The following is a 72089-nucleotide window of genomic DNA, read 5'->3' as shown; positions in this document are numbered from 1 at the left end:
GTTTTCCATTTGTCACCCTCCTTTATATGGATTAGATGGTAGGCACCTCTGAGATCCAATTTTGTGAATACTACAGCACCTCTCACTGCTTCCAGGATATCCAAGATTAAGGGTAACGGGTACCGGTCTTTGAGGGTACATTGGTTTAAACCACAATAATCAACACAAGGCCTAAGTTCCTTGGTATCTTTCTTGGGAACAAAAAACAACAAAGCTCCTGCTGGTTATTTAGATGGTCATATGGTGCCATTTTCTAGATTGGTATCCAAGTATCCTCGGAGGGCCCTTTTCTCTGGCTCGGATAGTATGAACATCCTTCCAAAAGGAATCACTGCTGAAGGTTCAGTATCAATAGCACCGTCTTCAGGTCTGTGAGGGGGTAGAGACTGAACAATAGCAGTTGAAAACACATCAGTGTAATCCTGATAGGCCCGAGAAACCTGGATAATATTTGAGACTGTGAATGGGCCTTGCTGTTTTGTCGGCGCACCTTCTGGGGATGTTGACGAGGAATCCAGGGATAGACAATGAGACATACAATGTTCCAAACCAAGAAACAAGGATCCTGCTGCCCAGTTGATGTATGGGTTGTGCTTCTGCAACCAGGGCATACCCAGTACCATTCGATAATGTGCAGAATTTATGATGTCAAATTTGATAACCTCTCGATGATGGTTTATGGAGAGCTGGATCTCTTTGGTTTGTAGGGTGATGGGTCCTGAAGAGAGGGGTCTTCCATCGATAGCTTCTACAGGCTGCATGATCCCTCAAGTTTCATATGGAATGTGGTGCATAGTGACCCAATCTTGATCTATAAATATCCCCATGGCCCCACAATCCACCAATGCCAAAATGGGGTAAGTTTCTTTCTTGGATGGCGATAGAAGGGCCTGCAAGATCACAAGATTGCTTTGTCCAGGAGAGTTCGGGGATGGAATAGATGTGGAGCAAACATCTCTCTCCCGAAGCTGTGCTCCATCTAGTATCGGGAGCTGGCGTTTCCCGAACACTGTGGAGGAGCTAAGGGACATTCTCTCACTGTTTATCTGAGGCACAATACATACACAGCCCAGTGTGAATCCGTTGCATTCTTTCTTGCGGCGAAATGGGTCCATGGAAGGTCCCCAGTTGCATAGGTTCTGGGTCTGTAGTGGGGGCAGGAGTGGGCTCAGGTTTAGAGGAAGGTTCTATGGAGGCCTTTCGGCAAGACACTTTAGTCTTCTTCTTTTCCGCCTTCCTTTCCTGGATACGGAAGTCTATTTGTAAAGAGAGATCCATAAGAGCCTGGAAAGAACCGGGGCGAGCTCCCCTAGCTAGCTCATCTTTTATTTCCTCATTCAATCCTCTTCGAAAAAAGGTAAAGCAGGCCTTTGGGGACCAATCTGCATCCTTGAACAGTTGCTTAAAGCATATCACATAGGTCAGCATATCCTGGGAAAATTGTTGGAAATCCAGTAATCGGTCCTGGGCACTGTAGACCTGTTCTGGGCAGTCAAACATGGCCTTTAGAGCCTGTACAAACCCATCATAGTCATCCAGGAGGGCATCTCCAGAATTAACCAAGGGCATAGCCCAAGATAACGCATTCCCGGAAAGATGCGAAATCATAAAGCCCACCTTTACCCTGGGGGTAGAGAAGTACTAGGGCTTAAAGGTAAAGTGAACTAAACATGAATCAATGAATCCGCAAAGGTTTTTTGATGTACCATCATATTTATCCACTACTCCGCCCAGCAATACACTTTCCTTGGTCGCGGAATCACTTGAGAGGACTAATTGTTTTAATGCAGCATTCTCAGCTTTGAGATTCTGAACTTCTGTTGTTAACTCCTGCATGCCGCGCATGAGGTCTTCGACTGCCGCCTACATGTCTGTATCCGTGTCGGTTTGTTGGCATCTCAATCTGTCACAGGTTTCCCCCCTTCTCACCTGTCTGTGTTCTTTCTTCGATAGAGTCTTCCTGCGCACAGTGCGGGTCTTGTATAACCACGTGCGAATGTCCTCGGGTTCCAGCGTGCGTTCAGCGTTCCGAGTCCTGGATCGTTCAGAATGTTCAGGAAGTCCTGGAAACAGCGAATAATGCACTCGGCAGCGAGTACTCGGAGGTCCAGGATGCAAGAGTGGGCAAAGGGAAGGGAAGAACATGGAGGTAACAATTGGGGACCAGGAGCCAGGAAACAAGAGGTAACGAGAGTGAACTACAGCAGCACAAGTCTATCCGCAGTAAGCGGTAGCATTGAGATGTGGAGAGCTGCGGGGGCGTCTCTGCTTTATAGACCGTGATGCATACGACGCAGAATCTGGTACACAGCGTTCCGCGTTCGACGGCCATGTTGGGAGTACTACTGAGTGTAAGCCTCTATGGGTCAGGAACCAGGAAGTCCAGACGGGACAAGTCTGATGGTTCATGACACCCTGTTGTTTGGAATTGGCAACCATGGCGTGCTCCCACTCAGTATACCCCGGTAGCGCACAGCCACTGTGTTGCTGGGCTTGACATGCGTGGGGCCCAAGGAGCCGCGGTCCTTGTTGGGTTGGCATTGCCCACGGCTGCAGTACTAAATTCCTCCATTGACATGATGCCCCAGGAACATCAGCAACTGATGTGGAGTGTGACCGTGCATCCCGATCCACTATAGGCAGAGGTCCCACCACCGTCTGGCCCCTCAGTGCAGGTGTCGCAGACAGGGAATCGTCCACATCAGAATCACTCACCGTTGACGAATGGACATGAAGCACATCCAACTCAACATTGTCGTCAGAGTGATAATCCGGGCTAGACTCATTGCCAGCCCTAGACACGATGGCCTGGAGCACCAGTGGGTTCTCGTGGCTTACCACCCCATGACCCCCACTTGTGGCGGGTTGCTGGTCTGATAGCAACCCTGTGTCTGGAATGACATCACCATCCTCTTCCTCCATTGCGTCATCATCTGAAAAGTGGAAAAAACAAACATGAGTACACATGTCAGAAGCACATAACCCACACACACATAGACATCACATCGACAGCCAACACATGAAGCAGACATGTCACAAAGAAAGGAGAATCTGGCATGCATCCAGTGGCATTGATATGCAAACACATCCCAAAAGCAGAAATGGATGTGTCTAAATAGCAAAGCCTACACAAGTACAAAATGTAGTATATCGCCTCCACCACACACCACCTCTGTCAGGCACATTTCACAGGCAGAAATGACAGATGGCAACAAAGAGATGGCACATACCATAAGCCTGTCTGAACTGCTAAATGCCCACACCTGCAAGTGAATCCAAACACATGACACACGTAATATGCATGTACATATGCATCACTAAATCATCATCACCAATATAGCTTCATGCATCTGCAGATCAGCCCGTACCGGGCATCATGGGCCATGTAGACATAGTGAATGTCCCGAGCAAAGCAAGGGCCTGCAACCAGGCATGAGGGACCACAACGCCCAGTACGGTCGGAGCTGCAGGCCATGAAGACTCCAGAACACCCCTCAGGGCCTGATTGAGCACATTTTGCTATGAATGTGCCCTATTCCATTATTCTGTGTGTAAATTCCTCACAGCCAGGCCCCACCATATTAGCTAAGTGGGCCTGAGCGTACACATACTGCACAAAAGTGCACCTTCAGGATTATGCCAGTTGAACATAATGGGTGCAATGCTGAAATCTCACCAGCATTAACGTCAACCAACCACATATTAGTCAGTCAACCAAAAAGCTGTGGAAGACACATGTGCAAATGAACACTTTCACACACACATAAGTGAGTAGCCGCAATGTTGCACTAAACAAAGTAGAAGCTGCTTGCCTATGTACATGAGAAAAGTGTGCAAAAACACCCCTTTCGCTATACACCTGTATTGTGAACCTGAACAGCATCCAATACAGAAAAGCAAGCAGCTACAACGCTGATTGCTTTGATGTATCTGAAAGTGTACACATACACACGTGAAGGCAGCTCCACAGTCATTACAACCCGATTGGCAGGCTACAATCAATCTGCACCCTAAACCCGTTGGTATAGTCCGCAGATTGACCAATCAAATTTGCTAAACACCCGCTAGGGTGTTCCAATACTGAGTACATGTGTCACAGGACCTGTGCCCGTGGCATTCCTGACAATGAAGGTATGAAAATCTGACCATACATGCCAGGCCGCTTTGACATTGCAGCAGTGAGTAGGCATGTAGAATGGTGTAACACGGCTCAGAAGTGGGTTGATGCAGTGCAAAACATATGTACGTTACCACTATCTACATGAACAAGTACATTATGAGGTCAATCAATAAACATGAAGGCAGTGTAAGGGCAAGTTGAGGCATCACGTGTAATGTGCATGCAATTGGTTGCATGGCTACAGGCAACTCCCCCCCGCCCCCTTAGTGAAAATGCATGGAGGCATTGCATGTCAGGGAAAGGGTGACCGAAAACTGTGTATTGGCAGACAGTGTTGACCTGTGTCAATTGCATCATCTGAGTCAACTGACAACACAGCAGATGAGAATGGGGCAGTAAGCAGGACACATGTTGAACCCTCAGTAGTACACCCATGTGTGCAGAAGCCACTAGACCAGTTGAACAGAGTCAGGGGGCCTGAAACAGTGGGAGGCCTGTGCCCCACACAGACTGACACCCTAAACAGGTGTGTGATGCAGGATTGAGCCAGACTGGGCATGGAATGGATGATCAAATGCCATTAAATGTATGTCATCCTGTACACGTACTACAATGATCATCCGGGCAAGGACACATAGGGGCATGCATTGAATGCACATGGAGCATGAATGGGCACTCATGTCCCTGCAGAGCATCTGCCATCTACACAGTCCGTGTGAGACACCCTGCATCAAGGACAAAGGATCCACCCCACTTTATGTGTCTGGCAGGTTGGCAGGGGGAAGTGTGCATGTACACAGGAGCGTTGAACAGGCCATTGCAGTACTCCAACATGATACCCACCAGTGCCATGGTGAAATTGGGGTGCCGGGGGGTGGAGGGGCAAGGGAGCATGCCTACGTGGAGTACACACATGCAGGCTGAACCCACAGGCACATCAATCATGCAATGACATAGTCCCAGTGCTTAGTGGAAAGACACCCCAGGCTACATGCAGAAGGGCCAGTGAGCTGGAACATGGACCGGAGGGACTGCTGGGTGACTAGCATGTGAGCAGGGTGCAGGTGTGGTTATGAGGACAGTCCCCGTCTGCTCTACATGTCCAGCATGCTGCACAGCAGGCACGCATCAGTGAAGCATTGCATGACTCGCACATGAGAACCATGTACATATAGCATGTAGTGGCAGTCAAGCACAACACATTACACAAGTAAACCACACATGGTATGTACAAACATGCAACAACACTCACTGGACGGAGCATCAAAGTCCAGCATCTCTCCCACTCCTTCGTACAATTCTGCAGGTATGAATGCCGCATCGACTGACTCGTTCGGAGTGAGATCTTCCTCCTCAGGTGGTGGCCCACTGCCAGTCACCAGAGTCATGTTGTAATTAGATTAACAGAGTGTCGGAGGTCATCCCAATGCTTTTTGCACTCCTGAGCTGTACGCACCTCATGGCCAATTGCACAGACATCCTCTGCAACATGCTTCCAGTGGGACAATCTCTGGGCAGCCGTAGTGTGACAATTCGGGCCCACTAGCATATCACGGTCGTGTCCCAACACATAGTCCAGAAGGAAGTACAGTTCGTGCTTGCAGAAAGTCTTCCTCCTTGATGTGCCAGAGCCGTGTCTGGGGTCCCAGCCTCTGCTGCAGATGCAACCTTCCTCATTTTAGACAGTGGTCCGGACCCTGACTGGCAAATGCCGCCCTGATCAGTATTGACAGTGGTGCTGGTGGATTGAACCGAGGGAGTGGCAGGTGGAACAAGGACGGAAGCCCTGATTTGCGTCAGTGGCTGCTGGGTGCCCTTGACTTGACCCTGCGCTGCAACATGTGTTGTGCCAAGGTCATTGACCGGGACTGTCCTGGATGTTAGACTGACAGCCGGGGTGGTGTCGGCTGCATCTGCCCATGCACTTGCCAACACCCGGCTGCTTGGGGCAGTAGATGACAATACTGCCCCAGGGAAATATGCCTCGGTCAGGGCAGCCCTGCATGCACTTACTGTGTGCCTCCTGACCTCCTGGAAATCATCCTGGGACTCTTCAGGTGCAAACGCAACATGTGCTGGCCGACCCTGAGCCTGGGTGGTGGTGTCCACAGCTGCACCTGCAGCTACCACTACCCGTGGGCCCGTGGCAGCCGATGAAACAGACTGCCGTGTCACATGGGTGCCAGTGTCAGGTGCAAGAGCTGCATCTCCTGGAACCAGAGGGGGTGGTGGCATGACTGCACCAACATGTGGCACAACATCATGCCGAAATGGCACACCCCTGCCTCTTCCCCCTCTGCAGCCACCCTGGAGTCCCCCTACTCCCTGGTCAAACCGGCAACATCCCTGACTACGCCCGTCATGTGGAGTACACCCAGCTGAGGCGCCCCTCACCTTTCATGACCTCCCAACCATGGCACAGATGTAGTAGTGCCGGTAGATGTAGTAGTGCCAATGGGAGGTGTACACGACAATTGTCCTGGGCAATTGGGGTGAAGGGGGTGGGATACAAGGTGTTAACAGCACCCCTGTGCACATGCAAGGCTGTATATGACCCCGGTGATAATGTGACGCGTCACGCAATGCTCAGGCACCCCAAAACTGCAGTAAAACTGTGCACGCAAACCCCGGTAGCCCACATATGTGGAATTAACCTCCCGCAGTACGTGATGGCACCCAGGGCCACGAAAAACAGGTATACGTGCGACACGCAGGCTACTATGACCTTGTAAACGGGTACTAGATACCCATGGTGACCCGCAGTGGGAAAAATAGCGTGCGCGACTCACTGTCTGACTAGCGTGATAATGAAAAACACGCGTAGCCAATACCCCCGCCAAAAGAAGAGATATGTCCTTGATCCGCTGTGAAGTTGTGATGGCGCGCGATACAACCAGAAGTAGCAACCCACGTCGGTCTCCACAAAAGGCACGTACAGTGAACTGCTGTCCCCGCTCACCTTTAACCCGTGCTGAGGGAAACACCCACGCGTGTCACATCACTTACGCGCTTAGTCCCTTTCCTTGAATTACATGCATTAACATGCAGACATGCTGTTATTTCATGTGCAGAATCACCATGCACCCATGACGAGGGAAACGCCCGCGCGTATCACGTCACATACATGCTTACGCGCTAAGGGCCTTTCCTCAAATTACACACTGACGTGCTGTTTTTTCATTTGCGAAATCACTCCGTATCAAGCTGGCCATGCGACAACACACAGAAGACCATGCTCCTGCCCAGAAGGCATTTTCCTGCCCCCCAGATCCCCTGGCAGACTCCCACCTACCTTCTCCTGCTGCCTGCCTGCTGGTCACTTGCCCTGCCATTTGGTGCCTGCACGTCAGCCATCTGCAGGGGTTCAGTTGCTGTGACCACCCCTGCTGGAACAGAAGACTCCTGACTGAAGTTCCATCACTCCACAGCCCAGCCCCAGGACCTAGTTGCCCACCCAGACCTGCCTTGGGGGATATCATGTCGGGGGAAACACAATCAGACACCACTGGCAACCCCCAGCCAGAGAGGCAGAGGGCTACCAGCTTCAGTGCCGCATAAGTTGGTATCCTGGTGGAGCAAGTCCTGGGGCATTATGATGCCCTCTACGGAAGAAGACGCGCCAACAAGGATGGACGTGAGGGGATCTGGAAAGACATCGTGGCTGCCATCAAAGTGGAGGGGGTGGCAGTCCGCGACATACAACATGTCTGGAAGGGCTGGGAGGACATCAGGTCCCGGACCCTCAGGAAGGCCCAGCGCCTCTTGGCAGCCGGGTCCACCTTACCACCGACAACATGAGGGTCCTGGAACACATTAACCCAGCACTTCACCGCCAGATCCTCGAGAGGCAGAGCAGTCCAGAGTCTAGCGGTAAGTGTCCATGCGTACTTATTCAACACAGTGCATGTTGAGGTGTGCCAGGAGTGTGCAGCTAGGACATATGTCTGAAAAGGCTGATGTATGGATGTGTATGTGCAGGGACATGACCGTGCTGCATGTGAGTCTTGTCATGTGTGATGCACATCAATTGTGTATGTGTTTGAAAGCATGATGCCCAAATGCATTTGCGGTTGCACACATGTTTAAATTTCTGTGTATGTACTGTGGCATGGTTGAGGTGTGACACATGGATGCTGTTTCCACCTTCATGTACGTGCACGGCATACATGTATGTGTGTGTGTGTTTGACATGTGTGTGACTGTGAAACGTCATGGATGCATGTGACACAGACATGTAGGAACACAATTGGCAGATGTGACATAGTTGCCGATGACTGCACTGTGACAGGTGGTGGATATGCACAGATGCATGTCTGTCTGTTTGGCGCGTGTGCATGTGTTCGGCACTCCCCATGTTGCTTGTGACGTTATGCCAACCTTTGAATGTTCATGCTGTTGTGTGCATATTGATGCTGCTGCCTGCTGCATGATTCCTGTCCAATTCTGCATGTGTGTGGGTTCAAATGATATGAGTGTTGGGGAGTGTGATGGCATCTGTGAAGTTTGACACCGCCACTCATGTGCAACTTTGACATGTGTATCCGACCATTGTACAGTGCCTTGATGCCTGTGTTCTGTCTCTCCCTGTCTGCAGCGCCGACTGATGAAGAGGGCGTAGACAGTGCTGTGGAGCACAGAGGCAGGGATACCACCACCAGCCGGAGACGCAAGGCCTAGCTCTCCTCCCACGTTGTCATCTCTTCCGGGAGTGAGGAGTCTGGTTCCGCGTCCCTGGTCGCAGCTGCCGAGGGAAGGTCCAAGAGGCGAAGATTGGAGGTGTACTCATCGGCAGCGGTAGGGGCAGCTGAGCCTTCACAGGGGCCTATGGAGGAAGGGAAGATGGCACAGAGTAATCCAGGTTGGTGGGGAGTTTGGTTGAGGAGGAGGTCGTGGAAGGCCCACGCACGGGGCCTGGAGGGGGGCATTCCACTGGTGCTAGTGGTGCAGTCCAGGGGCAGGGAGAGGAGGCAGCACAGGCCGCCGCAGAGGTGCCTGTGTATAATGCTGTCCCCAATCCTGTGACTGCATCATCCTGCACCAGCAGGGATGCCTTCGTCCAGACCCGTTTTCAGGGAGGGGATGAGCGAACAACAACTGGCCTTCCTCTCCCTGCGGATGTAGCAATCTGGGACCGGGTTGAGCCTGTCCTAGCTGGGTTGGCGTTGCGTCAACATTGTATTCGGGATGACGTGCAGGGTTCTCGTGAGGACAATGCACGTCATTTTGAATACCACATTGACCATGTCAGCCTACTAGGACAGGTCACCCAGGCTGGGTTCCTCCATGTGCTGGATCTTCTAGCGACCCCCTCCTCAACTGAACCCCCTATGCACCAGTCATCCTCCGTGCCATCTTCCTGCCCAAGTATCACCTGGGCACCCTGTGGAGCTGCCCCTTATCCAGCGGCCAGGCTGGTGGAGGACACATCCCTGCCACAGTCGGGAGTCAGAGGTCCAGCAGGGGTGGCCACCCCAACAACTGACCCCAGCAAGAGGAAGACGTGCAGGCATCGACCAGCAGGGCACATGCACGGCAGCAGCAGGCTCAGGGTGGGAGCCATGATGGCTCGGGGCCTTCAACATCACTGGGGCAGGAATCGGCTGGAGGGCAGGAGGACCCTGGATTGGAAGTGTCTTCCATGTGGCAGCGGTTGGGCCAGCGGATAGATGTGGAGCGGCGGCGGGTGGAGGAGGCACAGCTCACTATGGTCAGGGCGGAGAACTCCATGCGCAGGGCATTGAGGCAGGCTGAGTGCCTCGAGGCAACTCACAGGGATTTGGAACAGGCCATGACTGCATCCCGGCGAGATCTTGAGGCCAGGGAAGAGGCCCGCCTCCAGGACATCGACATGGAGTTCGATGATGCCCTGGCCCACATCAACAAGTGAGCCGTTGGACTTGCCTACCGCCATTGTACATAGTTCATTAGTGTTAGGTTTCCTTTGTTTTTTCGTTTATTTTTGAGTTAATGTACTTTGCTCCACTTCATGTATATAGTTTTTTTATTCATAGGACTTTTTTGTAGGTTTCATTTGTTTTGGGGATCATGGACCCTTTGGACTTGGATTGTAGATAGTTGAATACTTGTACATACTTTCTTTTTCAATTTTCCCATGGATCAATGGTTTTCTTTTATTTGGATTATTTATTTCTTATTGACATTGGCAATGGAGCACTTTTTTTTCAACATGACGTTGCTTTTTTTTTCATTGGATTAACATTGTTTTGGTGATATCCGTCATTGTATATTGATTTTCTCTATGTTACTTCATTATGTTTTTAATACATTTTTTCTAACTTCATGATTGGTGTTGAGTTCTACCATTGCTTTTGTGCACGTCTCAATGAACATTGCCTCAGTCATGTGTTGCCACTGTGTGGCTCTGTTGTGCATTTATGCATGGGCATGGTGGTACTTTTAAGATTGTCATGGCATGGGTAATTTGGGAGTGGGTGCTGTGGATGGTTGCATGCTTGTACTGGGGGCAAGGGGGATTTGGGTTGCCATTAGTGCCATGGGTCTGTTTTGTTAGGACATGTTGTTTGGTGGGCCATGTGTCGGGGCCTGCTGGCAGGTGCCCATCACTGGTGGGTGGGTGGGGTTGTGGGGGGACATAAGTCGGGGCCTGCTGGCAGGTGCCTGTCACTGGGGGTGGGTGGGTGTGTGGGGAGACATAAGTCAGGGCCTGCTGGCAGGTTCCCGTCACTGGTGGGTGGGTGGTAATGTGGGGGGACATAAGTCAGGGCCTGCTGGCAGGTGCCCGCCAATGGGGGTGGGTGGGGGTTTGGGGGGACATAATTCGGGGCCTGCTGGCAGGTGGCCATCACTTGTGGGTGGGTAGGGGTGTGGGGGGACATAAGTCGGGGCGTGCTGGCAGGTGCCCGTCACTGGTGGGAGGGTGTTTGTTAGTGTGTGGGGACATAAGTTGGGGCCTGCTGGCAGGTGCCCGTCACTGTGGGTGGGTGGGGGTGTGGGGGGACATAAGTCGGGGCCTGCTGGCAGGTGCCCATCACTGGTGGGTGGCTGGGGGTGTGGAGGGACATAAGTCAGGGCCTGCTGGCAGGTGCCCATCAATGGATGTGGGTGGGGGACATGTGTAGGTGCTCCTGAGTGCATGGTGCCATGTGGGCTGCCTGTGGGGCATGGTGTGGGGTGATGGGCTGCCTGCGGGGCATGGGGAGGGGGGGCACACCCAGGAGGGCAAACACTGGCAAATCGCATGTGAAAGTCCACGCGCACCCCCGGAATACACGTACCCTGCTTGCATCAGTTAGAATGCATGGAAAAAGTCACCCCTGTGGTGTGGGCTGCCTCTGGGGCATGGGGAGGGTGGATGGGCTGCCTGTGCGTATTCCGGGGGTGCGTGTGGACTTTTCCACGAGTTTTCGCTAGCGTGAGCAGGGTCTGTGCATTCCGGGGGTGCGCATGGACTTTTACACCCGTTTTCGCTAGCGCGAGTGGGGTACGCATATTCCGAGGGGTGCTTGGGGAGTTTTACACACGTTTTTGCTAGCGAGAGAGGGGTAAGTGTATTATGGGGGTGCGTGTGGACTTTTACACGTGTTTTCGCTAGCGCGAGCGGGGTACGTGTATTCCAGGGATGTGCATTGACTTTTACATGTGTTTTTGCTAGAGCAAGCGGGCTACGTGTATTCCAGGGGTGCGTGTTGGCTTTTACACACGTTTTCGCTAGCGTGAGAGGGGTACGCGTATTCCGAGGGGTGCGTGAGGAGTTTTCCACGTGTTTTCGTGGTTGGGGGGCTGTATGCTGCTCCACTGGCCTTTGGGCCATGTAGGGGATTTGTGCAATGTTTTTGGCGCACAGGGCGGGGTTGGGGGCATAACTGGTGCTGCTGCAGAGTCGCTGCGCCACTCTGCTCCACGGCTGGTTATGGATGTTAAAATCCATGAATACGCTGTGCGCTGAAATGGGTTTTGGCGCATGCGGCTGGCACAGACTGCCACACGCGCACTCTGTATGCCAAGCACGTGCGCCACTTGTGCGCCGAATTCTATGAATTACCCCCCAAGTTCATTAAGTCATACTTGTAATAAGATATCTTTGTTGCTTCATGTTCACAGCAATCATCGTTTGATACTGACATGATAACCGCTCCTTATTGTCTGATGTCACCTCAGACCAAGTGAAAAGGGCATTTTGGAAGAAACCGATCCCTTGGTGGACAGCATTTCCAAAAAAAGCATAGAAAGTGCTTGCAAGATGAAAGTACTTTCTCAGCATTTTGGGAAAATGATGATAGGCATCAACACAAAGAACCAAAGATATCTAATTACGAGTGTAAATTAAGGAACTTGCTGTAGTAATTACTTCAAGGGTGTTACCAATCCTGGTGGGTTTCCCCAGTTTGTAATACAGTTTGACATCCTGATTAGGTGCAGTTCAGGCTTTGGTAAACACTTCATACGGTTCATAACATTGAGTTGAACTTAAAGAAATGTTGTACTAGAGGGTGATGCCTGACTCATCTCTTGTCAACGTGTATCGTTTAAAAATTCAAAAACATATAAAATGTAATAAAAGTATGATGTGATGTGATCTGAGTTCCCAGTGTTTACATATTTTGATTTGGTTGTCCTTGTGGTTGTTGTTGTTGCAGTTCAAATGTTATTATTATTATTATTATTATTATTATTATTATTATTATTATTATTATTATTATTATTAGTAGTATTATTATTATTATCATTATTTTTATTATTATGTGAGCTTTGTGAATAATCTAGAGTGAGAATGCAAGTTATTTTATTTGCATGTTTGACCATTCTGAGAGTCCGGCAAGTGTTCATTTGTATCTCGGCCTGAGCGTAACAGCAGACCAGACACTGTTTGGATGGCTGCTTACCTAGAATGTGTGGATGACATTGCATAAGTGCACTGGACTGCACTATATTTTATGTTTCCATCATTTGATTATTTTAATTCTATTGCTTTCATTTTTAATATTGTCCCTTGTATGTTGTCTTATTGAACTACAGGGTTTGCCAGGCATCCTTTATATATTTATTTAGTCTATGTTCCTTCCCTTTGTTTCCTTGTAGGACCAGCTGCAGTGAGTGCATGGGTTTCTGTCCTGTTCTCATCTTTTCTTTTAACTTTGTGTAGTAGACCTTTAGCAAATTATTCGACTGAATGTATTGATTTCTATGTATATGAAGTTCTAAATTTTCAATATTGCACTATATTTGTTGATAGACATGCATATTGCCAGAGAGCCATTGTAAATAAAAACAATGTAAATTAAATATTTCTATTACATAGAGGATTATACTTATCATGATGTTTCTTAGGCAAATAATTTATAATGGCCCAAGAGGTACATGTCCTGCAAAACCACCATTACTTACACTCGACTTACATCAATACACAAAACATAAGCATGCCATATTTGAGTATCTAAGACAATTAGTCAAGATACGAGTTTGGTGTTATCTCTGCGGTAATGCCAGAGAGATACCACTAAATGAGATTACTGCTGTCATTATTTGGCCCAGCTGCATTCCCACCCGGTCGTATTACCACCAGATTACAAGTGGTGGTAGGTGGTGTTAGTCCCCACTAATTGGTGTCCATAGGGATTTTGGCTGTTTTTAGGTGGTACAGCAGAGGAATTACCACCAGCATTCTGCTGGAGGTGTTTCCTCTACCTTACCTCCAACCCTGTAGTTCAGCGATATGATAACGTGGTGGTAATCTTTACCACACCGCCAAACTCATAATGAGGCCCAATATCTGCCCTTCAACAATACAAGAGAAAAACAAGTCAAAGTGAATTCCAAGATCAGGTATTTCTTGGAATTATTTTTCTAGGAAAATCTGAAAGTACATGCTGGTAAGATATTGATGGAGGCATTGTCAGTCAGGAATTTTTACTTCAAATAGCAGATGCCCACATGGGTCTGTAATTCCTCACATTGGATTACATTACATTTGTTGTGAAAATGTGTGATTTTCCATTAGTCCTGAGCCATAAATAATAACATACACATATGTGCCATTGTTATGTTAAATGTCCAATTGCAAACAGATGCTTTCTCTTGATACAAGGGCAAACTATGCACATATTTACTGTATTTCAGCTAATGTACAATCCAAAATCGACTTAAATTGTGCAACAAGACAGATGAACAATGGGAAATATATTGTCAGTAATAATGTTAGAACTATTTGCCCAAATTGAAAATTAAATATAGGTTTGAATTCAGCAGAAAACTGAGAACTATATGCATACATGTAAGATATATTAAAATATTATTCAATAAAAATGTGCATGTTTTAAGTACTCCATCATCCATGAAGTGACAGGAAAACAAATAAATGGGATCTTGAGATTCAGAATATTCTTATGAATCTGAATATTTCATTTTCAATACCACATGTCTATTCAGAGAATTGTATTTAAAAATAATATTCCAGTCCAACTTGTGATTCATCATTCCTGAGACTTGGGTTAATTGATAGCTGACACATGCCCTTATCACAAAAGAGTATCCAGTAGGTCAATGGAAGAAAGGATGGAGACTTTTGTGGGGGTCAGAAAATAAAGTGAGCCTATCACAAGCTCTCTCCAATCCGAAAGTTTACATGCAATGATGTTGCATGGGTGGAGTTTTTCAAGTTATTTAAATTCAAACATATTTGAAGAAGAGACGGTTTTGGGAAAACGAAAAAGCAAGAGAGCCCTACGAAAAGAGTAGCTGATTTGGATTTCAACTGAAAGTAGCTGATGCAGAAATCTTATTAAGAGGGCCTTTTCTAGAGGGGACTCAATGTATAGACCTTATTTATCCCAAAGTAGGACTAGAGTACCAGAGAGGGACTTGGGAGAAGGTGCACAGATTGGAAGAAAGAGCTTACCTGCCGGTTCTGCCTGAGGACAGTCAGTGTCAATAAAAGTCCTCAGCCTTTGAAAGACAAACCAAAAGTGAATACCAGACCCACATTAGTTAGAAAAAACCCCATTAATTAATTAAATCCCAGATTGCAATTTAAAGTATTTTTGGAGAAAAGTTAATGAAATGGGAAATGTATGTGCTATTAATTCAAATGCAATTCCCAGGGAGCATCATAACAGGGGGTTCCTCCTAGAATTTAGTATCGCTGGCCACCATATACGTTTAGAATTGGAAGATGGAGGTACCTCATGTTTTGATTGGTGTCATCCATAGTAAATAAAGTAATTGAAATATATTCCTTAATAAAAACATGGAAAAGTGGTATGGTTTGAGTGAACATGATTCCTTGAGAATAGTGAGAGAGTAAATCCGTGCTGTCCCAGCATTCCAGAAGAAACTACATTCAAGAGAAACCCAGGCCTTCACACTTAATAACAACCAAAGCAAACTATAACAGATTCTCAAACAGTGTTGATTCCCAAGCTATTGACGAATAGTGTGTCACAGATAGTTGGCAGCAATGTATATTTGAATCAGTCCAAGAATTGGTGAGATGTATAGTAAAGCAATATGCTTCTATGATGCCAATACTTGTTATGGGTTTTAGAGAAAACCAAGTAAATTAATTTGTTTCTAATTTTAGTCTGAGAACTGCTTCACCATTTTATATCAAGGAGGAGATGAATTGGAGACAACTATGATTACCATACTTTAGATTAAAATTAAATAAAACAATATCAATGTGCGTGTCTACATTTTGAAGTATTTGCAAGTATTATGTAAAATAGTCATTCATATTTGTATTTGAATGTATGGATGTGTGTAAATGAAAACATTAATGAGATACAAACAGGCAGGCTGTGCTTTCTTTTTGGAAGTCTAGCTTCCTGCATGTATTTGAAATACTGTATTGACATACACAAAATTGTAAATTAGTGTATCACCTTTGTTTTATTGTTTAACTGTATTTACCTATTTAGATTAAAACAGCTTGTTTCTTTTTTCTGATTGTGGGATGGGATTGTTGCATTGAGGGATATTACATATGGGTTATTTCTCTGTAACACATTTATTGCTAGAAACAAATACATATATTTCAAAGATATAATTCATTACAAACTATTCCAAGATGGCCACTGTGAGCTGGTTTGTGTGCTGGCCCTCACAAGACAGCTTCCTTCCATCTATCCAGATTTCAAAATGTAGGTGATGTTCATTTCCACAAAGCAGGTGTGTCAAATGCACTCTAGAAGAGATTTTGTCTGAGCAATTTATGTGCAAACCTCATCTCATTCTCGCTTTCCCCACATCATGGATCCTTCATGTCTTTTTTTCTGCCCCACAAAGATTCCACTTACACACTTTGCTTCTTAATGTCATGACCCATCGGACACGCCCCTTCTGGGCCTCCTGGTCCCTGTCATGTCGGCGCTTGCACTCTGTTGTACTACCAACATGGCTGCAAACACTGAACGCTGCCTACCAGCCTTCACATTCATTGCAGCACGCTTGATAAAATAGCCACACCCGCTGCGCTTCCGCGCGTCTCAACGCTACTGTTAGCTGTGGCTAGACGTGTGCCCCGTAGTTCGCTTTCACGGAACTTTGTTGCTTTTCTGGTTCCTGGACCCTTGCTTCATTCTATCCCTTCTCCTTCTTACACAACCTTCTCCCGGAATCCGTGCACCCTCCTCCGAGTGCTTCTTCCCCTTATTTTTTCCTGGATTACCTGAAGTTTACTATCGATCCCGGACAAGAAGTTGAACGAACACTGGAAGCCGAAGACGGCCGAGCGGGCTTGTACAAGGAAGAAAACTTCTACAACGGAATCCATCAAGCAGCAAAAACAGGTGAGAAAGGGGGAAACCTGTGACAGATTGAGACGCCACCTGACCGTAGTTGATACAGACATGGAGGCGGCCGTTCAGGATTTTATGCGCGGCATGCAGCCACTATCGACCGAAGTACAAAACCTAAAGGCGGAGAATGCCGCGCTAAAGCAATTGGTTTTATCCCGCAATTCTGCCACGAAGGAGAGCACACTATTGGGCGGCATTGTTGACAAATACGATGGGTCAGCAAAGAACCTTCGTGGATTCCTAGATTCCTGTTTGTTCCACTTTACTTTTAAGCCCTATTATTTCTCCACCCACACGGCTAAAGTGGGCTTTATTACTTACCGGGAATACATTAACCTGGGCCACGCCATTAGTTAATGCCAGAGATGCCCTCCTGGATGATTATGATGGATTCATTCGAGCACTTAAGACCACGTTTGACTGCCCAGATCAGTTCTATTGTGCTCAGGAACACCTTCTCGATTTCCAGCAGGGCTCCCACGATATACTCACATATGTTACACGATTTAAGCAATTGGCTAAAGAAGCAGACTTCTCCTCTGAAGCCTGTTTCACTCTCTTTCGAAGAGGGTTGAACAAAGACATCAAGGATGAACTGGCCAGGGTGGCATGTCCAAGTTCATACCAGGCCCTTATGGATCTTGCTCTACAGATTGACTTTCGCATACAGGAAAGGAAGGCAGAGAAAAAGAAAACCAAGTTATCCTTCCAGAAGAATCCTATAGAGACCCCCACGAAATCCAAAGACAGTTCTGCCCCTATTAACCAACCTGAACCCATACAATTAGGGGCCTTCCGTGGACCAATATCCCCCCAAGAAAGATTACGAAGGATCCGTACCGGCTTATGCATGTATTGCACATCGGACAAACATTTAGTGAGAGAGTGTCCTATAGCTCCTCCACGGCGTTCGAGAAACGCCAGCTTCCAATCCTAGATGGAGCGCAGTTTTGGGAGAGAGATGTTGGCTCCACATCTATACCATCCTTGAACTCTCCTGGACAGAACAATCTGGTAATTTTACAGGCCTTTCTATCGCCATCCAAGAAGAACACCTACCCCATTCTGGCGTTAGTGGACTGTGGGGCCATGGGAATATCCATAGACCAAGAATGGGTCCTTAAACACCATTTTCCCTATGAATCCCGGAATGTCATGCAACCTGTAGAAGCAATTGAGGGGAGACCCCTTTCTTCCGGGCCAATAACCCTCCAGACTAAGGAAATCGAGCTAGCAATAAACCATCGAGAAAAGATAAGGTTTGACATCATAAAGTCCGCCCATTACCCATTGGCTTTTGGAATGCCCTGGCTATAAACACACAATCCATACATCAATTGGGCAGCAGGTTCCATGTTCCTGGGTTCTGAATATTGCATGTTCCATTGCCTACCCCTGGACCCCGCTCCGACACCAGCGGAAGGACTTTCAGCAAACCATCTAGGTCCACTCTCGGTCTCAAACATCATCCAGGTTCCTAAAGTCTATCAGGAATACTCTGATGTGTTTTCTACTGGTATTGTTCAAGCCTTATCTCCTCATAGACCAGAAGATTGTGCTATTGAAACCGAACCTTCAGCTGTGATCCCCTTTGGGAGGATGTTCATTTTATCTGAACCCGAGCAAAAGTCCCTCCGTGAATACCTAGATACTAACCTTGAAAATGGCACCATACGACCATCCAAATCTCCAGCAGGAGCATCACTGTTTTTTGTTCTGAAGAAAGACACCAATGAGCTCAGACCTTGCCTTGATTATCGAGGCCTAAATCAGTGCACCCTAAAGGATCGATATCCGTTGCCCTTGATCTCAGACATCCTGGAAGCAGTAAGAGGAGCAGTGGTATTCACCAAATTGGATCTTAGAGGTGCCTATCATCTGATCCGTATTAGAGAAGGTGACGAAAGGAAGACAGGCTTCAGGACACCCTTTGGTCATTATGAATACTTGGTCATGCCTTTCGGACTTGCTAACGCCCCGCTGGTCTTCCAACGTTTCATGGATCGAGTGTTTTCGGATATGCTATTGCTCTTTGTCATCGTGTATCTGGACGATATCTTAATATTCTCGAAGGACCCACTCAAGCATGAGGAACATGTTAAGGCAGTGCTACAATGGCTACGTGAACACAAGCTCCTGGCAAAACCCGAGAAGTGCCTCTTTCATGTCCCTACTGTCCACTATCTAGGATTTGTTCTTAGCCCAGAAGGTATTGGAATGGATCAATACAAGGTAAAGGCTATACTATCCTGGCCAAGTCCGACCACTCTGAAACAGATCCAGTCCTTCCTGGGCTTAGCTAATTTCTATAGGAAATGTATAGCTTCCTTTTCCGAGATAGTCCAATCAATTATTGCCTTGTTGAAGAAAGACACCCCCTTTCATTGGGCAACAGCTCAGGAGGAAGCCTTCCAACGCTTGAAAACAGAGTTCACTCAAGCTCCCATCCTGGCTCAACCTGATATCAATCGGCCCTTCTTAGTGGAAACAGACGCCTCTAACTATGCCATTGGAGCAGTTCTGAAACAAGAATTCGACGACAGACTGGAACATCCTATTGCTTATCTTTCTCGGACCTTAAGTCCCAGTGAAACCCACTACTCTGTTTTAGAAAAAAGAACTGTTAGCCATCTGTCAAGCCTTTACCGAGTGGTGTCATTTACTCTTAGGAACAAAACATCCGGTCCAGGTTCACACGGACCATATAAATCTTCAAGTATTACAGGCATTCGAATGTAGAAATAGCCGTCAAGCCCCTTGGGCCTTCTTCTTTGCCCAATACCAGTTCCAGATTCACCATGTCCCTAGAATGCAGAATATAATCTCGACGTCCTAATTACGAACCTCCTGAAGACCGGACATTCCCTAAGATGTTTCCCCAGATGATATTTGTAGCTCACGCAATCAGCCTCCTGGAAGAAATTTGCTTACAAACCCAGTCCTCTGAACTCTGGAAGAACATTTCAAGGAAGAATCGATGGGATCTGAAAACCAAGGATGGATATTTGTTCAAAGATAATGCTTTAGTCATTCCTACACAGAAACTACAACAAAGGATAATAAACCTTTGCCACGATGCACATCACTCTGGACATCGTGGCATTACCAATACCCTCTGTCTCATACAAAGTCAATACTGGTGGCCTAGAATGAAGACTGACGTAAAGCTGTACGTCCAAGCCTGTTCTGTCTGTAGTCAGAACAGACATGATAACAAGAGACTGGCCGGTCTCCTACTGCAGCCTACACTACCAACAAGGCCCTGGGAATTTATCGCTGCAGACTTCATTGTGGAATTGCCACCTTCCAGGGGATACGCGACTTTCATGGTCACCATTGACTTGTTCACTCATTTGGCTCATTTTACACCCCTGTATAAACTACCATCCTGATCAGAACTTGCTGGAATTTTCCTGGAACACATATTCCGGCATCATGGTCTCCCTTCCAAGATAATATCAGACAGAGGACCCCAATACATTTCTCAGTTTTGGAAACACCTTTGTCGAATACTAGGAATTCAACGTGCTCTCTCCTCAGGCTATCATTCCCAAACCAACGCAACTACAGCACGTGTGACTCAAACCTTAGAACAATATCTTCAATGTTTTTCTACCAAGGTCCAGGATGATTGGTCCCTTTTAATACCTGTGGCTGAATTCGCCTATAATAACTCGGATCTCTCAGCTGTTAAAACCAGCCCTTTTTTCTGTAGCCAGGGATTCCACCCTTTGGTTCTACCTTCTGTCCTCCCCATCCTACACCGGTTCCTACAGTCGATTCCTGGATTGAAACGCTTATCAATGTACAAAGAGAGGCCAAAGAACAGCTAGAAAGAGCCTGGAATCAGACCAAGCATTATGCGGACTCAAAGAGAAGACCACGGCCCTCCTACGCAATAGGCGATAAAGTATGGTTATCCTCGACACTACTGCCTAGACATCTACGGCCAAATAAACTGGCTCCCCGATATTATGGGCCTTTTCCTATAAAAGAAATCATCAACCCAGTGGCCTTCCGCCTCAAGTTGCCAGATTCCTGGAAGAAGATCCATCCAGTTTTTCATACATCTCTAATAAAGCCATACATCCAGACCTCTCGGACTAACCTCAGACCTAGCCCTGTCCTTGTCAATGACCAACTGGAATTTGAAGTCTCCCGAATATGTGACTCCAGATATAAATGTGGTCAGCTCCAGTACCTGGTGGAATGGAAAGGATATCCACCCAGTGAACGCACTTGGGAACCCGTCTCCAATTCGAATACCCCCAGCTTACTCTGAAAGCTCCATCTCATACACCTGAGCAAACCTGGAAGGTCTGGTTTTCATAGGAGGCATGCTGTCATGACCCATCGGACACGCCCCTTCTGGGCATCCTGGTCCCTGTCACGTCGGGGGTTGCACTCTGTTGTACTATCAACATGGCCGCAAACACTGAACGCTGCCTACCAGCCTTCATGTTCATTGCAGCACGCTCGATAAAATAGCCAAACCCCCGCACTTCTGCGCGTCTCAATGCTACTGTTAGCTGTGGCTAGACGTGTGCCCCGTAGTTCGCTTTCACGGAACTTTGTTGCTTTCCTGGTTCCCGGACCCGTGCTTCATTCTATCCCTTCTCCTTCTTACCCAACCTTCTCCCGGAATCCGTGCACCCCCCTCCGAGTGCTTCTTCCCTTTATTTTTTCCTGGATTACCTGGCGTTTACTATCGATCCCGGACAAGAAGTTGAACGAACACTGGAAGCCGAAGACGGCCGAGCGTCCTTGTACAAGACCCGAACTATAAGGAAGAAAACTTCTACAACGGAATCCATCAAGCAGCGAAAACAGGTGAGAAAGGGGGAAACCTGTGACACTTAATTTGATGCCCACAAAGAGGAATCATTTATTTATTTATTTATTATGAATGTGCTTCTGCGGGACTCCTGCCGTACCTTAGCACCAAACCTGTGGATTGAATCCTTGATATACTACATCATCCTGTTAAAAGTTGATTGTGTATCCCTGAGTTATCCTCCCTGATGATTGGATAACTCAGTGGTGCACAGTCATCTTCCCTTATGGTAAGTACTATTCTTCAGAGTGTTAATATCCATACTGAAACTGTTATTTCTCTTCAGGAAAAATGTGATACATTTTCTCATCCTGCCCCTCAATCCCTTTTTTCTATTATGGTAGCCTCATGGGCTTTTTAACACCCTAAACACTAGTAGAACTCTATGATTTTTTGATCCAAACAATACCCTTAATCTTTTCATTATTTCAGAATCCTGGCTGAATCATTTCCCCTTCTTTCCATTATCAGCTGCTTTTTCTTCTAATCATCTCTCTTATATAATAACCACCCAAATTCATTCACTATTTTCAAAAAATTTCAGATTCTCTTTCTATTTCTTCTAATTCTCTTTTATAGCTATTACATGTTATGATATAACTGTTGTTCTTTTTAACTTGGTGATATTTGTAAGGTTCTCCATCTCGTGGAATATCAACATGCTTTATGAAAACATGCAAGCAAATAGCCTAAAGTTATAGTTTTGAGAGATTTCAATTGCTGGGTGTACTGCCCTGTAAACCTCACATCCTCCTCTTTCTTAGCTCAATTTGATGTTTTATTGTGGAAGTTAAGTGTGTTATGACCCTACGCATGGAATAGGAAATATCCTTGAAATAATTTTTTGCTGCCCAGATTTAGTAATTATAGATTAGTCTCTTCCCATGATCTGGACAGACCATTTTACAGTTTGTTTTAAAATGTATTTTTCCGTCTAATAACCCTTGTCCTTACTTCATGGGTATATTAAAATGCTGAAGTATCCTTTGAAGAAATTCTTGGTTAGAGCTTTGTATGATGATCTAACTAACACTGGGCCTCATTACCAAACAGGCGTTAAACCATGGTGCTATTAGCGCCATGGTTGACGCCGGATTCCGCCATGGTAAATGGCGGAATTACCACCCCATTCCAAGGTTGGCGGGGCGGTAATTCCCCATTCGCCATTGGCCCTTCCCCATTCCCATTTTTGCCCCATAGGGCTCAATGGGAATGGGGAAGGCGGTAATTACGGTAGCGCAAATTGCGGTAGCGTAATTACCTCCAAGGTCTCTTTGCGGGTCCCTTCCTTAAAGGCTGGTAAAACCAGCCGTTATGGTAGGGACCCGCAAAGGGACCTCGTAATTGGGCGGTAAGGGATTACCAGCACCAGTGCCTTTGCCAATACTGGTAATCCCTTACCGCCCGGGTCGTAATGAGGCCCACTGTATCTACTCTGTCTTCTAAGTCTGTGTTGCCAGCAATTACATCTTGTGATACTTGGAATTGTTCTGCTCTAGATAAGAACATACCTATGAAATCTGGATCTCTTATGCAGTGCTCCATTCAAACTAATTTGTTCCCATTGGTTCTTCATAAAGCTAAAAACTGTGTTAAGTCTGTGGAAAGATGCTGGTGTATCCCTTACTCAGGAGTACTCATAGACTAGTAAAACAGCCTTCCCGATAAAATATTTAAACTTGTACAAACAAAACATGTTTTCAGTTCTAAAGGAGCTATGTGAACTCTTATATCTATAGAGCCCTCTCTTCTCAAGAAATGGTTTTGAAGTTATCTTCTTCCTGCTTTTGATAACATATTAAAAGCAACAATTACTGTTCAATGGTTTAAAATCATAGAATCTCACTTCCTTCTTCATTTCCTTCAAAAGGGATTTTGACCAGACTGAGGCCCAGAGTACAGCCTTACTGATGATCTGGGCATGTCATCCGATTCCGACAGTATCTCCACCTTCATTGCCCTGTGGCATTTTATTTGGTCAGAAATCGTGCTTGGAACAGCCATTTCACTGCTGCAGTAATTCTCGGTTGAGATCTTCTTTGACAGACCCTTCTCTCAGGCGATCTACCTCTCACTGGTCACTTTGGCTTTGAGTTTTCTCTCTGCTCGCTTGTTTAATCTGTGCATATTGCACTATGGGGTGATTCAGAGATTTGTCCAAAGGCTGGGAACAAAAGGCTGACTTTGCAAATTCCAGACCCAGAAGGCCATGCCTGCAATGTCAGTCTTTAGATCTAGGTCCTCACTTCTACTGTGTGGCTGCCTACACCGCCTGCCCCTGCTCCCACACCTACCTGCTGGTTAGTCCTTCCGCCTCCATGTGTGCTCTGCAGGCATTGAACCCAGTAGCCTGATGCACAGTGAGCCTCACTTCCTTGCACAACCTTTTCTGCCTTATACTGCTGGGTTCACAGCATTCAGACTGCAAACTGCTGACTCATTCATGTGGTTTCTCTTTCTTTACTGACACAAATGCCACTCTGGTCCTTGTAAAGTTAAATGGTGTCTGGGGTGCCATATCCAACCATTTTAAAGATTGCTTGTCTTTCATGGCCTAAAAGATGAGCCTCAACTCCCTAAAGCATAACTCGGTTAAGAATGATGCACTTGTAGTGGCATCCCCTGCCATCTGGCCCTAAGCTATGTGATGTCATTCTCTCTTACGTCTTACCCCCTTGTTTTGTTCTGTTCTTTACCTGTGATTCAGGTTTGGTTCGGTCCTCTACCTTGCATTGCAGATTAACCAAGTGGCTTCTTCCTCTTTCTTCACCAGCTGACGCTTTTTCTTTTGCTTCATCTCTGCACTTCCATCATCTCAGCCTTGGTCCATTCCGAACTGGACTTTGCAATGCAATGTGCCTGGCATTATCCCGGGATTACCCAGGTTTAGTCTTCGTCAACTCCATTTTATTCAGAATGCATCAGCCCACCTTATCACTGGCCCCGAGAAATATACCCATATCTCGGAATCCATCAGATTGGATACTAGTAAATCAATGGGTTTGGTTTAAAGTTCTCTGTATTGCTCTGCATTGCTTCTCTTGCTAAGCCGCCTCTTTTCTTTCTGTCTCATCAAAAACGGTCCTGTCAGATCTCTTCAGTTCTGCAATCTTGCATTGTTCATGTTCAATGTGTTTCTATTCTGCCATTCTCGTATGGGGGGATCCTCGTATGACAGATCCTGGCCATTCTTGCCATCTTCAAATGGAATCGTCTTGCTCTGAAATGTACTCTGTTCCTTCCAAGCTTATATTTAGAGCGAAACCAAAATAATGTATTATTTCTTCTCTCCATAATTAGTTACCTGCATGCACATAGTATCAGCTCCACTTTCCGCTCATTATAGTTAGCACCAAGAAACTTCCCCGGTGGGTTACACACTTTACAAGTGACAGTATATTCCATGTTGTGTCCTATGTAGGGCGAGCACAGTGATTCTCTCCAGGTGGTAGAGCCACCCTTTAATGAAATACAAATACAAAAATACAATAACAAAGCATAACATTAAATAACATCACATTTGAAGAGTGCATGCATACTCTGGCTGCACAAGATATAACTGCTTTGGATAGGTGACATGTTGCCAATGCCTTGTATCATATCTGGTGAAATCTCCCTGCCCTATTGGTTCATGCTGCCCTCCTCCCCTTACATACCACTCAACACACACCTTCTCCCTTGGCAGAAACAACTGTTGGGTTGTAAGGTATTGTTTTTTCAAGACAAGATTCAGTATGCATGAGTATTTAATGATTGCTTTCATAACATTCACTTATATGCTACTTTGCTATTCCGGTTTCTTTTATTTGTATGGGTAATTTGTAACGCATCCACCAGTCATTGGTTAGGCTTCATATCACTTGAGGTTGAAATCCTTAACAGGTAAGGATTTCAGGTAGGCCTTAGTCCAACATTGAAAAACAAACAACTTCACAGTCTATATGTGGATTACAAATATTCAATTGGTCTGTGCCAGACGTCACCCACATACTGCTGCTAATGCAAGCACAAGATAGAGGTGCCAGGTGCATTTTTCAACATTGTATCCTTTGATAGCATTGGCATTAAAATAACATTCCATTAAGACATTGCACAACATTGCGTAGCCATAACATTACAACAGTCTGTATGAGGTAGCATATTATTGCCGCAAATTGCTATGTGGCAGGTTTTTTTGTGTTTGACTATGTCAGTTCCTAGTGTTCGTAGAGCGAATGAGCATTGGCACAGGGGGAGGGCCCTCAGCCATTCAGGCGGCTGGAAACACGGGTGATAACACATAGGGCCTCATTACACGGAAGGCGGTGATCCAGGGTGCTATTAGCAGCCTGGACCATGCCGGTAAATTACCGGCACCGCCTTGGCGGTAAGGGGATTTACCGCCCCATCCCAAGGTCGGTGGGGCGGTAAATCCCCCTTCCGCCATTGCCCTTCCCCATTCCCATTTCTGCCCCATAGGGCTCAATGGGAATGGGGAAGGCGCTAATTACGGCACCGCAATTTTGCGGTGCCGTAATTAGCTCCGAGGTCCCTTAGCGGATTGGTTTTTAACGCCTGCAAAAAGCAGGCGTTAGAGCACCAACCCGCTAAGGGACCCCGTAGTACGGCGGTAAGGGTTAACGGTCACTGTTGCCATTACCGGTGACCGTTAACCCTTACCGCCGTCCGTGTAATGAGGCCCATAGTGTACAACCTGCATTTACCAGTCACCCGAGGCCCTTCCCTGGATGCTGCCATCTTGATTGTGCGGAGGCAACAATAAGGATCTCCCTGTTGCCTCCCCACACCCCCAAGCTCTCTGGAACCCCTCCAAGAATTCCTGCACCCTTTCACCACCCGTTCCCTCTCTACCCACTTACCTGCTGGAACAGAGCTGAAAGTTCAGATGCCGGCGCTCTCTGCATCCTTGGCACCTGCCATGGAAATAAAAAAAAGGGACCAAGTCCCTTTTCTTTCTACCATGGTGGGGCTATATTTTATTTTTGGACTCCCCGGGATGCGAATAGCAATCACACTCTTGTCGGAAGGGGTGATGTGAACATGGCCGGTAATGGTCATAACCCCTCGTTTCACTTGGGCCTGCCTAGGCTAGGGTTGTGTGTCGTTACCGACCATGTACACCCCCGATGCGGGGGTGATAGCTATATTCTGATTTTCCTAAAAGAGCTCACACATGACAATGGTGTGATAAACCATTACAGTGATACACTAAGATATGCATTTGTTAGAAGGTTAATTACTCTGTAGATAGATAGATGGATGGACAGGATGGCTGGTTATGTAGTTGAGGATATTCAATGATGTCTGTATGTGTCTGGCTTGTATATGTACTGCAAAAGCACAGGAGAGGAGCCCAGTACATGTTTGTAACGTATCAGAAAATGGAGATGTGCAGAATCCATGCACGTGCACCCATTAGATGCCCACTTGCACCAGCCTGCAATGATCACCCTGCTGTAGACGCTGGTGGCAGCCACAACATCCACTGTGCTTCATTAAGTCGTGGGGTACTGTACTTCGCTGTCAAGAGGAAACGCACAGCTATTTAAAGCAAAAACAGTTACCCAGCCAAGGTGATGGTTTTTATTTTGCTCTAATAGTGGTATGAACATCCGTGCAAGATCAATAGATAATTGTATGATTCTTGTAACTCTGTTACACGTGAATATGGGCTACATGCCAAGAGCTATACAAGTACAGAAAATGTCTCCTTTGCTTCCCAGGTCAAATAACAGTATCAGTTTCATGCCGGCTTATGGAATTTCCTTCCAGTTTGTTTTGTATTCTCATTGGCAGATGACGTTTTGACAGCTTGATATTACTTTGGAATTAACACCATGGCTAGTTTACCTTCGAAATGTTTAGAACCACGACTCCATTCGCAGTTTAGGCTACATGGCATGGACCCCTTGCAGAAAGAACCGTGCCTTGTTCCCTTGACCTGGCTCTGTGTCAGGGAGGCCACGTGTAAGGTTTATAGAGTTTGAGCGAATGTCCATATTTGGTCTGGATGGATGGGAGGCTGTATACTGCGGCTTTTTTTAGATCAGTGTACCGAGGCACTAAACTGGATCCGTTCGTCTTAGCGTTCACAATTGGTGAAGTCATCTCTGATTGTGTGCATTAAACCAGGAACAGTGAATTGCTTTTCCTAAGCAATACTTTCGTTGCTATTGTTCAGATCTTTATTCAGCGTGTAGTACTTGTACTGAGTGAAATATGGTCTGGTTTTCAACACAGGCCCTCGCCCATGCCAAACAGGACATGTCTGGGTTTTGTCCGATTTTTGCTCATGTAATTGCATATTATTATATAATCCGCACCTTAGAGTGTTGCTTTGTAATCTGTATATGTAATGACTGTGTTGTTTTTCTTGTGACTGGCAAAAAAGAAAAGCTTTCCTACAAATGAATCTGCAAAATAATGAACACGTCATAGAATAAAACATGTGATTCATGCCGGTATATTGTAATGTGATGTGGTCTTGCATCGCACACCTCTTCCCTTTTGGTAGCCTCCTTATACATTACTACGGAAAAAAAAAACAGAGAATTCGGGGATTAATGAGGTAAAAGTGGGGGCCGATAATAACGATTTCTAGGTGCTGTCATGAGCTCCTGACCTGAGTCCTTAGGTGCTACTTTGAGAAACTTAGAAAATATTGGCCCTGCCCCCTGATGCCATTAATACCCATTTGGTCTCCCTGTCAAAATGTGATTTTTCGAATGCTTGAGGAAGTTATCTGTAGGTAGAGAAGTCTCTTCCAGCCTTATTTCTTTTTGTGTGTTGCAGGAATGCCTGGGGAATTCTCATGGGGTTATTAGGCTCCTGCACCTCATGCTGCAGAGGTAGGAGGCGGTATAGAGCCAACAGGCAAAGCAGCCCGCGGCAAAGGCATGGACAAAGGCACTCGTGTCCTGCCTGTCTGCGCCTTGAGAAGGGTGCCTGAAGTATTACTCGAGTTAAGGTCCCAGGACCTGATCCACCCTGGCCTGGGAGACCTCCCACAGCAGCAGGCCCAGCATTGCTGCATTCTCAAAATCTAGAGCGCTGCTCCTCTAAGATGGACCCCCATCGCCATGTTCCTCATAACCTCCAGCACCCAGCTTAATTGACTGGCTACTGTCCTTCACCAAATGTCCTGATTGTCTGCCTCACTGTTGTGGCCTGCCCCCACCAGCCACAGGCAAAGCTGGCCTGCCCCAACGGCATGGACAAAAAGGCACTCGTGTCCTGCCTGTCTGTGCCTTAAGAAGGGCGCTTGAAGTTTCACTCGTGGTTGAGGTTCTAGCCTCTGATCCACCCTACCTGAGAGACCTCCATCAGCAGCCGGCACATCCTTGCTGCAATTTCTAAATCCGGAGAGCTGCCCCTCTAAAATGGCGGACCCCCACCACTGTATTCATCATTATCTCTGGCACCCTGCTTCGTTGGCTCGCTGCTGCCCTTCACCAGATGTCCTTATTGGCTGCCTCACTGTTATGGCCTGGCCCAAACAGCAGTGTCAAAGGCACGGGCAAAGGCACTTGTGTCCCGCCTGTCTATGCCTATCCGTGCTGGATAAGCTGCATGCTGATTGTCTGCTGACCCGTTCTACACCTTGGAGTTATCCCTGGCTTGCCTTTGGCCCACATGCTGAAGCTATCCACCTGCCCCTGCTGGTCTACGATTCTGCATGCCTTATGGCTTCCAGTAGGTAAGCCTTGCTGCAGTCTTTAAGATCTGCATCGACCACTGGACTCGCTGCCCTTCTCCTACTCATTCTTCTCCCTCACTGCTACCTCAATTCCTCCTTATCACCAGAGCATATTGCTGAGGCCAGCCCTCTGCCATTTCTCCCTACCTCCATACTGAGTTAGGTGAGGCTTTTTCTGTCCCGTGCCGGCTCTACCTCTCCTACTTGCCTTTCCCCAATAGTTGCTCTCCCCTTCAATTACTTATGGTGACTCCCACTGGTGCCATTTTTGTGCCTATGTTCTATTACTCTACTCGCACTTCAAGATCCATTCAACAGACTTTGAGCATCCTGCCAGCATGCCGACTTTCCACTTCAGCTGGGGTGGCTTCCTCATTCCTGCTTCCTCCAATATCCATCTCTGTATATTACTTAGCGTTGTGCTGCCACACTGTTATCTGCCTGCAAATGACATTCTGTATTCCTCCTTCAGCTCTATGTGCCCTCTGTATTCTTCTGTAATACTCTCTTCTGTTCCACTGTCATCTGCTTTCCCGATGTAACCCCTCATTCCACGAGGCAAGGCTTTTCCAGGCTGCAGTCACTCTTACCTGTTTATGTCATAATTGCATGTCTGTATGGCTGATGTAGCCCTGCATTCCATGAGGCAAGGCTTTTCCAGTCGGCCGTCTTTTTACCTGCTTTTTCATAATTGTATGCCTGGTTTCTCCTTATTGCAATTTACCTACTTGTACCTGCACTTCCTCGCTCCCCTCTCTCCCCTGCTTTCTGTTCAGCACTTGCCCAGTCCGAATATCCTTTGGCTTAGTAGGAATGATATTGTTCTCCTCATGCTTGCTCCCCTGAATATTTGTCTTGTTGCCTTCATGTTAGAGCACTTGCCCGCTCCGAATGTCTCAAGGCCTAGTAGGAGCGTTTCTGTATTTCTGTATTGTTTTCCATCTCCTTTAATCCCCCCACCATTCTTTGTCTTGATGCCGTTTGGAAGTATAATGCCATAATAAATGCAAAATAAATAAATACACACAAATGTATCCTGTCTGCTCTGGAGTGCACACTAGATATCCTCCAAATTGACTGGGGAAGCCAGTGTGACTGTTCTCTATATCTTGGAACACAGTACTTACTGTCAAGCTGTTGAGCAGAAGTTGCTGTTTTACAAGTGACTCTGATGTAATACCTGGAGAGAATGAGTGTAGAATAAGACATCAGAGGGATTCCCATCCTTAGTACCCAAAACCAGATCCTGGGAAGCACAGTACTTCTATGCGATAATGCATGGAGAAGCCAATTCCAGCGAGGATGATGTCTCACAAACAGAATTGCAATATCTAGCACACAGATCAGTAGCTGATGCATTGAGGGATAAGAGGACATTTACATTTGAGATATGGAAAGAGGAATCCCATCCACGTTCTGAAAACTCTAGGGAACATTGGTCCAAGATAAAACATTATCTGAAGTCCTCCAATATATTAGAACGCAATTAAAATGGACTTCGTTTGAGGTGGTTGTGGGTAATTAGTGTAAGTTTGATTGGTTGTGTGAAACAAAAGACCATTTGTTTGAGCACACAGTGAGAAGTAGGCCAGAGGTGCAATGGATGCAATTTCAAACTATTGGAATGGGTAGACTGTGACAAAATGACTACTGTTGTGCAGAAGTACAGGGATGAGGTGCTAAACCATCTGCTCAGCCCACGCTACCACTAAACCATCATTGATTCTTTTCATAAAGGTAAAATATTCTTTGTTCAAGGCTTATAAATCCTTTGTCTTTTTTGGTAATGTGGGCTAAGAGCAGACTGTACATTCAGGAGGGGTGGGTGATAAGAGTAGCAACCCAAACAGCAATAGTATAACACTTCAAAATAAAGAATGGCCAATTAACGTTCTATTAAAATGTTGGCTTTTAATTGAACAAAAACTGTAGGTCCTGTCTCATTTTGATGGCCATTTAAAGTAGATTTGATTTGGTTCAGAGCTGTGTGAACACGATTCCAGCTGCTACTTTGTGACTGATTTCCATTTGGCGAAGGTGTAGAAACTCTGGCTTTTTTGATTTTTATTAAACGTATACAATGATACAGGTCATTCCGTCTCAAGAAGGGGAATCTGCTAATCAGATCTCCTTTAATAAGCTCCATGACAAAAGCATAGTATACACCTGTGACCTGATGGATCAGTACCCTGATCTGCAGGACCTGCTCTCTATTGCTGCGCATCATGTTCAGTTCAGAGGTTGCTGGTGCCCTCTAACAGTTGCAGGGACAGACACATCTCTGCAGCACAGGGGTGTCATTTAAGACATGCACCCCTGTTCCCAAAACCAAATAACAATGAGAGTTGCTATCTAGGTGGCAAATTAAACTTTAAATATAATTCATACCTGCTTTTAAGGTATAGTGGCTAGTATCTCGATAATTATCAATGCAAAATCAAACTGATATCAGACATGTGTCAGCTTTTGAGCCCAGCTTACTTGTAGAAGGGTTATTTGTATTTCTTCCAACCAGGCTGTCTCTGCTTCTCCCACTGTAGACCTGGGTGTTGCCTCTCTTTAATTCTTTGTGTGGGCAGGTAACACCTTCTCCAGTGAAAAAGCCACTGCACAGGAAGCTGTCCTATGAACCAGAATCAACAAACACACCCTTAACAAAAAGTACTATCCTTACACCAGGGTGTTGCATACCAAAAGGGCTTTTTATGCTATTGACAAGGGATTGGGAGGGGTTAGTATATACAGAGAGAGCACAGACTAACTAGAGGAAGGCTCCATCATCTTATGTTTGTTATTTACTTCTCTTCCTTCTTGTCCCTTCCACTTCCTTTAACACAAAACATACTAGGACTGATATCAGAAGGCAAAGTCCACTTGTTCCAAGAACATATATTGCACTCTTAAAACATGTTGCTTTTGTTCCATTATTTATAGACTCTTTCGTTTAAGAGAAGGGGTCTCCCACTTCTTCTTGGATTCACTTTGGAACAAATACATAAGAAACAGTTGTGTTGGACCTATGTTGGAGGAGTAGACTTTACAAAGACCTTCACCAGTTTGGTGAAAACTGAGTATCCAGGGCATACACGTGCTCTATTCCAAACCCATCCCTTGGACACACTGGGGTGACCTACTGCTAGAACAAGATCTTCCCCTCTGCCAGTCACACTGCTGCCCAGCACCTCATTGTGGGGAAGTACCCCTGAAAGTGTGCACCAGCCTCACTTAGTTTTGGAGACTGAGAAAAAGGACTACACATGTCCCTGATGTCCATGAGGGGCTGACAGCAACCTGAGAGCCAAGGCAGTTGCGATCCTCGTGTTCACACTGTCAAACTGCTGTGAGCTATGATTAGAACGTTTCGACCCTGTTCAAACCAACAGGACCATCTGGAGATGCATCTGGCACTGACCGATCTTCGATCCATTGTCCTGCACTCTCAAACCAGTTTGCTCTCACACAGTGCCAGCTGAGCACGTCATTGCCATGGTAGAAACTCAAAGCTCAGTGTTGCACCAGCTGTCTCCAAACTGCCAGCATCGTTTTGCCGATCTTCATCGACAATTGACCAGATCGTGGTGGATCCTTCAAACCGCGACCTTCGAACGCTGCACCAGGGCTGCCTGACTAGAATTGCACATCTAATCACCAGCATCTTACTATCTTTTGCATATTCTCTGTTCTTTTCACAGTGGTGGGTTTTTGTGTAGTTTTTTCCTCTTTAGTTAATATTGCAGATGATGTGTTTAATTATAGTATGTATATTTTGATAGAACCTTGATTGGACATTCCATTTATTTTGGACTGTTGTACTTTGCTGTTTTGAGTTGCTACTGAATTACAGTATAGCCTTCCTTTGGCCAAAGTTACCACAAAAGGCGAAGGAGGTATACTTCTCAACTGTGCCTGTTTTACCTTTATTATTGTGGTCACTCTCGGATTCCAGCAGTTGGAGGACTGAGTTGAGGCTTTAACAACTACTCACCCATGTACTCCTGCAGGGCATAAGTCATTTCATGACATCCTGTGCTTTCTGGCTCCTGGGTGTCCCAATCCACAGGCTCCAAGGGCAAGCTGAGTCCTTCTTGCTTTCCTCTCTCAGTGCAGGGAGTTAGGCTGGTGCCTACAGAGCTTCCTTCACATAGAAGGAGAAACCTGGTTCCAGTGAATCTGGCAGAGTGGCAGGCCTTGGTCCACAGCAGTTCACCACCATTGTTCCCATGGGATTTTAAGGGACAGAGCCCTCTTCTGTTTTGGATGTCTTCTATCATCTCCACATGGTTGAAGGACTTTGGAATGAGGTGCACTCCCAATAGAGACACAATGGGGGTCATTACGTGTTTGGAGGCTGTTAGCGCCATGGCTGCCTCCATGTCCGGGTTCTTTGAATGGGGATTTACCGGGTCATTCCATCCTTGGAGGACCCGGTAAGTCCCCATTCAGAAAACCATTCCCCATTCCCACTCCAGCCCCCATAGGGCTCAATGGTAATGGGGAGGGAGCTAATAACGGGTCCGTAAATGCAACCATGCATGTCAGCATGTCACCAACTACTACTATGCACATACGCACCACTGGCACCAGCACTCCTAACCAACCTCCACACCACAATGGACATGCACAGCATTACATGCAACAGTTACCATAATGTATAAACATTGCACTGTCTCCAGCACCCCTGCACCCTTTCATGCACATACTATTGTCTTAGTCACTTCCACTCAGAATGTATTGTGTCACTGCCAACTTAACCACAAAATGTTTACAACATTGCCCATATTGCAAGCATTGTGCACACAGCACAATATACAAGCACATATAAGCTGCCTTTCAACCATACCCTCTACCATACTGACAGTATGCAAACACTACACCCAATGCCCACACTTTGTGACTTTTCATTGCAGTATCTCCAACCACCGTGCACCGCCATTCAGCTATGCAGCACCACATTGCATCAGTTACCATAATGTACAAACAAAACACTCTCTTCTGCATCCCTGTGCACTTTCAATCACTAACTATGGGAGTACCCACTTCCATTCACAAAGTATTGTGCCACTGCCAACCTACCCACATTCTGTTTGCAACACTGCCCTATAACAGTTGAAATGTGCTCCACAGCCATTCCTTACATGTCACTGCCCTGTAACTAATGCACAATAAAAAATGCATTACGACGGTGGGTCTCCTCAAGGCCTAGGCTCTTGAGTGCATGGCCTACGGCCTACAGCTTAAGGCCTACGGCCATGAACCCAATATTCTAGGCCTTGAACACACCCACAGCAACGTAATGCCACCATGCATGTCACCATGTCAGCAACTACAACAATCCACATACACACCACTGCCACCAGCACTCCGACCAAACCAGTATACCGACATGGCGCTATGCACCAACAAATTGCAACTGTTAACATAACGCCCATGTGGGCAGCTAACATTATGCACAAACATAACATACATACGTTACAGCACTTCACCACAACTCCCCCACACCATTAAACACTGATTCAAGAAAACAGGTCGCAATTAGCAGAATCCACAAACATACCACAGCCTCCACCACCCCTACCCACAGCCATTCACAAAGTATTGTGTCACCACAACATTTTCACAACATTGGGCCTACTTCAACAAATCTGCACACAGCATAGGGCTTGAACACACCCACAGAATTCTAATGCCATCATGCGTATCACCATGTCAACAACTATGACCATCCACACCACTGCCACCAGTACTCCTACCCTACCATTGCCAACCTACCCACATTCTGTTTGCAACACTGGCCTATAACGGCTGAAATGTGCTCCACAACCATTCCTTACATGTCACCACGCTCTAACTGGTGCACAATAAAAAATGCATTACTGCCATGAGTGTCCTCAAGGCCTAGGCTCTTGAGTGCATGACCTACGGCCTACGGCCCACGGCCTTGCACCCAATAGTCTATGCCTTTAACACACCCACAGCAACGTAATGCTACCATGCATGTGACCATGTCAGCAACTACTACAATCCACATACACACAACTGACACCAGCACTCCTACCCAAACTGTACACCACCATGGCGCTATGCAGCAACACATTGCAACAGTTAACATAACGCCCATGTGGCAGCTAAGATTATGCACAAACGTAACATACGTAGGTAGCGGCACTTCACCCCAACTCCCCCTCACCATAAAACACCCATTCACGAAAACAGGTCGCAAACTTCTCCAACAGCATGCCGTACTGTGAGCCAATGACACTTCTGTCCGTGGAGCGAACAGGGAAATGGGTCCGCGGAGAGGATGCAGAAATCACACATTTTTTGGGACGTGCATTTCAGTTCTTTGCAACAAAAGTACTGGTTGGATTTCCACCAAATAAACAAAAACATGCTTTCTGACCCAAGTCCCCGCTCCTGCTGCAAATTTGGTGAAAGTCTGCCAGCCGTTCGGCTGGTAGCCATGCGCAAAGTTTTTCCCCATTCAATCTATGGGAAGAAAATGTAAACCCCCCCTTAAACTTTGCCCCCCCCCTGCATGAAACCTCGCCAAACTTGTTGGAAATATTCAGAGCCAGCCCTATACTTTTTTTGGTGAGGATACGCCCAGGGGTTGCAAAGTTATAAGCCGCCAAAAAAGTGTTCTTCCTATGAGTTTAGCAACTTAACAATAACTACACGCCCACTACCGCGGATCGTGTAATTCACTGAAAAAAAACGTTATTAAAGGGACATTATGGTTAAATTTCACTAATAAAAACATATGAAATTCAATGAAAAAATTTTGTTACAGGGAAGTTATGGTTACAAGTAAAACCGAAAAACCACAGAAATTCACCAGTTATGGTAAGCTAAGCAACCATAACTCGCACCACCACCGTGCACTGCTAAAATTAACACCCAGAGCATGAAAGATGACATCACAAATTTCATGGGTTTTTTACCAGTGCACTCTCATTATCTACAAATTACTAATATCATACTTACCCCAATATAGCAACATGTTTGTCCAATTTACAAAGTTTCACCATAAAACTCTGCCATCCCCCAACTTCTAGCATAATTTTTAACACTTCTATACACTTTTTGCAACATTTTCCATTGTTTTTGTATTTGTTGATGTTCGCGAAAGTCTGACGTCATCGCAGACTGTCTGGACAGTGTCACCTGATCACGCGTGCACGGCATGATGAAGTGTCCGCAAACGCATCAGCATTTAGCAGACAGGTCTGTGCTTCACAAACATTTTCAAACTGCATTTTTCAGCTCATCTAGGAACTTTGAATCTCATAATGTACCCTTACACAGCTCCAACACCTATTCTTACTCATTATCCATTAACAATCTAGCACACAGCACATACTTGGAAGAATATTTGCAAAACTGCTATTTACCCTAGAAATGGCATCAGCTATTTTCATCACTCCTACCCAAGAGCCTCCACCACCACCAGCTGGAGGGCCTACACAACAAAAGAAGTGCACAACTTCAAAACACAATTTAGACGACCAAGAAGATGCGGTAAAGGAAGTGCCTACATCTAGCAACCAGAGGGAATCATGGGTGTGGCAGTTCTTTATCACTGTTGGGAATGTATCAAAGGCTAAAGCTGTCGTGGAATACCTGGGCAGTACTCTTACGGGACAAACTCCATGCACCACCACACAAAATCCAATCACTACAATGCTCTAAGAAAGGCTGTTCCTTTCATAGGAAGTAGTATACTGTCTTCCTCCACCTCATCTTCCTCAACCAATACTGTAATCACACAGCCTATTTCTGTCGGATGCAAAATCCCACCAGCTTCCTTGCAAGTGATAAATGAGGCTGTTGATCCATATCTTTCAAAGACATCAGTACTCTGTATATACTGCAACACACCAGTCTGCATGGGGGAGCAATTTTCGAAGTACTTTTAAGCTGTATATAAGGAGCATGAGAAACACTGCCCCGTACCTTAGATGGAACACACACTCAACATCTTCAACGGTCCTCCAGCCCCTCCATATTTGTGGTTGTGCCTCATCCCTCGTTTCCTTCCTCACCTTACGTTCTGACCTTTCCTAAATAAATAAATAAATAAATAAACATTAAAAAAGATTCCTTTAGGAACCACCTTTATCAGTTAAATAATAGAACTAAAAGAAAAAAAGCTTATAGACTCCATCTACTTTACATTTTTCAGTAAAGTAAGATTCTCCAACATTCTCATTAACATGTTCTACTATGCTAATGGGAATAATGTGCACTAGAGAAGAAGAAAAAAGAACAGCAACACATTTCTGTATGGAATTCTCCTCTATAGTATGCAATAAACACCATAATGCATTCCCTTTATGACTATCCACAGTCTCGGCATTCCTGTGTCTCGTCCATGCCTTATTAGAAAACCCAGATTGCACATGCACACCATCACACAAGACAGCCCTTCTACTCTTTTGTTATGTTAACACTTCCTCATTCCCTGCTTTACACCATTCACACATATATCCATCAATCACTTATAAAAACTCTACATATAGCCTATCAACATATTAAACTTCCACCCACCAACTGCCACTTAACAATGTTCTACACATTTTTGGAATCTACATATACCAAAAATGTTTACATATTGCTATTATAAATGCACATATGCACTGTGCAGTGTCAGAAGTGTATAAATAAAAGCAGCAGTACGGATGGACAAGTGCTCATGGGAGCCCAGGAGGGAAGCGCCAAGGGATGCCAAGGTGGGAGGCCACTAGCTAACTGCTGGGACAGAAGAGTCCCAAGAGTTGGGTACATCTTAACCGTAACATCCTTTTAACACCATTTTTTTGTCAATTGAATAGGTTTTCATAGGTGAAAATATTTCATAATGTTACATCACTGTATATAAGTTATTAATAATTCCTCTTTTAACATATATAAAATAGCTATAAACCTCCTTTAACAAACATACTAATGTGAATCATTATCAGCAACGTATACCCCAATAGGCAAATCAGAGTAGACATTTGTCCTTGCCGAAGGCCAAGCCCTCTGCCCACGGCAGAAATGTTATATCACTATTTTTTGTACTTACGTTTCGACAATTTCCAAAAAGTAAAGCACAGGACAGATTTCCAAAAGCATCCTTTCAGGATCTTGCTGACGCTCCTTGTGCACCTTTGCCGGAATCCCATCCAGCACTCCAGGCTGCAGCCGCAAGCAAAATGTATTTTCCTATTTGAATCTAGAGCTTCAGCAATTCTGCATGCCCCAATAAGCAAATCAGAGTAGGCATTTGTCCTTGTCGAGGGCCAGGGCCATTGTCCATGCACCAAACTTATATCACTATTTTCATTGCTTACCTTTGGACACTTTTGAAGAAAAAAAACACAAAACTGATTTGCAAAACAATGCTTTCAGATCCTTTTGGATGCTCCTTGCACAGGTTTATTGTAATTCATTACAGCACTTCATGCTGTAGCTGCAAATAGAATATTTCTTCCCATTCAAAACTAGGGTTCGGCCATGTTGCATGCCTCAATAATCAAATCAGAGTATATGATTATCAAATAATTGCATGGCGGTCAAATGGGTACATCACTGTTCTTCATCTAGTACTTTAAACAGATTACACTGTTGCTGGTAATGGGGTTCTTTTGTGAAGGTGCCCTTCCATCGTCAAGTATTAGGTTTCAAATAGGAGAGTGAGCCCTGTACAACTCCATGCTGGGTTATTCAATAAGTAACAAAGTAGTCTTCAAAACCATTATTGATGATATATGTATTGTTAAAAGTCAGCCAACGTGTGATTTGACCCTCTAGTTTCTTTCTTAAGGCATGTGGATTGTGGGCCAGTCATTTCTGTGAAGTTGTGGAAATTAATCTGGCATCCAATTCCAATATCTTGTCACACTATGGTCACAAATAAGGGTAGTTAATGATTTTAAGGGGTGGCCTGGTGACCACGCGGGCACCTGGTTCAGAGTGTTTGGTGATTATCTGCTCATTAGCAGTGTCTCAGAGTGTATGCACTAATAGTCACAGAGATCGGATTGATGCAATCCTACGCAGCACTTCTGGCTTTAGTCAAGAACAGAATTTTAGCCACAGGCAGAATTTGTTTTCCCAATCAAACATATCCTGATTTTCAAAAACTCTGCCACATAGGCCGTTCCTGGTGGCCATGCCCACTTTAATCCCACTGCCAGTCCCTCGTGGTCATAGCCATTAGCCACACGCTGGCCATTGCTCATGGCCAGAGGCCATGACTCAGACAATCTGGCCACTGCCTATGTCCACCAGCTATACCTCAGTCACCAAAAGGTATATCACTATTTTTGAACCTACATTATGACATTTTTAAATAAATAAAACAGGGACACATTTCCAAAACCGTACATTCAACTCCTTGCCAATTCTCCTTGGACAACTTTCCTGCAAATCCATCCGTTTTATTTTTAGAAAAGTATCAAAATGTACGTACATAAAATAGTCATATAACGTAGCTCCCAGTTGACAAAATCAATTCGGACTTTTCCGAAAAAATTCAATATTCAGTCTATAATCCTTTTAAAATCTTTTGCACACATTCGTCAAACGGCAACAAAATTGTAACCCATTAAAAATGGTGAAACCCCCCTCTCATTTTGTCCCCTCTTCACAAAATCCCACCAAACGTTGCAAAAACATTCAAATCTGTGTCTTAACTCGTTTTGCAAACTTGTGTGCAGATTTCTGAAACAGCACCAAATGTATAAGCCTTTCAAATATTTTAGAACGCCCTCTAATTTTTTTCCCTCTTGGCAAAACAGCACCAAACTCGTCTAGAATGATATCAAAAAGTTTCATACAGTTTCATTGAAAGGCGCAAAAGTTATGCGCTATCTAAAAACTGCTTTTCACCAACCCTGTAATGCAAAATATGTATGGATGCCCCAAACATCTGAGATGTTCCTGAACAGCACAGGGCTGTGCCCGAACTGTTTGCAGACATTGAAGGTGAAAAACAACTTGTTGTATGGCTTTTTATGGCCAATCGCATCCCATCCTCAGAAACCCTCACCTCCACACAGATTGTTTAATTAGTTTGACAAGTGCAATGTTGTGTTTTTTAATATGTTTTTAGCGCAAAGTTCGGGACAACAGGAGCTGTCCGCAAATCTAACATGGCAGGCGTTTCCAACAAATATGACGCACTTCACGCTTTTCACGATCCAATCAGCGGGCGCGTCCAAAGTCCGCAGACATCACACCGCCCCCTTGACCAATCAGATGCCCGCCCGCGGACCTAATAGGGAAATGAGTCTGCAGAACAAACCCAGATATCACTAATTGATTTTGACCTAATTTTTGGCAATTTTTTAAAAAAGCTACTGGACAGATTTACACCAAATTCATAAAAGCATGCTTTCGGGACCAAGATGCCACTCCTGCCGCACATTTAGCGAAAATCCATCAAGCGGTTTCGGCTGTAGGCGTGAGCAAAATCTTTTTCCATTGCATCTATGGGAAAAAACACACATTTTGGAAGCCCCAATAACTTTGCCCCCCTTGCACAAAACCTCACCACACTTTGCAGAATCAATCTGAAGGGGCCATATACTTGTTCTGGGGGTGCCAAGTTATAACTGGGCTTTCTTATGGGTTGAACAACTTATCCATAACTATAGGATGCTAAAGCACGCCCTGTAATATTACACAGCATCCAGAATTTCTTTGTTTCTATTCAAGCAAAAGCTTCTAACAGATTCAGCAAACTACACCATAAGCCCTGTGCTTGCTTTTCCTAAGATGTCTTGAAAAACAATCCATAACATATGTTACAAACTTGATCGAGTTTGTTTTATCCTGGCTTCTCTGTGTAGAAGAACAATATATTTTCTGATTTACCACTGCTGTTCAATCTGATTTGCTTCTTAATGGATCATTTGCATGGAGACATTTGCATTTTATTTATCAGACAATGTTATGACCCACCTGCCCTACTTCGGTTGGCACAAAGAAACAGAATCTGAATTTGTTTTGAGAAAAATATATATGTCATTACATTGCGGAATATATACGGAAAGATTGGTTTGTTTATTCTTGTGATCTTTGTGAAGTTTTCCGTTTCTCTATCAATTCCACTAAAGCAGTTTCTGGCAGCCAGCACATTGTGATTTAAATGAGTGGAGCAAAGAGATATGTGCAGGCATGTCTTACCATAATGTTCCATCTCTCATGCAGAAGCTTCTGATATTAGAATGGACAAGCTCCAAACACTTCACATCACAGACACATATATAATGGTTGTACATAATAATGTTTCTCAAACCTACTTCGGCGGATATTTAAAGTTGACAGTTTAATTTTTTTATTTTCTGTTGCCTGAAGGCTTAGTATCCAGGGTAACAGCTGCCCTCTCTACGGCTACTCATTATAATCAGTGATCAATCCCTATCGGACGAGTGGGCGTCTTTTTTCCCGGAGAATATTGGCACGTTCTGAGTTTTCGGCAGCTTTTAATCATTTGGTTTACAATTCTACAAATCTGCCAAATTTCCCCTCTAGTCATGTTAATACATGAAAACATGGTACAAATGACATATGTCTGGTTTTTAACATTTGCCAATTTCAGATGAAGAACGTAATAAATCAAAATGTTGATCATGAAGTTCTTGTTTGATAGCTTCACTATTTATCAAGATACATCAAGCAGAGAGGCCGTTGTTAGATGCAGGGACATTGACGTTACCAGTGAAAACAGTTCTGAAAGCAGGAACTATCCGATTTTTGTCTATTTCAATTCCTTATCGCCTTGCAGAGATATTTATACAAGTCATTATAAATTATTAGATAATCAGGTTGCCTCTGATTACTTACTAACGTAGTTATTATGTTCTGGCATACTTTCATTCATTGACAACACTGCATATGTATGTATTTGATAGAAATTCATAGTTCGCGAACCATAACCAGGTGGGTGGTAGTGTTGCTAAATTTGTCGAGAGAAAGGAAACAGAGAGTTTTAAAATACGTTTAATGTTGCCTTTTTTATCGCTTTCAACTAGTATATGAAGGCGTTACATATGCTGATGGAATGATGCAAAACTGAGTGATAAAACAAACATATGAATTGGAAAGTTAAGACAACGGTGCCCAATTAACAATAGGAGAAAATAGCAAGATGACCAAAGTGCTCTATTCAGGAGTGATTAATGTTCAAGAAAGGTATGCCTCCCTCATACACTCATCTGCATAAGGAGTGGTAAAAACTAAGGGAGACAAAATAGGTACGAGGGCTGCGGATGGTCGACATTGCCATAGATTTAGGTGGTGAAAGTGCATAAGCAAGTGAAACAAGTCAGAACAAACAACTCACATGCATGTATTTCTCATGAGAGAGCCAATGAAAGGCTGGACGGCGTATGTCCATGGTGGCTATGGGAAGACTGATGTTCCAGGCACCCATAAATCCAGAAAACAATGTATCACATTGTGACCCCAGGTACATTTTTCTGACAGTGAGTTGACATAGCAGGATAGTTGTTATTCTTCTCCCAAGAAGATTAGTCCCTGACAAAATGGCGGTGGGGGAGGTGCCTTTCATTGCAGACAGACTGAGTGTCGACAGAGATCCACACATGCCATTAACCTATGCCTGAATGGCAATGAAAGAAGTCTGGCATCCATTGTGGGCCGAAAATACATAACAATGATCCCACCAGTGAATCTCAGACAGTGGGTCAGGCCAAAGGTGCACAGATATTATATGTTGTAACAGGAGTGTTCACTGACATGAATACAAGCATGTCCTTACAAGCATGTCCTTGCCTCTGAACTACAGGTTGTTGACATCATTCTTCTTCTTTGAGAGGATTTTCTTAAAAAACAAAGTCTTAAAATCTTTATAGAATGCTGTGTGAGGGAACAAGTCATAATTACACCTAGCACTTACATGCCCCTCACTCCCTCATCTCTCTTCTCTTGGCATTTCCACGTACAAGTCCTAGTAGGTCCACTTCTATCTTTCATTGTTGTATTTGTTCTTCATCCCAATATCCCATCCCTGATGCCCTGTGGGTGCTTTGAAACACAATTTACTTGATGAATAAGCGCCTTACAAATAAACTATAAAATAAAACAGAAAAACAAAATTGAACTGGCAGTGTGTTCAATCCTGTATGATCAAATACTGAAACTAACTGAGAGAATTCATGTTCTTGTAGCTCAGAATATCGTTTCAAAGATCAACCTTTCTACAAAGGATGTAAGACATAACATAGAAGTAGAACCTGTAAAATGGCTTTGTTTGATTTCAGGGATATTTGGGCAAGCTTGGAAATACAGCCTACCTTCATGTTGTGGGAGTTGATTAAAGGAATTTATGTAATTATGCTAAATCAGCAAGAAGATAAATCCAATCATTTTTCAGTTTATATTTCAAAAATGTTTTTTTCCAAATACAGGCAATTTGGCTCGTAGTCAAGGTGGGGATGGGTCCTTCACACACTTCCCCCAAACATTCAATGAGCTCCTGCCTCCCTAGCCCAGTCTCCCTACTCTCTTAGGTATTATTGCAGTCACACATCAGTAGAGCCATGGCACCCTTACTATCTGGTCCATCCTGAACTAGAGAGTGCTTTAAAGTTGTGGAACTATTTACTGACTCCTGCATGAACAGTCTAGGTGACATAATAGTGAAGCACATGGACCGAACAACAACAGTGAACACAAAAAGTTCCCATGAATGGGGGACTCCCATCCCCTGCACACTTTCACAGGCCAAAAAAAATGCCAAAAATGTGAAGATACATTTTAGAACATTTCAAGATAAGGTAAGTTAATTAAATGTGAGAACATTTTCATAACAGGATATATTTCAATATCATCATTTCCATTCAACAAGTAGATTTAATAGTGTGACCCAATGCGTTTCGCAAATGAATCTCTTCATCGGGGTCTTGAAAAGATGTTGATTCTATAAATAATCAGATAAGAGATGACTGTGTAAGCACCTTTGGTATTACATCTTCACTCAATTAGCCATTTTAGTGCTTTAGATAACACACATATCTACTTTCATAGTCTCACGGTCCTGTGGATTTCAGAGCTCTAAGAGTGCTCTTAACCGGAGGCAAATGGTGTATGTGGATGGCAATCAGATCTTGATTACCTAAAAGATGATGATATTGGTGTGAGGTATCTATTCCTTCATAGTCCTGAGTTTCTTATCTTTCTATGAGAAAGATATTCTAGGGCGGCAACAGTCGCCCTATAGTTGCGTTGAGTCGTAGACATATAGGAACCCCTCAACATTCTTTTGTTAATAACTTTTGATTCAGGTAATGGATTTGTACGAAATTCGAGAAGTGAATAATAGTCTGCGGGACTCCCCAGACAGCAAAGTTTTGTAAAGATTTGTTAAAAAATAAAATATCAAGTGCCCAAAATATTTTGTTTTCCAAAAGTGCGGCCTACTTCCCATTCATTTTCCCATAGACAAAAAGAGCCAATTGTTCCCAAAGCACACAACCTAAACCACTGGACAGATTTGGACCAGGTTCAAAACAACTCAGGTACGAAGCATTGACTAGCAATCCATGCACGGTTTGGGGTTATACCGTGCAATAGTTATTTTAAAATTTGACGGAAAATGGTGTGCCCCTTCCCCAAAAATGATAGTTATATCTCCAATGGTGCATTGCAGGATCATGGTTTTCAGAAATGAAACAACCACCATCTTGTTTTTCTCTCGATGGAATAGATAATTGTGGCTATGGGAAAAATGGGGTTATGGGAAAATGAAACACAGTAAAAAGCTATTTGCGGGTAAAGAAAAATACAAATGCTGTCAGGGTATCGGTGGGGGGATAGATAGAAAGTACTCAGTGAAATTTGGGAGTTGGAGGGGTTACAGGGACCGAGTTTGCAACACAAAGCTTTCTGTAGCCACGGCTATAGCCGCGAGTAGCCGACATCTGAAAGCAAACTGCATCACAGAAGCAGCGTGTGCTCTGGGGTGAAAGGAAGAGTCCAGGGGAGCTGAGGAGGCCATCTGAGGAGTGGGGGGAGCTGACACAGATGAGGGGGGCACATTGTGAGGTGCATGGGACGAAGCATTTTTTTCTGTCCGTTTGCCGATATTTGTGCCTACATCGGGGCTACAAAGGACTACAGATAGCCGAAGGTATGTGTAGTACGGTAGTCATGGCTATACAGTTTGGGGTGTCAGTGTTTTATATTTTTTTGAAACTACTTTCTATAGGTATAGTGATGTTGGGTTGAAAAATCACTGATCAGAGATCTGGTACGTATTAAAGAGTCTTTCTTACTTTGAATATGTGTTTTCGGAGTTTTGAGTATGTGAGACTTTGGAGAAAGATAGAAGAAAATAGTCTAACAAAATTAATATAAAAAGGAGAAATTGTAGTCTAGTTTTAGATACGCCATGCAATGTATTTTAGGTTGTGTATTTTCACTTATGATATTATGTTGTGTGGGTGTGCAATGTTTGCCTATCTAGTTTACTGTTATGTATTTTTTGAATGATTCCTATTTTGCAGTTACTTTACATAAGTACATGAGTAGTGTTGTTCTGTATTTATCATTTTAAGTTGGATTGTACTATACAACTTGAAGTCAGCCCCCCCTTTAATTGACTTTTTGTCATCGCGGCTATAGTAAAAGTCAATGAACTGTAGCCTTAGGTATAATAAAAAAAATGTTTTTGTTTATTTTTTATTGTATTTGTGTATTTATGTATGATGAGAAGTCCTTAAAAGCCTATTTTGGGGTACACTGAGTGTAGAACTTTAGCAAATCAGGAGTATTGTTGTGATGCTATCAAGGAACAATGCATTTCCCTCATCAGTTAGGTGGGTTCCGTCATGTCTGTAGAACTGTATGTTGTTGTTTGAATCTATAATTGGTTGTGGTCTGTCATGAATTATGACACTGCTTTATTAACATTTCTCTAGGCTTTTTCGATTTTACAATTAAATCTAGTGGTCCATCTCCATTTTTTCCTCTGAGTAAGATTGGAAAAGATAAAGATGGTGTGAGGAAATAGTTCCATTAGTTTTCTGATGTCTTGTTACATCATTAAAGTAAGGGTCACCCCTCGTACATTTCCCAAATCATTGCCTCCACCATGAATTTGTATGACGTCTGGGTGCCCTGTATTTCTCAAACTTAACCATTGAGGAAAAACCTGGAAGCAACTTATTAATCACAATCCAAACCATGTCATTGTAAAATCTCTGAAACCTAGGTCATATTAATATTCATTTTCTCACAAAAAGCCAGCAACCAAAACAGCCAACTGTCTTCAATCAGCCACACCGTTTTCAAACCAGTCATGATATCTGCAGTATTCCTGTGTTTCCAGGAAAATGATTCCAAGTTAGAATTTCTAGTAGTTTGTATGAGCACGGTATGTATGATATGCGTGTGTTGTACTTTCTAATTGGTGGTTGGTGCTATTGTTAGTATTTGCGGCTAACAAAAAGCCGCCCAGCGTGCAGCATTACTTATCACGGGTAGACACCTCCTGCATTGCAGCCATGGCTATATTAGAGCAAATGACATGTCGTGTGTGTGTGTAGTAGTCACAGCTATCCGAAATCTTGGGTGGGGAGGCATTTTATATGCATTGAGTGTTCTTGGGGATTATAAGAGACTAGGGGAGTGGAGGAGGATTATGAGGAGTGGAGGGAGAGCTGGTAGGCATGCTGGGGACAGTTTTGGGAGTTTGGTGTAGTTGAAATGCAATTTTGAATTCAAAGTTTTTGTGGATAGCCGCGGCTATCAACAGATGTCTAACATGGGCTCTTGTATAACCGCGTCTATAAAAAAGCATGTGCGTTGGTCCGTCGATACTACTCTGAGTTTCATTCGTTGGGGCTGGAGCCAGAGGTATAGTTAAAGCTGCATCTATAAATATACATTGTCTGTGCAATAATCATACTTTATTTGAGGATGATACAGTACAGATTTTTTGTTGTATATGTTATTTCATGTACTTGGTTGTTCACTTAATTGATTTGAAGTTTACAAGGCCAGTTTAGTTTCATTAGGGGCTTGCAGAAAAATGTATTTCTACCCATTGCTACAAGTGAGCTTTGTAGCCAGGTTCAATATCTGCGGCTACATTTAATGCTGAGCAGGGTTTGTATGTGTTTTGGCGTTTCTAATTGGGTAGTGTTAAATGTATTAATGTGTACTTCATTGTGATAGGTTGCAGTGAAGATGTCAGCCATTTAATTAGTTTTCCTATAATGTAGTCCACTTTTAGTGGTTTTGATTTTGGAAAGCATGAAACTCCCCTTTTTGTCTACTTTTCTCATTTTCACTGCAGTCCATGTTACCTATGATCAAATATGATTGGCATTAATCAGTTGTTGGTGATTAATGTGTTGAATATTTGATTTGATAATATGTTCATAATGGGGCTCTGTGTTTTTTTTTAGTTTTTTACTGTATTTGTTAACAATGAGGTGCTGCTGCTGTATATGTATACAATTGGTGGGAATATTATTGAAAGTTGTTTATTAGGAAAGAAATTGAATTTTAGTGAGGTGCATGCTATAACATCATGAAGTATGGTTGTTGTCTTCAAAATAAAAGCTTTATCACACAGTAGTAGAAATGTGATTTTATATACAATGCTTTTTTAATCACTTATGGTGTGTGTAAATGTGATGTTTGGGATGATATTAAAATAGGTTTGTTTTAAAATGATTTATTTTTTAGCTGGTTTGGTGTGATATTTAGTGTGCCCATAATTAAACGTCCTGACTACTGTGAAGGCTTCAATAAAGACTTTGGGGCAGTACCAGACACAGGAATGCCCTCTTGGCTTTGGGTTTATTGCTATGCAAACTCCTATTGTGTAAAACGGAGTATGTGTTAGGAAATGCTATTTTAGTACAGAAATTAGAGGATGTAAAATGTGGGGATGGTTTATTTGGAGTTTACATGTGCAACAGTTTTAAATAGGAAACACTGTTTTTGTTTTAATGTTCTTGTTGCTGTACTGTTATTTGCTACAGAAATAGTGACAGCTGTCAATGGCAGTTTACTGGGCACACACAATAATATTCAAAAATATGCAACTTTGTGTATGGAATAACAAAACCCTTGCAATTCAAGGAAAATACTTTAGTTGAAGGGAAGTGGTGTGATCTGTGATGTCCTCATTGTGGTCATAGTCTGTGCAACAGCGGGAACAAAGTTAAGGTGGCTTTAGCTGAATTTCAAGGGTTTTGTTGCATTAAGTGCTCAACTTAACATTGCTGCAACTACAGTTTTTTCCATATATATACCTATAAGCATCCAATAAATAAACTCAGAAACACTGAACTCATTTTTAAACTGCATAACCTAGTCAAAACTTCACATACAAACTCTTCAAACAAAACAGTACACAAACTTTTTGGTTGTGCATATTTGATGGGTGTTTGATTCTATGGGTGTGTTATGCTGTGGTGGTTGTGTCCAGGGCCTAGAGTCCCATGCACCCAAGACTCTAGGCCTTGGCCACAACCACCGCAGCATAACACACCTATACTACCAAACATTTTGACAGTAGTATGTTGGCTGCTTATAGATCATATTAATAAAAATCAATGCTGTACTAACAACTCAAAACAAACATCATACTAAAGTAAATTAGCTAGTAGCGCATTCATTATGTCCGCGGACAGAGGCTATGACTGCGGGCATGGCGAACACATTCAAGGGCACCTGCCACCTAAACAAATACAGTATTTGACCCATCTCTTACTCCTCAACCCTCCCCAATCACTCCTGCACACGAACACAGTCCCCAAAATTGCATTTTGTCTCTGTTCGCCGCCGCGCTGTCGGTGAATCCAAGATGGTGGGCGCATCGAAACAATGTGACGCGCCTCATGCCTCACCCCAGCCAATCGGCAAACATGTTGCATGTCCGCGGACATGACGTAAGCCGATTATCCAAACAGTGTCCTGTCCGCAGAAATCATAAATATATATATATATATTTTTGATTTCCACCAAATTTGCGGCAGGTGTGGCGGCTTAGACCCGAAAGCGTGGTTTTGTTTATTTGGTATAAATTCGTGCAGTATTTTTTTGTTAAATGGTTGAAATTAAGGCAAAAAAATGAGTTATATCTATGTCCGTTCCGCGGACCCACTTCCCGGTTCTCTCCGCGGACAGAACGGTGATCATCATCAGGTGGTAGCAGTTCCATGTCAGGGGGCAGGGGCACATTCCAACGGATGCACATATTGTGCAGCATTACACATGCCATGTGGATCTTGGACACATTCTCATGGAGATGAGTGCCCCACTCGACCAGCTGAGGCAAAAAGATTGTGACTTCAACAGGCCAAAGGTCTGATTAATCACCACACGTGTACGGGTATGGGAACGAATGTAGTCCTCCTCGTGCCTGTTCTTTGGGTTTCAGACAGGGGTCATGAGCCACGGCGTCAAGGGATAACCACCATCACCTGCATGAGAGGGGACTGAAGGTAAGTGTGTGTACATTCATGGTGGACAACTAAACTAGTTTTACATGGCAGCAGGTGATTTCTGCCCATACGCACATGTCCCTGGATGCATTGACCCCATTTCTGGCCCTGCTATGTGTCCTGTGCAATGGAATGATGGAGGGGGTAGCATCTTCAAGATGGTTTATGGTGTGCACTCACATCTTGTAGCATGTGCATCATATATGCATGCAGCAGCCTTGGGGTAAAATCATTGATGTGCTGTGTTCTATTAGATTTGGTAGCAGGGAGTGTTGGCTGTAGTCAGTAGCATATTCGTCATTCTGCACCTATCAGTACCATGGTGACTTGCAGCACTCCTATGGGTGTGCGGAACCAGTGACATGTTGTGGTATCCCTGTTGGGCTCACCTCAATGCACTCCCAGGGAGGACTGTCCTGTGTGGTGATATGCTGGAGGCAGCGACATAGTGCAAATGCAGTGCGTAGTGCTGGAAGGCCTTACGATGTGTGAGTGCCGCCGATGAGTGGTGCATGTGTTGTTGAATGCAGCCAGGTTACCTGTTAGTCATGTAGTGTTAGGTGTCAGCCTTACTTCATCACTGTGGGATTTGGTAGTCATGTGCCGTTTCACTTGCTTTGGGGCATAGTGTTCGGTGAGGTGCACATCGTGCTCTGGCTTCAACATTTCAACCCAGGTGGAGTATGCATCAGGCAACTCACCATTCAGCCAGGCACGTCGTCCAGCATGTCACTCCATATAGCGTGGTAGCGTGGAGTCCTGCAGTACCAAAGAGTCATGACTTGATCCTGGATATCGGGCACAGCAATGTGTGATGATTGTGCTGGCGTTACATACCATCTGCACATTGATGGAGTGGTATTGCTTGCGGTTGAGATCTGCCACCTCCATGGCATGCGGGACCACCAAATCCACATGGGTGCAGTCAAGTGCACCTACAGAATTTGGCATGCATGCCAGTGCATGGAAGGCAACTTTTGTATCGAATATCCCCTGGGGAGTCTGTGGTAGGGATATGTAGTCCATTGTGTGCTTGAGGAGGGCATCCAGCACTTGGGCCAGTATCCGGGAAAATCAGGGTTCTGGTATGCCATGAATGTGCCCCACTGTGTGCTGGTAGGTGCCTGTGGGAAGGAAGTGCAGGACAGACACTACCTTCAGTAGAGGGGGTATGGCAGTGCATATTTCTATGAGGCTCACTATGTCGTTGTGTATCAGGTCCACTACGGTGGTGATGGTGTCACAGTCAGGCCGGTACAGGGTGTGGATCTGCTCAGGTGTTAGGTTGAAGGGGTGGCTCTGATGCAAGGGATTGGGGGCTGTCGTTGTGGTAACGGTGGCTGCACTGGTAGGGCATGCTGGGCCTGTCTCACCCTCCTTCTCCTCCTGTGTCTCCTCTGTGGTGGGACCTGTTGTTGTTGTTGTTGTTGTTGTTATTGTTGTTGTAGTCGAGGCCTTGCAAGCAGGGCCTCCTGCTCCAGTAATGCTACCACTATTGGTATCATCTTGGTGTGGGAGGGGGAGTGGTGTGTGGGTGTGTTCCTTTTGTACTGGCCCTGACTCCATTGCCTCCACCTGTGCTGATTGTGTGCACCTGTGGCACTTTAATACAGTGCTCAGGGTTCTTAACACCTTCTCGGAGATGCCGGTATTTTCTCCATGGCGGTAAGGTCTTTTTCAGCCTTCTGGAGGCCGTTATTTGCATGTCCGCATTACTTGGGATCAGCTCCGAGTTACGGCATGCCGCTAATGTCGGCTTGGTGTGTGTCGCACGCGCGCCCTGACTGCTATTTACGGCATCGTACTTTACAGTGCCGTAAATAGCGGTCTGGTTGGTCAGAATAGCCCGTAGCGGTAAGCGATGCCTGTAATCCATTACAGACATCCTTTTTCCCTTACCTCCAACCTCGGAATGACCCCCATAGAGTGTGTCCATTTTCTGTGAGATCTAATAGTAAATAAACTACTTTGCCACAAATACCTTTGTCTAATTCAGAGGGAGGTAATTTTGCTGTTTTTGGTTGGAGGCGTATTATTGCTTGAAATGGGTGCACAGTAATTGCAAAGTATTAAGGGGTCAGTAATGTCATATTTGTTTTCTGCTGTAAGGTAGACCATGAAGTAATTAGCTCCATGGTTGCCTCCGAAACCGTCGCAAATCCGGCATGGGGAATGTAGTAATTACCGGTCCATTCCAGGGTTGGAGGTACCGGTAATTCCCCATTCACCTTTTGCCCTTCCCCATTCCCATTTCTGCCCCATAGGGATCAGTGGGAATGGGGAAGGAGGTAATTACGGCACCGTAAATTACGGTACCGTAATTACCTCCGCAGTACCTTTGCGGGTCCCGTACTTAACTCCTGATAAAAGCAGGAGGTAAGGAAGGACCCGCAAAGGGACCTCGGAATACAGAGGTAAGGGATTACCGGCATCGGCACCCTTACCGGTGCCGGTAATTCCTTACCTCCAACCTCGGAATGACCCCCATTGTCTTTTATTCTGTATGTTATGTCTATAGTTTTTGTGGTACTTTTATAAGCAGTCCTGCGGCAACACACACACACACATGGTTTGGTACTTCAGCTGAAGTACATTTAAACTTTAGTATTTCTTTTTTGTATGTGTTTAATAGAAGGTTGCTATTTGTACTGTAGTTGCTACTTTCATTTTGTAAGTGGTTTACAATTCCAAAATATTTTCTCTGGATATGGTCAATTTCATTGAGTAGTTGTTTGGCTGTACCATGTAGAAGATTGTTATTTAAGTTGGCTAGTGCTAAAGCAGGACTTTTAGCATAGTAGAGTTTTGGACTTGATTTCTTATAGTTGAATGATGTGTTAATATCATTTTGATATGATGGAAGGTGCTTTTGCAAATAGGTCCTGAAATGTAGGCTAATGAATGTCCTTGTAGTCCTGTGTATTTGCGCACTGGACAGGCATCCATATTTTGTAGTAGTTTCATTTTGAATTTGTCTTTGCTCTTTAAATACTGATTGAGGAACTGGCGTGAAGACAGATTATTTGGCAATGTTACACATTGAAGTGCACAGCCATTTGTAGACTGGACGTTTTGGTTCAGTAGATTGGGGAGGTGATCCTGAGTTTTCTGCGGATATTTTTGTGAGCAGAGTTTCTTGTTCCATAATGGTGTTATTAAGTTTTTCATACCCTTGTCCACTGTTATGTATGGCAGTTGTTTGCTTTTGTTTATATGCTTCGTCATTAAAATATGGTTCTGTGGTTGTGGTGTGACTCCATTCACCTCCACAGATGTTTAAGAAGCTATTTTTGGTGACATTCCGTTTATTGAGAAGTCTTTTTTGTAGTTTAGTAGTTAGTTTTGTTAGTGGTTTCATCCTGTTTAAAACTAAAACAAATAACTTCCTTTTGAGAAGGATTGCACTGTCTACGAGAGCTTCTAGGATTTAATTTTCTATGGTAAGTTTTAAGGTTTGTCCATGATTTGTCTCCTGTTTTTAAAAGCTTCTGAAGGACTCTGTGGCGGAACATTTTTTGTAAAACATTTTTTTTGGTATGCTTACTTGCCACTACATCAAGATTCATAGGTCCAGTGTTAGCAGTAGTGGTAGTTGAAGTCTGTTTTTTTTTTTTGTTTTTAAATATTTTTATTTTATTTTAAATCAAACCAACATACTACAACTGTTTCAAAACATAGAAAGCATCATATTCCAGCACATTTTCATCAAAACTCCCCAACTTCCCCCTCCCCCCTTAAACTAGAGCCCGTTCTCACATGTCGTTTACGGGAGCATCATTGGGTAGCACAATACTTAGGGTAGTTGAAGTCTGGTTAATCACTTTCTGTATGGTTTTAGATTTTGATAGAAGAGGGAACGTTTCTGTACTGGAAGCTTGTTTTGTTTTGCTTAATGGCTGTATTAACTGTTTAGTTTGAACGTTTTGTACTAAAACTGCTACAGATGGATGCTTATTTTCGACACTTTTATTTTGATTTGCTCTACTTCTGCGTTACTTTCTATGGAGTTGTTTTTTGGTAGGCATTCTTTGGGGTCTTTTGGAGAAAAAAGAAAGTTTGGGTTGGGCTGTTGTGCAGTGTATGTGTGCTTTGTGAATGAGTGTTTGACTATGAGGGTAAGTATGAATGTGGAGGTGTGTGATTGTGCAATGGGCAGGTACATCAAGTTGGGAAGACTATTCTTGTATGTGTGTCTTACTATACTGGGCTTCAGATGACAATATAAAGATGACAACATCTATGGTAAAGGGTTAATATATTTATTTCTTCTACAACACTAAAATGCTAGTGTGTTTGAGGAACAGTTAGAACATTATGTTAGTTTTGTACTTACTTTTTTGTATGGAAAGAGTAGGTTTCTTCTAAGTCCTTGTTTGTACTTCAGACGCTGCTGCTTATCAGGAGACTGGTCTTCACTGAAGTGTAAAAGAAAGAAGTTAGTACATATGTGTGTTTATAGCACTTATGTTAATGTAGACATTGGTTTGCACTTTTCTTTGCCTATGGTCATCCCGTATATTTTATTTAGAATCTGTTAATTGAATATGTTTTTCGAATTAGTATAATAGTAAATGTATAGCGCACACTTGTTTTTTTAATATTATGTTAATGGATGCTAAGAGATAGAAGAAATAATCATATGCATTGTATGCTATTTTTACAGGGTAAATGGCATCAATTGTACATAAAAGCATTCAATGTATGCCTTTGTGAATGTGTGGGTAATAAAGCAGAAGGATTTGATATAGAGGCAGTGGTGTTGTTTGATCTGGGAGCCTTTCTAATGATGTTGTCTGTTTGCGTGCTTGAATGAAGATGTATGTACTCATCTTGGCTGCGTGTAATTTTATAACACACTGGAGAGTCTTTTTCATAATGATACTGTTGTTTTTCACATGTTATAATATGAAACAATATTTTTATAGATAGGTGTGGTGTAAACAAAAATTTGGAGAGCTGAAAGCTTTGCAATTGACACTTCATCATAACATATGGGAGAAATTACAATAAGTTCATTTTACAGTTTATACAGGGTCAGTGGCATTTACTTTGTTCATATTTTCATTTATTTTGTTTTACATTTTAAAGCACTTACACAGCCCGCGGGCATCGAGGCAATGATACAGGAATTGTTTGTTCATTAGTTGAGTAATTATTTTGTCTTAGTTGTGTATTTATAATGCATTTAAACACCCAGGGGTTTCTAAGCGCGGACCCGGTGATCGAATCTGGGTTGCTTCGTGTCGTCTTGCTTTCAAGGCGTGCACATTGCCTCTGAGCTATGCTCCCGGGATGTATTGCCTTTCTAGAAGAGGTGTACATTTACTGTGTAGAAAATATTCATACCTGTAGTCTGTGTTCTTGCATGTGGATGTGCTTGAATCTGAAATTGAAAATCTTGGGAAGTTTTATAGTAGTTGTTGCTGTAGGTCCTTTGCAGTAACAGCCAAATTGTACTGGGAGTGATCAATAGTATATCTAAAGTTCTAAAGTACTGATCTGTGATGACAGAGTTAGATGTAGAGTTCTTGGATGTGATTGGTGGATGATTGTGTGACTGCTTAACACTAGCCAGTGACGAAATGATGCAGAGAGTGCAGTGAAAAGGGTAGAAGGGCTGCCCTCAGTGTTACTTACGTGCTCCGTGGACAGCGCAGCTGTTTGCCCACAGGACATGCTACATCCGGGGGTTCCGAGCATGAAATGGAAGTGCATTTTGAGGATAAGCCAATCAGGTGTTGAGGTTCTGCTTCGTATTGAGAGAGGCTGTGTGTAGTGAAGATGGAGGAGGTGCAGAAAGTCAGGGTGTTGGTGGTTGGAGATATGTTTGTGAATGGTTTGGAGCAGTATACAAAATCTAAGAATGGGGCTAACCATTTTGACACAAAAGGAGTGGATATGGTGTGGAGCATTGTGCCTGATTTGAATTAGCACGCAATTCTTGTAGTTTGTCAGGATGTGGCTAGTTTTCATAGTCCACGTGCAGTTGTCCTACACTGTGGTGCTGTGCATTTGGGCTATGTTAGTGGTCCTACTTTGTTGCAAGATCTCAAAATGTGGTTCGGGCAATCATGAAAGTCCTTCCAAATGCCAAGGTTATTTTTTGTGGGTTAACACCTAGGGCAATATGGGACAATAGTTGTGTTTTTTGTCCTCAGCAAAATGTTGCTATGTGCTTAGTCAACCGAGGCATTTTTGGTTTTATGACTAAATCAGGCATGTTGTTTTGCAACAATGACAACGTTGAGTCTGGTAATGTTGATCACTTTAAGGAAGATGGCATTTCTTTATCTTTTAAGGCAAATGCCATACTGTTTTGGAGCGTAAGGTTTGCTTTGGAGAAGGTAGTGTGAAGATTTTTGGAGGAAAATAAGAGAAAATAACAAATAAAATAGAAAATAAAAGGTGTTTCTGAAGCATCTGCAAAAAAAAAAAAGACTCTTTTCAGAGCCAACCTTAAAGGGGAAATGGGGCACACTATTTAAATTTCCATCCCCCACGCTCAGATTTTATTGATTTGTCCACAGACAGCACGGGTGTTCGAGGGCAGTGCATATTACATACAGGGATTTTGGGGTTGCTAGGCATGCAAATTAGACTGAGCAGAGATGGGATTGCTCAATAAGGTATAATGAGTGTGTTGTGTAAGGAGAGTTTGTCAGTAGGTCTTTTTTACTGATAGAAGAGCAGATGGCTATGGCTGTGTGTTTCAGAATTTCAGAAAGCAGGTTGTTTGGATTTTAGGATATTTGTGGTACATTGTTTGGAGGTGCATGCAGAACGCTGTGGAGTGGCTGCACATCTTGGATTCTCTTATGTGGAAGTGCACTGGCATGGAGTTCATGGAATTAAGTGGGTGGATTTGGTACCTCTCTGTGCTTCTTTGGTGACACAGCGTCATCTAGATATTGCCATTATTCATTATGGAGGGATCAGTTTAGGACATGTGTCTGGAACCTCTTTGCAATTTGCAATGAAAGAAGGACTTGGGAAAGTCATGGACATGTATCCAAACTCCAGAGTCATTTTTTCCCGTATTGCGCACAGACAAATGTGGCTGCGGTCTTTTTCATTTGGTCCACAAATGGAGAAAGCAAGGAACAATGTTAACAAGGCTGTTTGCGCCTTTTTGAGAGATTTTGGTATGTTCTCTTTTCAGAATGAAAACATTATGTTTTGTAGCACACTGATTTTTCGCAGAGATGGAGTACATCTTACTTATGCCGGCAATCAGATTTTTCTGCGAAATATACAAAATGCATTGCAACCTTTTTTGGAATTAGAGAAATCCATTTTGCAGTAGGTGTTGACCATTTGAAGTTTTCAAAACATTAAAAAAAACACAAAAAGGCTCTTTTAAGAGCCACCACTTCCTCTCAGAGAAAAGTGCAATGGTTGTGACAGGGCAGCACTGTACAGTTTTTAGATGTTTAGGACTTCTAAAAAACACACAGGGCTCTGCACTATTTATTTGTCACTTGTGTTTTTAAACTTGAAAGGTGGCTCTGAAAAGAGCCTTTTTTTGTTATTTTATATATATATTTTTTTTTTAAACACAACACACAAGGAAAGGAGGGGAAAGGAGGGTAAGGAAGGCACACCAACCACAGGGATAAGAAAGGGCAGGTGGAGAGAAGAAGATGTAGGGTGGGCTTTATTCAGGTATGTCGCAGACCTTCTGATGCTCCTTGACCGTAGTTTCGAAAGCAGTCCGAAGATTCTCTCCCCTGCAGAGTACTGCGTCACAGTACATGCACAATATTGTGACCCTTGAAAGGTAAGGGTAAAAGCATCATGAACTGCGTCACAGTACATGCACAATATTGTGACCCTTGAAAGGTAAGGGTCAAAGCATCATGAATGGCCTGTGAGGCAGCTGGAGGGATGTACTGTCTCACAGGAGTGTCTTTTGTGGTGACAGGAGTGGAAACAGAGGATTCTGCAGAGGAACTCAACCTAATGTGTTTATTTCAAGGTACAACCTTACGAATAGCCCCATCGTAGAATGACTTTAGGTGTTGCTTCATTGATGTAGTACCAAAGCTATATGGACCAGGCTTGCCACACTCAGCACCATGTGGCACTGAGTGCAGATCACCTTGTTCGCTTGAGATTTTGACTTCATCAACGGTGGTAAATAACTGCCACACCCAAGACTCACGATGAGTGCTATTAGTAGGGGCTTCCACTACCTCATCCTCTTCATCCTTCTAATTCGTCTCCTCTGCATCCTCACGCCTGTTCCCCTCTGCAAGCCCTTGGGAATGTGGTGGTGGTGGAGGGATTGGGGCTGCTGATGCCGAGGCAGTAGCAGCAGAAGCAATTTGGGATGCCATCTGGAAGGTCAATAACCAGGAACTAGGAACAAGGAACCAAGAACAGCAACCTGAAAAATTGTCCTGTTGTAAATCCTGGAAATCCAAAAGCAGGATGAGGATCAGCTCTGGGGTGTGGCCTTTTATAGGGGTGGTGGGGCGTGCTTTGCGGACACCCGCGCCATCCCTGAATACTTCGAACACCAAAAATGGGCTCAAAAAGTTCCAAAAAGTATGTACATCGGCAAACACATTGGGACATGTGGATGGTGAACTTTTACTGTAAAATACCTTGGATTGCTCAACAAAGCAGTTTTTAAATGTTCGGGGGCCCAGACAGTGACAACAAATAAGCACACATGCTCAGCGTGGGTGCGGTCACATGATGACGTTGCGGACACATTCGCAAATGGGACGGCTGTCCGCAGGACACCAAATGCACAGTGACGGTTATGCGCATGTGCCCAGGTGTTCTACAGACAGTGTTTGGGTCCCTGAACTAATTAAAAGTGCAACACACGTGGTGTGGACAGTTGCAGAGAGGCACAATGTTCGTAGGACCCAAGTGTGTGATGCACATGTTCGCGGGTGTTCTACAAACAATGTTGAACTCCTCGAATAAAATAAATGTGCATCAAAACTTTGCGGACAGGCGGACGCAATATTTATTCTACGGATATATTAATTCTGGTTGCAGGCATTACATTACATTAATGTGTGTTCTAAGGACATTTCCATTTTAATTGAGAACAGTACAAACAGGTATCCTGTCCTTAGGACACCCTCATTTGGGTTAATTGCGGACAGGCGGACATCTTGTGTGTTCTGAGAACATCTACTGTGTCCTTAGGACACCCCATGTTGGTTATTTGAGAACACTTCGGAAAGCCGCGCTGTCCGCGGACATCCTGACCACCTTTAAAAAAAATTAAGACACAGGCATATACTAAGAACACATTTAAAATGTTATTGTTGAGGGGGAAGCAGAAACTGAAATAAATACAGGGGAATTAGGGGTTTGGACATGATGTATGGGAGGGGGGAAGGGATGGAAGTTTCATCCTACCATTTTTCTTGGTGGGGAGGGGTTGGGGATAGTTGGCTGGGACATGTAGAGGGGGAACAGGTACATGTGGGACAGTGGTATTTAATGTTTTCTTTAATGTGGCCCACAATACACTCTTTTTGTTGATTGAAGTGTTGTAGTAATAAATCCATATTCAGTTCCATTCGTTTGAGAGGATCTTCTATTATCTCTTTTGGTATATTAGTTTTATTGGTTGTCTGGTCTGTTAAAGAAATGTGTTAAGTACATATAAAGTAATGGTTATTAATTGGCTTATATGGAGAAATATAAGCTAGGAGGTACTGACCTCACAGACTGCGCTCTAACAACTTGCATGGGGTATTTGTGTCACCACACTCGTGGTTTTTGGTTTAATGCTGTCCTTTAATAACCTCAAAAATAAGAAGCTTGAGTCAACGTAAGAAAATATACTCCTGTATTGTCATACAAGTCAAACATATAGCATCAAAGTAATTTTGATAACAGAAAAATTTGATTTTAACACATTTGGTCACAAATGTGTTAATGGGTTAAGGTTACACTGTATCACGCCAGTAAATTAAAGGTACATTCTATCACGCAACGCGTGTTTCAATGTAACAAGGTCGTCTTCAGAGTGTAAAAATCCACTATATAGCTTAAAACATTGAACTGAAGTAATTCTGAAGTAGCTTTTAATCCACTACCAAAGCTGAGAGTGGGGGTAGAAAACAAAAAAAACAGTGGAGGGAGAGAAAACAAAAACAAAAAACAGGGAAAAAGCAAAGAGAACATCGTTAGATGGATGTGAGCTGCAACAATTAAGTACTTGCATCTCTAAGTCCACATGATATAACAGGTTGCGGGACTGTCTCGAGAAAGAAACCACAATGCAGTGTGTATCCTAAGGTTAATATTACATCCAATTAAATTGCTGGGACAAAAACGCAGTAAAAATCATTAATTTGCACATAATTTGCTGCTGTATAAAGGTTTTTGCACTGAAAGTACAACAGATCCAGACATATATAAGGGTAAATAACATTTGGTACCTATGAATTCAGTGTCTTGCAGTCTTTCGTGTTGCTGGTTTTTTTATGAACGAAAGCGAAAAGCTGAAGGAGGTTGTAACCTTTCCTCTCGATATGGAGTCTATTTTCCTTAGCTAAAGAGGTGTCCTTAGATTTAGTGAACTGAAATGAAATAAACTCATGATATAGCTATTACTTTGGAAGATAAATATATTGGATATATTAGATAAAAATGCCTATGATGCATTCTTGTTGATTGCCAAATATCCATGGTTTGTTTTTTACCTGAAAAGCGTGAAAGTTAAATAAAACTACACCCGATCTAGAGCATTTCCTTGCTCTCATCACTGGATGTGCTGTAAGCTTACCGGCATAGAACTGAAAGTGGAGAGCACAATGGCGGACGCCGATCGACAGCACAAATGCATCGGCCCAAAGGAATGGTCCCTTAGTGACGCGATTAGCTTCCTGGTCAGGTGACTTATCACGTGTCACCTGTTGCTAGGAGATTGTACTGTTTCCGTAAATGTTTAGATGCATGTAAATTACGATACGTTGAATGTTCTTTACATTAGCAAGTTCTGCGAGCTGTATTCAGGCATCGTGTTATTTGTGCTTTTAAAGCTACTATTTTAAGCATTATCAAGATATCAGGCATCATGCAGCTTATTTACGTCACTCGTCTTTAAGTACTGGTGTCTGTCGGGATTCTATTTGCCTAATGAGCGTTATGTATTGCAACATATAAACCATAGCTCTCAACCATTTGTGTTGGAAAGGCGGGTGAAATCACCGATTTTGTTTTTGGCTGGTGAGACGCCCATTGGAATGAATGGGCCTTATAGGAGGCTTGGCGGGTGAGTCAGCCCTTTACAAAGCGGGTGACACCCGCCAAAAGCGTGTGAGTTGAGAGCTATGTATAAACATTGGGGGGGGAATACCCAATGTGACAGTCAAACTGGTGTGTATTTGGTTGGCTTCTGGAATTTATCCAAAAGAGCTATATTTAATAAAGAAATGGGCGACGTTTTATACTTGTTGCACATAGCAAATACTGTGGTCTCTGGGTAGGCGCACTTAATATGTTAAATTATGGATTAATTGAATTGCTTAATATAATGGAAAGAACTTCATAATAAAATGCTATTTATATGAATGCATTGCTTAATGCACTACGTAGCTCATGATATTTATTCCAATGATCTTTGACAGTTTTTGTCAACATTATAATAAGAATCCCTTGTTCAGACTTTTCATGAAAAGTAAATGCACATGTGATGTCATCAGTGATGTAATCCATGACATTTGTGATTGTCATGGCCACTGATCATGGGGCCAGTCCTTCTTCATCTCCAGGGTCCATTGGACCCATTCCTGGTGCCTCTGGCACCAAGCTCATGTTAAGTGTGCTCTGCACACTCTAGGCCTAAGGCGTGTGCAACTGGGCCGGGCGTGGCCCAAGGAACAGAACTGGAAGGCAGGTGCTACAGGCTCAAAGAAGGACAAGGTGGAGTTTGCAGGCAGAGCTATGGGAGAGGCCTGAGCCAGCCTATTTAAGGCCAGCTCATCCACGTGCCCTCGCTTTGTGTTTTTCAGCTTCCAAGCTGAGTAACGCTCTCTGCTGTACCTACCTGTGACTCGCTGGATTACAGCCTCATCTTTGAGATTTCCTGGGAATGCTTCTTACCAGCAGTCTTCCGCCTCATCTCCGTGAGCGTCTTCTCTCCAGATACTCCATCGCTGCGGACGTGTCTTACTTGCTGCCAGTCGCCCCATCGCTACCAGCCTCTACATCGCTGAGCACGCATCTTACCTGCTACCAGACTACACATCGCTGAGCGCGCCTCTTACCTGTTGCCAGCCGCTACAACTCTGAGCACGCTTCTTACCTGTTGCCAGTCTCCACTTCGCTAGCGCTTCAGCTGCTGCTTAGCTGAACGTGCCTCTTACCTGAAACTCATTGTGGCCTGTGCCGGACTCTTCTTCTTACCTCCATTCCATTATGGCCCGAGTCGAGTCTTCTTCTGAGCCAACATTCCACCACGGTCGGAGCCGGAGACACCCTCTTGCCATCACAAATCTTCATCGAAGGCTCGGACACTATTCTTCATCGTCGGCCTGCAACAACGAGGGAAAAGAACAAACAGGTTAGAACTCATACGCTCTTACACGGCCGCATATATACATGAGACATTGCAAGAATTACCGCTAGACGGAATAGAGTCATTCCAACCTAACTATTATCGCACTAAAGACTTACCTCATACTTGGATTGATCGCAGCCGGCCTGCATTAACCTTACCACGGGCCAGTGAAGTTACCTCGGTCTGTTCTACGCACCCCTGCCAGGAAAGGCAGGATGGATAGCTCAACATTACAAAACTACAGGTGAGCGTCTATGGGAAAGTGATTGCCCACCAGATTCGTGCACGAAAGGGCTGGGGGAGGTCACAGGGTCCCCACTCCATTCTCATTGTCTCTCCTCTTCACATAGGGGCAACATCCATCTCCTGAGCCACAGGTCCAATCACTCTCTGAGGGGGAAGGTGATTTTGAGGAACTAGACCAAGGGAGGGCACCAACCGTGCCTCAACGCTGCCGCGGAAACCAGGTGAGCGTTACAGTGATGTCATCTTTGATGTCCTGGGTGATAGTCTTACCAGTGCATGGTGGTGGCGTGAGTTATGGTTGCTTAGCTTACCATAACTTGTGAATTTCAGGGGTTTTTTCGGTTTTACTTCAAGCCATAATGTCCCTTTAACAATGTTTTTTTTACTAATTTTCATAGGTTTTTAGTAGTGCAACTTAACCCTAACTTCCCTTTAACAAAGTTTTTTTCAATTAACTTGGTAAATTGGTACCGGTTAATAAAAGGTTGTCATTGGTGTATATAAAAAAAAATATTCATCAACAGTTGCACCATAGTGTGAAGTTGTGAATCATGCTGGCAAAACAAAAAGAACTTTGCATAACCCTATTGAGGCTCCATGGGGCAATACACACTCTTCCCTTACCAAATATCTGTTACTATTTAACAATTGCCCTCATATTCGTATCCTCTAAACTTCTGTACAGACACACACAGAGCAATGATATATATATCTATGGTATATACATTGACTATATAAGTGGTCTACATATTGCAGAGATATGTTAGTGATCTAACAACACCCACCATGACAATCCCACCCCACAATCTAAGACAACAAAGCAAATCAAGTTATTTAATACAGACAGCTTCTATATAGTAAGGACAATATTACCTGCATGTTATTGTCATTCACCAAACTATATCAAACATCATTTACATAATCACACCAACAGCCATATGTGTGTGTATGTGTATAAATATATTCTAGACAACAATAGGATCATCTAATATCTGTGATACTGGAAACTAAATCATTCTCTGTTTGAAAAAGGAAATAATGCATAACTCACAGGTACGGTGACATTTATGGAATTGTGCACTTATCAAATTGTGCAAGCAACCTATGGTGTCTAATACGAAAGAAATACATTTTTTAAATTGCAAATGGTCATTCTAATTAAGAACAATTCAAAGTGGCACAAAATGACACATCGTATGCAAGTATATCATTATTGGAACAAACCGTTTTTACATCAGCACCATGTACAAGACATTTGGAAGTGTGTCTGGTTGTCCTATTAAACTATATGAAAATTACTATCAGGTAGAAGATTTTATTTTGGAAAGCAATATCGTCCTGCTGTATTAAAGTGGCACACAAGTATGAAATTGTAAACTTGAATTATAAGAGGAGGCAGCTAATTAAAGTTAATTGGCATTATCAGTCGACTTAAGGAAGTACCATTCTATTTCAGTTCAATGCTACTTGGAAAAATTGTGTTGGTTATGTAAACTGATATTATATTCTTGGAAATGAAGGGGAGAAGCTAACCTCCATTCTATTCGGACTCTAAAGCTTTATTCATAATTTTACTTTTACATGGTTTTCACAGGCTTAAAGAAAATGTCAGACCCTGAACATCTGTGAGATATGTTGCACACTACACTCACAAACCCATATATAATTTGCTCCAGAATTCATGATTTCATATTTGTGTTACTGAAAGAGACCTATAGGCACTGAAGAATTATAGATTTGTATGAATAACTTGTTTTAAATATACTTTCACAAAATGTTATTTACACGTCCAGTCCCCCTTAAGTGACTTAGGGCCTCATTACACGTTGTGCGGTAAAATCTGCAAATTACCGGCATGGCGCCCTTAACGTGTCCGCCCTCGTAGGAGTGCGCTAATAGCGTACCATTACGAGTACGCGGACACAAGCTATGCGCCATGCTGGTAATGCCCCTCCAGCCTTGCCACTAATCTCCCCCAAAAGTCACTTACCGCCTTCCACGACAGTGCAGATAGCGACTCCGCCTTGACGCATCGTGCAAATAGCGGCCACTGCTAATAGCGGTGACCGTTAAATACCGGAACCGGAAATATCATCATCGCACAGGAACGGGAAAGAGCACGGCGGCCATCTTTAAAAACACAATCCATTGCCATCCTCTGCCCCCTGGACCTGTTCGTGTTACCTTGCTGCCTGAGACCCATTGCTACACTGTCACCATGCCCAAGGCATTAAAAAAAACAACAGACCGCCAGTGAAAGGAGAAGTTCTCCACCGAGGAGTTAGTGATGCTGACTCAAACCTTAGCGGACAATGCAGAAGTGGTCTTCGCAAATGACATGCGGCGGGAGACCCTCCCAAAGAAGAAATCAATCTGGGCTGAAGTGGCAACAAAAGTGCGCGAGTGCAGAAAACGATGGGACGACCTGAGACTCCGGGTCAGGATGATCCTGTCTGAGAACCACAAGACTGCCACCGCTGGAGGATCAGGGTCACCGATCAAGCTGAAGGAGTGGGAGGAAACATGTGCAAACCTCATCGGGGTAGAATGTTATGAGGGAGTCGGGAGGATGGAGCATGGCGTGCCGGACACTTCTGATGGAGGTAAGTGCACTGATGCAAGCATGCAATGTGAATGTACAAGTCCCCACAAATGGATCCGGCATCCACACATGCATCCCACCCTGCGCATGTCAGCGCCAGACCCCAACACACACACATGCATACATCAACAGAGCCAAGTTCCACACACAACACTTCATGGATAAGGCACTGAAATGACACATCACCTGCTTCATCCACAATGAAGTTCAAACGGCCCCAAATGAATACATGATGTAGCCTGCATTGAGTACATGCGACCATAACAAATGACATCCCCCTTCTTGTCCCTGACAGGGTCGCATACAGACAGCGAGGGAGTACCCCAGGCACCCCCTGTGCAAAAGAAGAAAAGGCCACAGCCCAGTGAGGACGCACCAACAACATCAGGTAGAAAAAGGCCAAGGGCCCTATTGCAGCGCCCAAAACAACTCCTGTGCGCTACTGCCAGTGCCACGCAAAACCCTACTGCCCCGCCTCTGGAGGTCCACTCCCCCCCCAAATCACCGCCACCAAGGGCCCACCCTCAGCTGCTGCCAGTTCGGCAGGGGAGGCAGCAGCCATTGCCCCATTGTCCGACGTGGATGAGCCCACGGAAATAGATCTGCCGATACACACCCCAAGCCCTGCTGTAGCCCCCGAGCAATCACCCCTACACACACCTTGCTCGCACGTTACCGTTCACAAGTCTATGGAGGCCTTCAGTAGCCCCACAGAGGCGGCATCTGCACACATCAGGATGCGCAGCAGACACACCACCACAGGCCGCCATTTGCCCTGACCTGGCCAGCGTCATCCAGCGCCAGCAGGCTCTTACAGACCTCGTAGGTCAACATGTGGAGGAGGTTGCCCATCTCAGGGCTGACCTCAGGGAGACATCCAGGCACTCCAGGGAGGGAATGGAGTCGTGCACAGACAGGCTGTGTGGGGAGCTGATACGCGTCTGGGAGGTGCTAACACGCATTGCAGATGCTATGGAGCGCCAATTTCCACCAGGACAGTCTGCCACCTCTTCGACCACCAGTTCGCGGCAGACAAGCCCAATCAGACGCTCTACACGCACCACCAGGCGCACCTCCAGCCAGCCCCCAAATGCTGGCCCTGGCAATGAACAATAGGGCGTGAATGTCCATTGGCCTCTGTGCATGCCTGGACACATACATTGTTGGAGACTCATGAGGGACAGTTGGTGGGGGGGGTGTGATGGGACAGTTGTGGGGGGTGGGGGGAAGGGTGTGATGGGACAGTTGTGGGGGGTGGGGGGAAGGGTGTGATGGGACAGTTGTGGGGGGTAGGGGGAAGGGTGTGATGGGACAGTTGTGGGGGGTGGGGGGAAGGGTGTGATGGGACAGTTGTGGGGGGGGAAGGGTGGCGGGATGGTTGGGGCCTTGCACATTTTCCTTTTTCTGTACATTAATACACTGTTGTTTGAGCAAAACACAGGCCTTGACTCCTTCATTGTGTGTGATCAATTTATTGACGGCAAGGTCCATTGTGAGCTAACAAACAGACACCAGTGCATCACCAGCCATATACAGGTGACAGTATGACTACATGTCACTCAGAATATTTGGTTAATCAAATGCACGTCCCTCCTGGCCATCCCCTCTTGCATGACCTGCATCCCCTTCACCTCCATCCTCATACCCGTCATCATCCTCATCAGGTGCCTCCATTTCAACGTCAGGGGGCAGTGGCACATTCCGTCTCATACACATATTGTGCAGCATGACACATGCCGTGGTGATCTTTGCAACCTTCTCATGGCCATACAGGAGGGCGCCACCAGACCTGCTAATGCCCCTAAACCGTGACTTCAGCAGTCCGAAAGTCTGCTCGATGACGAGGCGGGTACGGGTATGTGCATGATTGTATTCTTCTTCGTGCCTGTTCTATGGGTTCTGTACAGGTGTGAGGAGCCACCTCTTCAGGGGATAGCCGGCATCACCTACATGGGGGAGGAATGGGTTCCTGTTACTTTTTGACACATGTGTGGCCTTTTCATGTCACATACTTTGGCCTATCATTTTGATTCATGTACACATTCAACTGCATCAATGAATATGGTCTGTGTGACTGCTTTGTGCAAAGGTGAGCACAAGCATGCAAGTAGACATGCCCCATGGATGCCTCCAACAGTGACTGCCATGTCCTGGGTGAGGTCAGGTCATTGGTGTCCCTGTGGGCAGGCACATTTGGTACCACACTTGTGGTGTACTGTCCTTGCGACATTGCTGTTGCCATGCTGAGAGGCAACGCTTCAGGGGTGCCATGGGTTTGTGGTGCATTGCCATAGCTAGGGGGTATACCTTTGCATGCATCCAAGGGCACAATGCATTGTTGATGTTGTGCTGTAGGAATGCTGCATGACTATGTTGGCGGCATGGATGACATTTGTGTATTTCGTGGCGTGGAGTGTCGTGCAAAGTGGATGAGGATTGATGTTTGATGTCACCAGATTTGGGTTGTCAGCTCTGTCGTGTGGCATATATTTGCATGTCCGTTCATCCCAAGTACGTTGCTGCCCTCACAGATGCCCATTGGCGTACATCTGTACGTGCATTTGGGCGACGGACTACAGGCTACACCCAGTTGGAGTATCGATCTATCCCCCCCAATGCACACCCAGTTGGAGTATCTATCTATCCCCCCCAATGCACACCCAGTTGGAGTATCTATCTATCCCCCCCCAATGCACACCCAGTTGGAGTATCTATCTATCCCCCCCCCAATCACACTGCCATGTGCTTAGCATGGAACTCACCAAGTAGCCACGAACGTTTTCCCATGTGTGGCTCCAGGTAGTGGGGGATGCATAGATCCTGGAAATCGGGCACAGCAATGTGTGATTATCTTGTTTGCGTCACATACCATTTGGACATTGATGGAGTGGAATTGCTTCCTGTTTTGGTAGACTACTTCATTGTGATGTGGGACGACCAATTCCACATGTGTACAGTCGATGGCCCCAATGCAACTTGGGATGCCTGCCAGTGAATAGAAGCCAACTTTGGTGTTTGCAATCTCCTGGGCAGTCCGTGGCATGGATATGTGTTCGGGTGCATGCTTCAGGAGGGCATCGAGTACCTGGTTCAGTATGCGTGAGAATACTGGTTGGGAGATGCCATGCATCTGCCCCACTGTATGCTGGTAGGTTCCTGTGGCCAGGAAGTGGAGCACTGTCACCACCTTGAGTAGAGGGGGGATGGCAGTTCGGATATCTATGAGGCTCACAATGTCAATGTGTATCATGTTCACGATGCTGGTGATGGTGTCCCGGTCCAGACGGTACAGGGTGTGTATCTGCTCAGGTGTTAGGTTAAATGGACTGGCTCTGATCCGGGGAATTGGTGGGTGCCTCTGTGGTATGATTAGGTGGCATGGTGGTGCTTGCTGTGCCTGTCTGGCCCTCCTCCTCCTCCTGCCTCTCCTCTGTGCAGCCTGTTGTTGTAGCAGCAGCACTGCACTCAGGTCCTCCAGGCCAAGTAATGCTACCAGTATTGGAACCATCTTGGTGTGGGAAGGGGTGTGGGAAGGGGTGTGGTGTGCTTCTTTTGAGCAGCCACAGTCTCCATTGCCTCCACCTGTGCTGATTTTGGCCACCTGTGGCAGGTGTTGACACTGCTTAGTTCTTTTAACGGGTGGTTCGCGATGGCGGTATTTCCGCCATGCCGGTAAGGGGTTTTGGGGTATTTACCATGGCGCTATTGCCATGTGCACTGGCCTTGTGATGGTGTGCTATTAGCGGCATGTCGTTATATACGGGTTGGTGGGTCGCGCGCACGCGGACTGACCGCTATTAGCGTAATTAGCGGTGCCGCTAATGGCGGTGAGCCGGGTCGTAATCCGCATGGGCATTTAACATTACCGGTATTCCATTACCGGTAACGTTAAATACCTACCGCCATCCGTGTAATGAGGCCCTTAGTGTGAAAACGAAATCCCCAAAATAGTTGCAAATGCTTTCTGGGATTTGTTTGTCCACCTGCTCCCAAATTCTTTCTCAACTAATCTGGTTCTATCTCGAAAAAGCCTTCTGTAACCATCTCTAGAAAATGTCTGTCTAAAGGAAATTGTTCTATCAGTTACTTCTATGTGTGTTTCCAATACACTTTTCTACTGTTTGACTGTCACCCTTCCTTTTTTGCTTTCCCAAAACTTTGCACCATTCCTATTTGTTTGAGTTTAAATGCCAAATCAACTCTGCCCATGCAGTATGATTTGATGCAGCATTTTTGATTTAGACAGGGATTCTGTAAAAGTTCCATTCAATTATTCACACCCACTAGGATCCTCCTCTTTGTTTCAATTGACACATTGAGTTATCTTTGTGATATGTTAATAAGACTGTAGGCATAACAAAGTTCATAAAATATGTCAATTTATTTGCTATAAATATATTTTAATATTTCCTTTTTAAATGAATGTGATTGGTATTGTTCTGCTGAAGTCAAATATATCTACATTTTCTAAATGAAAGGGTTGAGAAACTAGTGCCAATAATTGATTTCCCATTGTTCAATTAAAATGGTGCACATTTAACTGTTAGACCTGATAACATGTGTTGCTAGGGTCCTGGTATCAATACAATAAATTGTTGTGCTAATAGGCTACTTTACAGGAGCAGACATATGCATGATGCCTAAAAGCTCTGCCAGGTCGGTGATCAAGGTCTATTCAAAGCATCCCCTTGTTTGATGTCACAATTGTTGACTGACAATGCATTCATCAATCTCTTCCAAGTGGGCTTCCAGATAAGCTTAACATATAGGACCATAACAACCCTGATATTGGAATATATGTTGGCTTATTTTTTGTCTTTTATATACAGGCATGTGTCCTTGGTAAACACAGCTGTGCCACTTGTCTTTGTTAATGTCTTATTCACAGTGATGTAGAAAGGGGACTGTGTTCAAGAAATCTGATTCTTGTATCAACATACAGTTTATGTGAACCAAAGTTGTCAGCTTAGGTTGACAGTACTGCATGAGATATGAATTGTCCCATGTAACTGAAATCTGCACTTTGCCTGGCTTTCAGTATAATAATTGTACACTGTTCTGTTCATAAATTTACAAAACATCATGTGTGATTTGAAATTAGCATTCTGTGAATAATTTTGTGAAGAATACTAAAATCCAAGGCATACAATAAGCAGTGTTGCATAGCAATTTGCAGTGTAAATCTGTAGGTTTGCTAATTCAATTGACACTTGTGTCGCACAACTGGTGATTTTAAATTACCATGTTCAATGTAAACACTGCTCACCCTGAATACCTCTGTTGTCTTCAGTGCTTTCCCCATCCTCTTTTCTCTATTTAGTGCAAGTTAAAAAAATGTATGACCTTTAATCATGCCAAATTCAGTAGTAACTCTACTCACTTTATGACAGGCGTCCCCATTGAAAGCGTCTTGCATTATGATTATCTTGGAATCAGTTATTTGCAGAGGGACAGTGGAAGTATCGGGTGAGAAAAAGTTAATTGACATTAGCGAACAGTTGTGGAGACAGCATAACAATCTCTAAGTTATTTGGCAATAGGGGGATGGCATCTGCTCTTACAGTGAACAAAATCGAGACCATGGCATCAGCCTTATATAGGACAGAGTTATCAGGATATGACCATCTATCTGGTCTGAAGAACATTGTAACAATAAACCATGTTTAGGGGAGGCTTACAGGGTTGCTCCCTGTTGCCTCCCACAATCAAGATTGTGGCACCCCAGGAATGGCCTCGGGAGCATGATAAAATACAGCAGTACAGCATGTGTACTCCCCTGTATTACCAGCCAACTGATTAGCTAGGCACCCTTCCCCATGTGTGAATCAAAGAAAACACCAAGGTTTGTGGCATGTCGGTTTGAAGGCTTCCGCACTGCCAAGCTTCTTGTTAGAGGCAGGGCAATTAACACAGTTAGCTGATGTGGTGGCTAACTGATTTGAGGTGCAGCAACATATGTTAGAAGAGGTTTGACGACGTGCCAAGGGAAGCACTGCAAGTTCCATTGGTTTGAATTGCCTTGAACGGCAGGTTGACATGGCAGAATGCAGAAAACCAGCTGTTTTGCTTCTTCAGTTGCTGTAAGTGCCAATCCAGGGGCTCAGGGACAAAGTGAGTCCCTGTTCCCTAGCTCCCAAACCAGGGGAGGCTGGCTAACACTTTCATGAGTCCTTTTAGTCCAATGAGGTCCTGCATACCAGTGCAGCAGGAAGACAGGCAGGTCTTGCTCCAGCAGCAGTTCACAACACATTTTCACTGGAGATGGCTAAGGAGTAGAGCTTGCTACTGTAATGGAGCACTATTTCTTCACCACATTAGCTGAAGACTTTAGAAAGATCAACTTTCCCAAAATAGGTCCAACTTAATTCTTCTTGATTTCTTGTAGGGCCAAAATGTATCCAAGAAAGATTGGTAGAAACCCTTGTTATTAAGGCAACAAGCTACAAGAGATTGGTTAAAAGCAAGCCTTCTTAAAGGGGTACAATCCTTGTACCGGTAAAAAGTGAGTTTGCCCTATTTCCTCATATCCAAAGTGCTTTGCTGTTACGGAAGTGTAGGAGACAAGAAGGAAAGAGAAGCTACAAAAGAAGGTAGAGGAACCCTTCCACCCTTTGGTTCTGCTCTGTTGCCTGTCCAAACAAACCTGCCCCTTTCCATAGCTCTGCACCTACCCTATCATGTATCATGCATTTGTTATGGAATGGGCTCTTAGAAGCCAGGTTCCAGGTTACTCTGCTTTTTGAGTCACTATGCATGGCAGGAAGGAATTACCCAACCTCCCAAGATGTCACAGAGGCATGCCTCATGTGGTTTGT

Source organism: Ambystoma mexicanum, chromosome 7q, assembly GCF_040938575.1.
Source record: "Ambystoma mexicanum isolate Mex_15411 chromosome 7q, UKY_AmexF1_1, whole genome shotgun sequence".
NCBI classification, from domain to species: Eukaryota; Metazoa; Chordata; class Amphibia; order Caudata; family Ambystomatidae; genus Ambystoma; species Ambystoma mexicanum.
The sequence above is the reverse complement of the archived record's forward strand: the minus strand, read 5'-3'. Positions refer to the sequence as shown.